General features: G+C 36.4%; 5 protein-coding genes across 5 annotated transcripts; 2 read left to right on the forward strand and 3 right to left on the reverse strand.

Moving 5' to 3' along the window:
- Positions 1 to 7,336: 7,336 nt before the first annotated feature.
- LOC127790232 (cell wall integrity protein scw1) lies at positions 7,337 to 33,929 on the reverse strand. Its single transcript, XM_052319562.1, has 9 exons — positions 33,712 to 33,929; positions 33,428 to 33,607; positions 33,269 to 33,344; positions 9,952 to 10,081; positions 9,657 to 9,777; positions 8,578 to 8,669; positions 8,404 to 8,473; positions 8,198 to 8,284; positions 7,337 to 7,790 (listed from the first exon to the last, which is right to left on the reverse strand). The coding sequence occupies exons 1-9, from the start codon at positions 33,826 to 33,828 to the stop codon at positions 7,719 to 7,721; spliced, it is 945 nt and encodes a 314-aa protein (XP_052175522.1). The 5' UTR covers positions 33,829 to 33,929; the 3' UTR covers positions 7,337 to 7,718.
- Positions 33,930 to 36,940: 3,011 nt separating this feature from the next.
- Positions 36,941 to 37,639, reverse strand: LOC127790914 (uncharacterized). Its single transcript, XM_052320645.1, has one exon. It carries the CDS (start codon positions 37,637 to 37,639, stop codon positions 36,941 to 36,943), a length of 699 nt encoding a protein of 232 aa, XP_052176605.1.
- A 5,165-nt stretch (positions 37,640 to 42,804) lies between these two features.
- On the forward strand, positions 42,805 to 44,011 carry LOC127790915 (uncharacterized). The gene is made up of 3 exons (XM_052320646.1): positions 42,805 to 42,906; positions 42,974 to 43,463; positions 43,560 to 44,011. Exons 1-3 carry the CDS (start codon positions 42,805 to 42,807, stop codon positions 44,009 to 44,011), a joined length of 1,044 nt encoding a protein of 347 aa, XP_052176606.1.
- Positions 44,012 to 45,162: 1,151 nt separating this feature from the next.
- On the forward strand, positions 45,163 to 50,829 carry LOC127790206 (uncharacterized). Its single transcript, XM_052319507.1, has 6 exons — positions 45,163 to 45,319; positions 45,410 to 45,436; positions 45,534 to 45,596; positions 50,179 to 50,257; positions 50,343 to 50,388; positions 50,495 to 50,829. The coding sequence occupies exons 1-6, from the start codon at positions 45,278 to 45,280 to the stop codon at positions 50,502 to 50,504; spliced, it is 267 nt and encodes an 88-aa protein (XP_052175467.1). The 5' UTR covers positions 45,163 to 45,277; the 3' UTR covers positions 50,505 to 50,829.
- Positions 50,830 to 51,134: 305 nt separating this feature from the next.
- LOC127790205 (D-3-phosphoglycerate dehydrogenase 2, chloroplastic-like) lies at positions 51,135 to 54,826 on the reverse strand. The gene is made up of 5 exons (XM_052319506.1): positions 54,108 to 54,826; positions 53,093 to 53,469; positions 52,883 to 52,993; positions 52,227 to 52,322; positions 51,135 to 52,143 (listed from the first exon to the last, which is right to left on the reverse strand). Exons 1-5 carry the CDS (start codon positions 54,751 to 54,753, stop codon positions 51,472 to 51,474), a joined length of 1,902 nt encoding a protein of 633 aa, XP_052175466.1. The 5' UTR covers positions 54,754 to 54,826; the 3' UTR covers positions 51,135 to 51,471.
- Between the last annotated feature and the right edge of the window lie 17,263 nt (positions 54,827 to 72,089).

A 72,089-nucleotide genomic window follows, 5' to 3' on the forward strand; every position in this document is an offset into this window, starting at 1 on the left:
TGAGAGACTTTAGAAATGATTTTGATAATACTTTCATAAAAAATAAAGAGACATTTCGTGAATTTATTTTAAAAATAATTTTTTTCTTATAAAAATTGCATGTTGGAATTAAGTTTTAAGAATCATTTATGCGAGAAAATGTCTCAATCAAGATGCAAGAGACTGTCTCTTAGCATCTCCAAGAGACTTGTAAAGAGAAAAACAAGTTTAGGGCACAAATAAAATCACTTGCAAAACTGTTGATGCATAAGTCAGTATTGTGTTCGAAGTGAAATTATAGTTTCACTAAGATTATAAACATATCTTAATTTAATGGAAAGTTCTCTAATTTATAGAGAGAAATAAACTAACAAAGTAGCCCCTAGATATTGTTTATAGATTCCTTTCTATATAATACAATCCCTCGATATTATTTCAATTTTGTGATTTTTAAAATTTAAAATAATAAAAACTTTAACAATATTATGATTTTTAAACTTTTTATTTATTTTTCAAATGTAGTGCTTGTTTATATTTTGTACACATTTTTTGTGGGGTGGTTACCCTAAGAGCCAAAAATGCAATCAAGACGTTTCAGAAGCAACTTGCATGTATTGGTCTTTTATGACAGTGGTCCTAGCATATGGTTGATCACTCTGACAACGAGCTACAGAAGGGAAAAAGATTGCAGGAGAAAAGGTGTCCTCAGGTGCACGGTCCTACGCAATTGAGAGGGATCACACAGGCAAAGTAATTGAAGGACCACCAAGTAATAGTCATGGCATACGAAAAATCATGTGAAGGAGGAGAAAGGGGCGGTCTTCCACACTTAGCCACTCAAGTAATAGTCATGGCATACCATAAGTGATAAAGTTTTTAAATTTTTTTAAGAGTAACAGGGGATCAATTCTTGATTAATGTAGAAACATCTTATTTAACAGTGTATAAATTTACAATCGTATCCGATTTATCCAAAAATTAAAGCAAGAAAATAGTCTGTCTCCTCCAAAACTAGACGAGCAAAGCCTATGTATTTGGGTCATAAAAAAAATAGTGAAAAGAATGGAGAAGAGAGAAAAAGAATAAGAGAGAAAGCACATTATTAAGATGTGAGGTATGAGTAAAAGAAAAGAAGAATAAGAAGGCCTTCGCTAAAGGGAAGAGCCTGAAAGCAAAAAAATCTTTCTCAAGCACACTATTAAGATACTTCATAAAAAATCTTTAAAATGACTATGCCGATGTTTGTTAAGTATTCTTGAGAAGAGCATGTTATATGTATACGTTCGATGCTCGATGCATTTAAAGTTTGTTGAAAATATGATACATGTTAAAATGTTTATACAATGCTTGATATGTGTAGGTCACCTTCAAATGTATCTTCTTCTTTTTTTACAAGATGTATATATGTATGGATTTAGCGGAGGGATTTTTAAAGGGTAAGGAAAACATTAATATTTGAAGGAGATCATTCTTCTTGAGCAATGTTGCATCTTAATATCCCTATATCTAAGATGCTTTAAATTATCATCCTTGGAAATGAAATTTTTATCTAAAAAACATGTTATTTTGAATGAAAATAAATCCTATATATAGATGTGTAGACTCTATAGATTTTGGGTTGTAAGTCAATGACGTCATAAATATTTTGGGATGAGAAATCGCTCTATATATAGCTATCCAATGGTACTTACTATTTTGGCTTAAAATGAAATTCCTAACGTATGATTATGTGCTTAACTATATTTTTATAGAAATTAAGATGTGTTTTTTGACTTTTGAATTGAGAGTCAACTGGAAAAAAAAAAATTACGGTTTAAAACAAAATACTAATATAAATCAATTTGATTTGACGGATTCCAAGGGAAGGTAGACAATATATTAAATTACAAGAAAATTTCAGATAATTTTATAAAGGAAGTCTAGTTTCTAGAAAATTTGATTTCACATCTATTTCATTTTTATGAAAAAAAATATCTCCAATTTGGTAATAACTGCACAATCTAGTCGCTTGTTCAAACTAGCTAATTTAGAGTCAATTGGTGAAATCAAAATCTTAGTAAAATAAAATAAATTTTGGGTATGTTGTAGCTCATTAAGTGAGCTTTCCAATGGTGTATGAGTCTCATGAAAAAGTGGAGATTCGATTAGTTAAATACTTGAAATACACAACTGTGTTATAGCAAGAACAAAAACTATAAACAACCAAGTTTATATAATTTTTAAGAGAGTCAAACAATGTTTTTTCAAGTTGATATTTTTACACACGTCTTTTTATAAAGGTGGAGATTTGATTAGTTAAATACTTGAAATACACAAGTGTGTTATAGCAAGAACAAAAATTATAAACAAACTGAGTTTATGTAAATTTTTCAAAGAGTCAAACAATATTTTTTCAAGTTGATATTTTTGTACAATGCCATCTATAAATGATACAAGTGTTATGAAATTTTTATAAATTTTGATAACTATTTTTGTATTTTAAATTTTTTTATTGCAATGGGAAGTTGAGTAACAACCATATTAAAGAAAAACTCTATTAGTCTCTTTAAGCCTAAAAATGGACTAAGATGACTCAAAAATAGTATATGATGAAAGAGTTAATTTAAAAGATGAGTGAATTAAGCTTTTTCACCCTTTAAAAAAAACTTTAAAGAACAGAAATAAAGTAAGAATGCAGCACAAATGATTTAGAGTAATTCAGTTTTAAAGACTAATCCACTATTTTGGTTCCCTACCAAAGGAATTTGACACACTTTTTTACCTTTGTAGCTTTTAAGCAAGATTAGTTACTTAACCTTTACAAAATAGCTTTTTAATACTTGACTCGGTCACAACTAATGTCTTTTACAAGTTTAGATTTAACCTTTACAAGTTTCACAAATGATATTAAAAAAAAACTTCAAGAGAAAATATAAAGATGTTACAATAAAAACAGAAATTTCTCTTGAAATAGAGTATCACTCTCTCTTATAAAAAAATTAGAAAGATTTGATTGAGAATGCTTGTGAGAAGTTGAGCTCATAATACTTGTGTGTGTTTTGGTAAACTTTTTCTTCAGGCTCCTTCTCCTATTTATAGACTTCATATCTTGAATGCTGCTGACTTTGCATTAAACGAATGAAATATTTGTTTGAATCACAACCGTTACTTTTTGTCTCTACAAACCTTAAATAATTGTTAAAAATTCATAAAGTATACACAAGTTGTCTTAAGAGCATTTAATGCACTGAAAAGTAGAAATTGGCTTCATTAAATGTAATGTAATGTCTATATTTTTCGAAATCTGACAAGTATTCGTCGAGTATAAACTAGCATTACCCAACTAAGTTTAATCCTTACTCAATTATATGTATTATGTAATTGATTATGTTTTATGTTTACTCGAGTGTGAGGATATCATTACTCAATTATTTTTAAGTCATAGAAAATTGCATTATCTACTCAATTACAAAGTAAAGTTTACTCAATTAATTATGATATTTATTTGAGTATATAGATTATTACTATATTAAATGTTAAGTCCGGAGACTTAGCCTATTTTCAACCTATGTTTACTCGATTACACAAGATATCTATTCGAGTACAAAAAGAACATTAGTCGATTAATAAAATACTTCATTTGAGTAAAAAAAATACTAAAAAAATTTAACTTAAGATTACTCATTTACAAAGTAGATTCACTTAAGTACAAACTGATTATTACTCAATTACAAAAACACCTTACTCAATTAATTTGAAGATGACAGAAAGTTACATTACACACTCGAGTACAAGAGTTAGTTAGTCAAGTATATTTTTTCTTCACTTGGTTATTCTTATATTTGTAACCGATTATTTTTTAAATACACTGACACTAAAATAAGTAAGAGCTTAAGGTGATAGATTTTCTATTAGATTAAAAAGAGCACACCTTGGTTAATGGTCGATTAGCTTTTCTAGGAGAGAAGATGAGAGCCCTTTGCTTGTTGCTAGTTGTTGCAGGTGGATTAGAAGCCGAGGATTTCGGGGTAGTTGAAGCATGTTTTGGGTACAAGGATCTTGGCATAGTGATGAAGTGATAAGGGATACTGTTGAATTGATGCTGATGGGATGGGTCTTGGGGATCGGGCCTAGTATCGAACAACGGACTTATTGTTGGGACAAGTCAAGTGGAATTAGTACGGTCCAAGAACTACCCCCACTTTAAACATAACTACTAGGGGTCTGCAATCGATTATAACCGAACCAAACCAACCAAAAAATACTAACCGAATCGAACCGACCAACCCCACTAACTGAACTAACCAAAACAAAACTAATCAAAAACTAAATTGAATTAACCGAACTGATAACCGATTATGCAAAATCAGTATAGAAACAAACCGATTTGCAGAAATGAAATACAAGAACAGCATACGCAAAACCATTTAAAAATTGAGAGAATACAAATTAATTTGTGCAAAAGAAGGAAATACAAATGAAAAGAATAAATATCAAGAAACTATCTCACTAAAACTAACCACACTAAAATATCAAGAAACTAACCCCCCATAATAAGGAGACGAAGGGAACGACCGATCATCACTAGAAGTCAAAAAAATTGAAAAATTAAAACCCTAACTTAACGTCAATACTAACCTCTGTCTGACGGTCGATCATCGTTGGTATGGGGTTGATCGTCCAAGCACAAGGAAAGCGTCGATCTGGGTTCGACGAAAGGGACGACGATCAGCGAAGGGAAAACGTTGGTCTGGGTCCGACGAAGGGGACGATGATCGACGAAGGGAAAGGCGGGGGGCTGCCAACTGCTGACGGTAAAGGGAAAGGCCCCGAAGGTGGAGGCGACATCGATGGCGACGAACTCGAAGGGTCTCTCTCTCGGCATCTCGTGTTGCTCTTAGTCCAGCCTTCTAGTTCTAAATGAGTGAGAGTCTGTGCCTCAGGCGCCGCGGCGTCGACGTCAATGGAAGGGAGAGGGCGATGGTGCCACCGTGCCAGAGTGTCAAAGACGATGGAAGGGAGAGGGCGGAGCCGAAGCGAACGGAAGGCGCGCGCGGTTCGGTCCTTCTGCCTTGGTCTTCTCTTCTCTGCGTCTTTGTTTGTCACCTGATATTTTCACTTTGCATCTGCAACGTCTCTGTCCGGTTAAATGGGCTTCGGTTATATTGTAATTATGTTGCTTCGGTTCGGTTATTTCAACCAAAAAACCGAACCGAACACAGAAAATCGAACTTTCCAAAAAATTTAACTGAATCAAAATTTTGAAAAAAAATAACCGAATCGAACCAACCAAACTTGTCGGTTCGGTTCGATCGCTTCGATTTAACCGAAGTTTTGCTCACCCCTAATAACTGCCACTGCATGCTGCAAGTACCCACACTTTAAACATAACTACCACTGCATGCTGCAAGTACAAGGAAGGGACTGAGCTTAAAGCAAGCCATACATATTTCTTGTGCAACAAGGATGGCAGATGGAAGATTTGGGTTCGGCTTTGGATCAAATAATATACTCAAAATCTTTGCAAGCAGAGTGAGCATTATCGAGGAATGGCCAAAGGAGCAAGCAGGTATTAGTAACAAAAGGTCATGGCTTGGACCGATTCAAATACATGAGTTAAATATGATGATGCGGACTCTGCATGAAATTTAGTCATGGCTAGACCAAATCAAATAACATTTGACAGTTAAATAAAATATCATTTACTTTAATTGCCGCTATGATAACGCAGACCATGAATGAGTAAACGCGGCCTCTTTATTCTGCGGAGGGTATCTTCCCTTATCATTCCAAGTCGACGAAGAAGGGAAAGCAACACTTGGGAGAAGGCACAAGGCATGCTTGACCAAGGTAGCAGTAGCAACGTGCATTTTCGCTCACGCCAGATTAATTTTTCTTTTAATATATACATATAGGTCATAGAAGTTCTAGATATAAAATACCAGTTTTATGTCATCCTAATATGATTAAATCGGAACCGTGACGAGTTGGTCTGATATACATGCATTGCAAGCCTTCTTTGGTGTTGACCCACACACCATGCTAAATATAAAATTGTGAAATAAAATCTTACACACCCCTTGATCGCCATTCATCTACTCTGCAAATAGGTTAACCTTTCATTGGTGAAAGGGTAACCACCCATCAAACCTTATCTCCGAACTGGATCGAATAGACAGCCAAAGGCCTAAACACCCCGGAGGGCGAGAGGGAGAGAGAGAGAGAGAGAGAGAGAGGTGATTGCAGATGAGGAATGCAGTTCCCCTCTTTTAGCAAAACTATGTTCCTGGACATCCCCCTGCTCATAGAAAATTACGACGAATTCTTACATAGATCATCTCCTTTATTGAATAGGTGATCGAGATTCCAGATCATTACAAGTAGACAGGACCATATTGGCCCAGATTCCCAATTTCAGAAATTATCATATATATACGGTATAACTGATCCCTTAAGAAATAATTAGTCAAAAACACTTGAGCACACAAATGTTCAAAAATATCTTAGAGACGAACAAGCAGCTCGTATTCTACCAGAATTTTCAGGAATGAATTGTAACTTGTGATCAATGTATTACACGGAAAAATATACAAGAGACACTGAAACCGTTGGTCCTGTCTTTCCCACAACTACTATTCTATTTCCCAACAAACTGAGTATAATGAAGCCCCAACAAACTATAACATAGATTCGAATTTGGGAATAACCAAAAACCCAGTTTGATGTAGGGTTGAATTTTTCTGAATTGATTAAATATCTATTCATTACAAAAAAAAAGGCCTCTCCTACCACAGAAAACCAATAAGCAGAAAACATATAGAATTAGCTCAAGCTCCCTATCAAATGTGATGTGAGGTTAGCTCAGTAGAAAAGAAACAAATAAGAGTTAACCTTCAGCAGGCCACCAGCTCATGGTCTAATATTGGATGCCTCACCAATAGCCTAGCCCAGCTAAGAGTGATGATATACCTGAAATCGGAAGCAGCTCCCGCACTTGACCACCCTCCAATAAAATTAGCGGTATCTACTAAAAATCCAGCAAATGACAACAGCATGAATTTGCCAACATCGACCAGATAATTATGCTTTGAAAAGCCTGAATGTTAAACTTCATTATTAGTTTGCTTCATTATGGTGTAGATGGTTATGGTAATGTCAACCATGAGCTACGATGGGAGTTCCTGAATCTGAAGCAAAATGGTGATGATGATCCTAGTGTTAGTCATGATCGATGATGCCCGCACCTAAATTTTCCATAATCATGATGAACTTGTGCCATGTAATGAATCTCAGAAGCATTCTCTAATGGTATGTTAAAACTATGAAGTGTGATGCCTTTATTTCTGAAAAAGAAGTGTAATGTGAATGGGTCTAGTCAGAGAAGCAATCCCAGTGTTGATGGGAAAGGGTGGGTCAAGATAGGTTGGAGAGCATTCAAAACCAAGAAAATGACAGTACAAAGCCATGCACCAATTCTGTAATATGAAACAAAACTGAGTAATGTCTAAAAGTTGTCCAAGCAATTCAAGATGCTGCCGACAAATGCATGTATTAGTTAAATAAGCATAACATGGCCAAATTTTATGTTAATGATAGCACTACGACGGTGCATTCATTCACATGAACAGATGCTAATGCTGATGACTGGATGATGAAATGGATGCATGCCACAGCTGCATGATGCATCCTATCATGAGGTAGTTGTATTTGTCGTAGCATAGAGAAGAAAGTACATCCCCTTCCAGCTATTGGTAGGTTGGCTACACTCCATTAGCACCGGCAGGGGCAGCTGGGTATGCAGAATCCTTTCTTTTGCCAAATGGGTTCTTCGAATATGTTTCAATTGGTTAAGCAAGAACATAGATATCTACATATCAAAAACAAATTAGGAGAGATTACACAACAAAAGGAGACTATCAAACTGGTTCAGTAGAACCTCTTTGATCGTTTAATAAATACTACAGTAGTATTTATTAATCAGCAAAAATTTGATATTTTTTACCCTTAGTGACGTCAATGGTGGTATTTCTGAAAATTAAATTGTCAACGTAAGAGAGATTTCAGAAACAATTTTTTTTTTTCCCAGGGAGGGGAGAGATTAAGGAAGGGAGCGGAGGGACTCAGGTTGAAGTGCCACAACCTGAAGTAAAAATAATTATAATAAAATAGTGAAAAAATAATAAAAAAAAAAAGGCTCAAGTAAAAATATACTCAAATGATAAATCACATTACAAGAAGGATATTGTATTCTCATGCCAACAGAACCAGAACTGGGGATGACAGCACCCTGCAAAGTATGATGAACATTGGTAGCACTGTTCACATCCTGCATTAGTGTCGTGAATGATCTTTAATCAGTAATTTTCAATGGGCTAGGACATCTGTAATGAAATATAAGATAGTAGTAAGAACAATCAAGCATCTGAGGAACATACAAAAGGTTACCTCAAACTCAATGAAGCAAACAGTGTGCCTTTCCTGTCTCAAAATCTTCATCTGCTTAAAACCAGGTTGTCTGCAAATGAAAGGGTGAACTAGATCTATTGAGTAGGAGAGAGAATACACACAGGAAATGGGGTATATATAAACCTTTAGTTGGCCAAAGATTAAAAGCCTTACGCGCCAAAAAGTCCCCTTAATTCATCTTCATTTATGTTCTCTCCAAGATTGCCAATAAACAAGGTATTGCAAGGAGGGTTATCCTTAGTATTCTGCAGGAAGAAAGCAAATAAATTAAAAGGGATTAACATTTTTAGGCTTCCTAAAAAGTTACCAGTCATGACCCACCATGTTTTGGAATTTTATTTTCCAAAAAGAAATAAGAGAAGTACAAAGCAAATAGTTGAAACAACTAGAAAACCATATTGAAGAATTTGTCAACACCCTAGATCATAACAAATTGCAGGGAGGTAAGATCACGAAGAATGTTATGAATTATAAGCTTATGCCCTTTTCTTTACACCATCAAGGTATACAAAACAACAATCCCAAGCCTTAAAATCCCACTAGGTGATCAGCTACATACATCCATTGTCATCTATTCTGTAAGGCCATTATACTCCATGTCATGTTTAAAGGTTTCCCACAATTTTCTTTGGTCTTCCTCTACCACTTTTTCCACAAACCTCTTCCATTTCAACTACGCCTCGTGTGTGTTTATTCATCTTCTACCCATATATCCAACCTGTCTTCATGTCTCACAGGTGAGATGACAAGACACAAAGACATTGTAACATTTTTTACTTTCTAGGGACACTTCACAAATGATGAAAATGGTATTTAGTGGATCAAGGAACTAAAATAAATAGCAGAAATTAACAGTAGAATTTCACATTTCAATGTTTCAGGGGCACAAATTACCCCTCTTACTTCTTTTAAATTTACACACAAGTACACTTCCAACTGTGGGATCCTAAAATTGTAATGCAAAGTGCAGCAGCACAAAACAAGAAGTTGAAAGAGGGAGGAGAGAGGGCCTTAAATTTCATGCAAAAAGCAAGAAACTTTAAAGCCCCTCCTACAAACACGTAACACTGCAAAATATGCAATTCCATGCAAAATTTGTCGAGGCGGCAAAAAATCCAAAATATAGAATGAGAATAGTAAATGAAAGATAATGAACCAAAAATATTTCAACACTGCAGAAACAACTCTGTAAAAACTAATGCAATAAATAGAAACATGAAATATATTATTACCTGGACAGGAACATAACTACTTGGTGCAGGGACAGGAGCAGGAGCAGGTGGGGCGAGTGCCACTGGAGCAACAGCATACCCTCCATATGGATCATATGGTGGTGGTGCTGGAGCCAAATACCTACGCCAGACAATCAGGTTTCTTAACTAGAGAAAACGATTTGACAGCTATGCCACAAGTGTACTAGCTCTTCTAGATGTGCACCATTACATGTATTATAGGTCCTTTCTCTTTCATGGTAAATCAAAAGAACCATGCTGAAACTAAAAACCTCCAATAATTACAATATCTCACCCATGAGGTCCCCAAACTGGTGCCGGGGGAGGGTGAAAGGGAGATGGACTTGAATAAGCAGTATGAGTATAGTCGCCACCAGTTCGCATGCGTTTACTCTGATCATAAACATTGGAATCAGCCACAATACCTACAGACCAAGAACAATTTGCATATGTAAAGATGAAAACATAATCGGAGAATCAACTAACAAACCATTTAAAAATGCACGGGTTCTCAAAAGGATAATAAATTAAGTTTCTTGCGAGACATTCTCCAACACTCCAACACTTTTACATGGTTGGATAAAAATGAGTAACCCATAGCATGGCATTATCATATCAAATGAACCTAATAGGATAGGCATTAGGCCAAGACCACACAAGGAATCAAAGCAAAAGGTGTGTTCTTCACAAATATTTACCCATCTTTTGGTCATTAGCTTATGAAGATAATGCAACTTTCATACCAAGATATTAGAGTGGGGTAGTGGGGGAAGAGAACTATGAAGCCATCTGAATATTTTTATTTGCATCAATCAAAATATAATATTTGTAATGAATTGTTAACAATTAACATCAGAAATTTGTAACTTCCAACAACCCTGCATTCATGTAGCCACGATTCATGGCAGTTTGATGTGGCTTCTAGGCCATGAATGATGAATCTTACAAAGCAAAGGAAGTTGATTCTATCATGAAAATTGGTTCAAGGGCACTTTACTCATTATCTAACTTTGACCAAAGAAAATACTTTTAGGAAAAATATTTCAAGCAAGTGAACATAAAATGGTGATTTTACATCTGTAGCCTATAAACTCTAAGAAAGGAGGTCAATGAAATTTCCAAGAAAATAGGACTGTTTCATGAGAAAATCAACAAAATCCACCTGAAACAATCAAGCGCCAATGGCCAACCACCAGAAAACTAATAGAAACCTAGAAGTACATGGCACAATCATTAGCAGATCCAGAATCAATATACCCAAGCCAACAAACAAGAAGAGAAGAAAAGAAAAGAAAGAAAAAATAGCGGGGGGGGGGGGGGGGGAAGGCAATGAGTCCGGGAAGAATATGGACGAAAATGCTCAGTATATTCATATTGCTACACATTACACCAATATATACAATCTAGATCTGAGGATTATACTTTAGGATATTCTACTTTCCATATTTACATAGATCTAATTTCTATAACACCCTCCCTCCAGCTAGAGCATAGATGTTAATCATGCCCGGCTTGTTACATCGTCAAGTCTAGAACCATTCAATGCCTTGGTGAATATATCACCTAGTTGTTCGCCTCTCTTGACAAGACCAGTTGATATAATGTTTTGTTGGATTTTTCCTTAGATGAAATGACAATCAACCACAATGTGTTTGGTTCTCTCGTGAAAAACTGAATTTGATGCAACATGAAGAGCAGCTTGATATCACACCATAGCTTCATAGGTAGAGAATTGCCCAATCCAATTTCACTCATCAGTTGATGGATCCACATGAGTTCACACATTGATTGTGTCATTGCTAGATATTCAAACTTTGCACTAGACCAAAATACCACATTCTGCTTCTTACTCTTCCATGAAAACAAATTTCCACCGACGAAGACACAATATCCCATTGTCGATCTCTTGTCAACCTTAGAAGATACCCAATCTGCGTCTGTAAAGCATTCAACATTAGAGTGTCCATGATTTTTATATACGATACCATATCCTGGGGCTCTGCTCTAAAGCAGTCCAATGAGCTATTCTAGGAGAGGACATAAATTAATTTATGATGTTGACAAGATAAGCAATATATGGTCAAGTCATAGTGAGATAGTTCAGTTTACCAACCAACTTTCTTTATATTTTAGAATTTTCAAACAACTCTCCCTCATCATCTATAAGTTGCAGGTTTGTAATCATTAGCACACTACACAGTTTGACCCCCTAGCTTCCTTGTTTTAGTCAAAAGATCAAAAACATATTTACGTTGAGAGATAAAGATACCTTTTTTTTATCTCATTACTTCAATTCCCAATAAATATTTCAAAATCTCAACTGGATGAAGGACTTAAGAGTTGCATGCCTGCATTCTCACTCCCTGTGATAAAAATATCATTAACATATACGACTAACAATATTATACCAGCCTTCGATTGTTGATAGAACATAAAATGATCACAAGAATTTTTGTAAGTCCAAACTCTTGAACATCCACACTAAACTGCCCAAACCAAACACAAGGACTCTGTTTTAGACCATGTATGGATTTCCGAAATTTACAGGTCTTGCCTAACTCCCCCTGAGCAACAAACCCAAGCGATTGCTCAATATAGACTTTCTCCTATAGGTCACCATAAAATAATGCAACCTAGACATCGAGTTGATAGAGGGGCCAATCATTAGTAGAAGCCAGAGAGATAAACTAACAAACAGAAACAAGTTTGTTCACTGGAGAAAACGTGTTCGAGTTGTATATAGAGATAATTGCTATGTTTGTATATTACACCTAGGGTTACCTTTATGTCAAGGCTCAAGGCCCAAAGTTTAGTATTTGTATATATAGGTGTATTGTTTGTTAGTTTAATACACAAAAATTTCCTCCAACTCTCTCTCTCTCTCTCTCTCTCTCACCAAGTTTACATGGTATCAGAGTCACTATACAAACCCTAACCCAACCTTAGTTCTAGTTGTTGTTGCCGCCACCTACCGCGTCGTTGCACACTTCCACTTTCTTTCACTATCGAGCGCCTCAGAAGACGAAGAGTCTCTCACCAAATCTAAAACCGTTGGCCTTCCACCATTGGCCTTTCCAACCACTGCCATCGTTGTGTCCACCAACCTCAAATTGGCCCAACCTCGGAGCCCCGACGCTAGAGCTACCGCCACGCGCCCCTCATCAAAACAGTGCGCTGAGACGTTTTAGCTCCTATCTCTCTCTCTCTCTGGTGCTCCGATTGCAACACCATCACCACCGTTAGACTCGTCTCACTCAGTCCATCTAGATCCCAGTGGTTTTGTCGTCATCCGATGTCATCGAAGCCCCAGCGAGCCTCTGTCACTCCGTTCTTATGCTATTTTGATCATCCAGCCTTTCTTTTTGACTTATTCAAACCCTTTTTGTCTCAAATCTTTTGATCTTGTAGGGCTCCCTTTGATCCAACAACATATCAGGTACCAATAAATCCAGATCCTTCTCCGGTATCCTGTCTCCCTCTCCAACAATTGCTACTGAGAAGTTAATGAGTAGTTCCAATTATATTTCTTGGTCTAAGGCTATTCAACTGTGGTGTATGGGTCAAGGTTTGAAGGATCATCTGACCACCAAGTCTGAGGATGTGACCACAGACGACGCTATTTTCTTTTTACTAATGTTACATTCTTTGAGTATGATAAATTCTTTTTACTAAGTATTACTCTCTTGACATCCGACGCTATTTTCTTTTTACTAATGTTACATTCTTTGAGTCATCTCATTTCTACTCTTAGTATCATTCCAAGTGTCATCCCATTTCTGAGGCCTTCCCTATTCCATATAATCCTCATGTTCCTATTCTACCTATTCCTCTTCTACCCCATTATAGGTTTATCATCGGCACTCTCAAACTCGGTCTCATGCTAATCTTGACATTGTTACTGAGCTTCTCCAACTTCTCCTCTTGCACCAACGACACCTATTATCTCACATCTTGCTCTAGCGTCTCCACCTGCCACAGCCCTACCTCTTGTAGATCAGTTTCCCATTGCCATTCGGAAAGGTACCCATTCTACTTGCAATCCTCATCCCATTTATAATTTTCTTAGTTTATCATCGTTTGTCTTCCCTTTTTAGTGCTTTTGTTTCTTCCTTATCCTCTGTTTTTGTTCCCAAGACTGTTAGTGAGGCATTTTCTGATCCGAGGTGGCAACAAGCAATGGTAGATGAGATGATTGCTTTGCATTCCAATGGTACTTAGGGTTTGGTTCTATTACCCCCCAGGAAAATCTCTTGTCGGTTGTTGGTGGATCTATACTGTAAAAGGTTGGTCCTAATGGATAGGTTGATCAGTTTATGGTCTTGACTATGGTGACACTATTTCCCATGTGGCTAAAATGTCCTATGCGCGTTTGTCTCTCTGTTGCCGCTATGCACCACTGGCCGTTGTATCAACTAGGCATTAAGAATGCATTTTCAAATGGTGAGCTTCAGGATGAGATTTATATGGAGCAACCTCCTAGATTTGTTGCTCAAGGGGAGTCTGGTTTGGTTTGTAAACTCCATTGCTCACTATATGGGTTGAAACAATCTCCACGACCCTAGTTTGGTCGTTTTAATATTGTTATTCAGGAATTTGGCATGACTCGCAGTGAGTTTAATCATTTTGTTTTCTACACACACACATCATAGGGGAAGTGTATATACTTAGTTGCCTATGTGGATAATATTGTCATTATAGGTGATGGCCAGGATCATATTGTTCAGCTAAAAAAACATCTTTTCCATCATTTTCAAACTAAGAACTTGGGGTTGCTTAAGTACTTTCTTGGCATAGAAATTGCTCAATCCAGTTCTAGTGTAGTTATCTCTTAGAGAAAGTATGCGTTAGACATTCTGGAAGAAACTAAAATGCTTGATTGTAAACCTATAGGCTCTCCTATGGACCCTAATCTAAAGCTTTTACTAGGACAAGGGGAGCCTTTTGCATATCTTGGGAGATACTGTAGGCTGGTTGGAAAACTTAATTATCTCACTATCACTCGAACTAACATTTATTTCTCAGTTAGTGTTGTCAGTCAGTTTTTACAGTCTCCTTGTGATAGCCACTGGGATGCAGTTGTTCGAATTCTCAAGTATATTAAGAGAGCTCCAAGTAAAGGACTATTATATGAGGACAGAGATCATACTCAGATAGTCGGATATTCTAAAGCTGATTGGGTAGGTTCTCCATCTAATAGGCAATCCACTTCAGGATACTATGTTATGGTTGGAGGAAAATTAGTATCTTGAAAAGGTAAAAGCATGATGTTGTTGAAAGGTCGAGTGCAGAAGCAGAATATTATGAACTTAGCAAGAGAGAGAGAAAACCCTAATTGGAGAAAATTTTTGTATATTACACTAAAAGACAGTGCACCTATATATACAAATACTAAACAGACCACGAGCCCTGACATAAAGCTAACCCTAGGTGTAATATACAAGCAAAACAATCATCTCTATATACAACTTCAACAAATATCGTGCTATGGCCTTGGCAACGTGTGAATTTATCTAGTTAAAACAATTGCTTCAAGAGCTTAAGTTTGGAAAGATATCACAGATGAGGTTAATTTGCGATAATCAAGCTGCGTTACATATTGCCTCTGTTGATGTTCTGCCCGAGTTAATGTGCTAAAAGTCTAGAGGAAATAAGAAGAGATTATGAGGATGATCGGATGGTAGTTAGATTGCAAGACTTAGTTGTAATTAATTGTAAATAGTAAGGGTATTTTAGACTTTGTAATAGTCAGTTATTTCCCCTAGGAAGGTCCGCCCTTCTAGTTTATAAATAGAAGGGCAGAGGGACCTGCAACGATCATCAATCATTTGTCATTCCATTCTCTTGTTTGATTACAGTGAGAAAGAGAGATAGTTGTGATTAAATATAGTTCTTGAAGTCTTTTCATGTCAATATTGTACTCGAGAGATAAGAGAAGGCGAGTGCGGGATTCTTGTATTAATTTCTAAAGTTCTTAGTAGATTGTTCTCTTCGTTTGAGTGCTGGATGTAGTGCCATTTCTATGGCATGAACCAAGGTAAATCGGGTGTGTTGCATTGTGGTTTGAATTTCTGTTCTCTTTCAATTCTGTCAATTATTTACTTTTTGTTTTATACTTGTGTTGTGATTGGTATGGTGAGAATATTGAGTGAGTGTTGGGCAGAATATAAGTGTTCATTTTCAATAGCCTCCAATATAGTCTTTCCTGAGAGGACCAAACATATCGAGATAGATTATCACTTCATCCAAGAGAAGACTTTATCTAGCTGTATTACCACATATTTTGTCAATTCAAATGACCAGTTAGCAGATGTCTTTACTAAATCTCTCAAGGGTCCTTGAATTGGGTATATTTGTAACAAACTTGGTGCATATGATATTGTCATGACCCTAGGGGCAAATTCGTAAAGGGCCGATAGTAGCCATTAGTTGGTTAGCTAGGGTTAAGAGGTTAGTTAGGATGTTAGTTAGGTTGTTGTTATACTGATATAGACTCTATATAAAGAGACATGCTACTGTGAAAATGCATCATGAAAGAATAATAAGCTCTTACCTTTCTCTCATTATTGTCTCTCTCCCTCTCGTTCCCTATTTCTCCCTTTTTCTCATTCTATCTGTTCTTTCTCCCTTCCTCATTCTATCAGTTCTCCCTACATTCATTTCTTCTTCTCGAAATTCTACTTGAATTCCTTCAATTGTCCAACCCACAACTTGAGGGATTAACAAGTGGTATCAGAACCGGCCCCATGACTCCCAGTGCAAGCGAGAGGCGATGGAGGTGACGTCGGCATTGCAGTGTTCGCCCGAGACTACTAGGGGCTAGTGCATAGCCTGTCGTCGTGGGCACCGGGCTACAGAGCGTGGTGGTATATTATGGTCCACTACAAGGTACGAGATTTATCCCACATTGGAAATCCAGGCTCTTAGTGTGAGGTTTATAACCTCTTGGGCACCCTTCCCTTAACAGCTAGCTTTGAGGGTGAGTTCTACTCAAGAGTTGTAACAGTGGTATTAGAGCCAACATTCTTGGTTGTGGATCCAACTAGTTCCAGTAGTGATTTTGACAATTCCGGTGACAAAGAATCCAATAGCGGACCAAGATTTCAATGGGTTCAGTTTGAGGCGCGACATCTGAATTTACTAGCAAGTCCAGCTCGATTACAGGAGGCAGAACGAACAGATGAAAGCAAGTGATCTAGGTTGGCAGACGCGAGCAAGGCACGACCCAAGACGAGGCAGTACAACGAATGTGAAGCTGGGGCAAGTGCAAGAGGCATTCTTGATTAAAGCATATAAATGGACGTAAAACTGGTGAAGCAATCTGAGTTTGGGGTGGAATTGACCGAGTCGCTGGAGGTAATTTAAGAAGCGGCAAGTTCGGTGACTTCGAAACAATTAATTTCATTAGAGTCAGAGGCTTGCAACCTTTGGACGGTGATTGGGTGAGTGAAGGCATGGCATGGAAGTAGGCCCAGGCGATCTTGAATTCCTTGGTGCAATTCTTGGCGGTGATTCCTGCATTCTATGCAACAACATATCAGGTGAATTCCAACTTCCGACCATTGGTCGACAATTGGGTTACAAGTGGACGCAGGTTTGGTGCAATCTGGAATCGGCAACGCAGAACGAAAGGCTGTGACTACGAAGATTTTCGGTTTGAATTGAAAGACGAAGCTAGTTTTGCAAACGACGGCTCAAATTTGAAGTCGCAATAGAGCGAGTGATAAGGGAAGTCGAATGTTCTTGGGTGCAAAATCGAAAGTGATCAAGATGTTGTTAATTTATGTCAAAGGGTTGAAGAGACGAGGACAGAACTTGAGGCCTCCTTACAGGAACAAATTCCGGTTTCAGAGGGGACCCTTAGAAGTTGTTACAGAGGCGAATTTGCAAGGAATTAAACCAAGAAGATGGATACAGGAATTGCAAATACTTGGCTTAGTATTGACAGCAAATTAAAAGGTCAATCTAGTAAGTTTGATGAATTTTTGATTAAGTTTACCAAGAAAGATCAGGTTGGAGACGAGAGTTACAAGAAGGAGTTCAACAAGTTGAAACACGAGGACTCGGTTATGGAGTATTGGGTCAAGTTTGAGAAATTGAAAGCACGGGCGCTCCATTCCCATCCAACCTTGAATGAGTCTTATTTTGTATCAAGAGTCACTAATGGTCTTAGTGAACACTAAGACCATTAGTGAGTGAACACTAAGCTTAAGTTGTGGAAAAATAATTTAGAATCTAAGAGATTTAAATTAAGTAGAAGGAAAACAGAATATATAGAATGTAAATTTAGTAAGAATGCAAGAGTGGAAGATGTTATAATAAAATTGGAAGACCAAATCATACAAAGAAAAAACCATTTTCGATATTTGGGATCAGTGATTCAAAAAGATGGAGAAATTCACAAGGATGTCACGCATAAAATTAAGACAGGTTGGCTAAAATGGAGAAATGCATCAGGAGTGTTATGTGATGGTAAAATCCCATTAAAACTGAAAGGAAAATTCTATAGGACAGCTATAAGACCAGTTTTGTTGAATGGCTCAGAATGTTGGGCAGTTAAATACCAGCATAAGCGAAAGACAAGCGTAACGGCCATGAGAATGATAAAATGGATGTGTGACCATACAAAAAAAGATAAGAAATAAAATTATTCGTAATAAGGTAGAAATAGTGCCAATTGAGGAAAAGATGAGAGAAACTAGACTAAGATTGTTTGGTCATGTGAGAAGAAGACCAAGAGACGCTCTTGTGAGGAAAGTTGATGAAATGGAACAATTAGTAAAAAAAAAAGAAATAGAGGTCGACCCAATAAGACTTTGGGAGAGACATTAAAGTTTGATATAAAATGTATGGGCCTAAATGAAGATATGACAAAAGACAGAAATACATGAAAGTCTAGAATTCATGTAGCTGACCCCACATAGTGGGATAAAGGCTGAATATGTTGTTGTTGTTGTTGTAGTCACTAATGGTCTTAATGTTACGTTAAGGTTTATGGTGAATATGTTATGTCCTATGACGATGGAACAAGCAGTGGAGAAGGCAAGGTTGCAAGAACTAGCCCTAGAAGTCATTTGCAAAAACCATGGGCTGCCACTTAAAAATTTTCTTAAGAGCAACCAGGACAAAGGTAATTCTATGGCTACCCTCAGTTTACAGCAAGAAGTTAATGAATTGCCCGCAACGGAGCAAGGAATTCAGGAAGTAAAAGATAATCCTATTGAAGAGATCTCTAGGGAAGATGAGAAAGTAGAAGATGTTGTGAACGCGAGAAAGGAAAAGATCACAACAAATGATATTGTTGGGGATTTCATAGCCGTTGAAGAGGCAAAGAAGTTGGTGCTGATTTTGGTAGAGGGAAATGAAGGCGATACTTCATATGAGTTTGAAAAACCTGCAGAACAGTGGGATGTTGGTTCCTCTCTCATTCATCAGAAAAAGCCCAAGGAGGAAGAAAAAAAGGCCAAGGCAAGTAAGAGAAAATAACAAGAAAAGGCGAAGAAGAATTCAAATTGTGAAGGCTAGAATTGGATGAAGAACAGGGTCTGCAGCTGTCAATTCTTAGGGAGAAGAATTGTTTGAAAGGGTGGGGATTGTCACGACCCTAGGGACAAATCCGTAAAGGGCCGATAGTCGCCATTAGTTGGTTAGCTAGGGTTAAGAGGTTAGTTAGTTAGGATGTTAGTTAGGTTGTTGTTATACTAATATAGGCTCTATATAAAGAGACATGCTACTATGAGAATGCATCATGAAAGAATAATAAGCTCTTACCTTTCTCTCATTGTTGTCTCTCTCTCTCTCTCCCTCTCGTTCTCTATGTGATGTTTTGCCCGAGGAGTTGTGCTAGAAATCTAGAAGAAATCAAAGAGAATATAAAGATGATCGAGTGGCAGTTAAATTACAGGACTTAAATGTAATAAACTATAATTAATAGGAGTAGTTTAGACTTCATAACAGTCTGTTATTTCCCCTAGGAAGATCCACCTCTTTAGTTTATAAATAGAAGAGTGCAGAGGCCAGATTAGATCATCAATCATATTTTTCATTTCATTCTCTTGTGTTCAAGTACAATGAGGAGAGAGAGTTGTGATAGAATAGTTCTTGAAGTCTTCATGTGAGGATTGTATTCGAGAGATAAAAGGAGGTGAGTAAGATGGATTCCCGTACTGATTTCCTAAGTTCTTAGTGGATTGTTCTCTTCTTGGAGTATTAGATGTAGTGATATTTATATGGCATGAACCAGAGTAAATTGGGTGTGTTGCATTGTGGTTTGCTTTCTTCTTTCTCTTTTCAATTCCTTTGATTATTTATTTTTTGTTTTAATCTTATGTTGTGATTGGTTTCGGTGAGAACATTGAGTGATTCTTGGGCCATATTAGTACTCGGTTTTAACAAAGTGGTATTAGAGCATAGGTCACCCTATCAAGAAACCCATAGAATCTTTTGAAACCTATAGAACAATTGTCTACTATGGCTTCCGTGAACCTATTGCCTGGTATGACATTGAAAAATTTGATGGCACTAACGACTTTGGACTTTGGACTTTGGAGGATTAAGATGAAAGCCTTGATGGGAAACTTAGGCTTGAAGGAAGCTTTAGAACCCCAGAAACCATTTCCAGAAATTGCTACTAATGAACAGAGATTAGAAGCAAGTAATCGAAGGCAAGAAATCTGTGAAAAGGCTTTCAATACTCTAATCTTGAGTCTAGGAGACAAAGTTCTAAGAGAAGTGTCTAAAATGGAAACTGTCGAGGCTTTGTGGTCTAAGTTAGAAAGCTTATATATGACTAAATCTCTTTCGAGTAGGTTATATTTGAAAGCTAAGTTCTTTACTTTCAAAATGCAAGGGGGGCAAAAGCTTCAAAATCATATTGATAATTTTAACAAATTGTGTCTCGATTTGGAAAACTTAAGTATATCATATGATGAGGACGATAAAGCCCTAATTATGTTGCATTCACTGCCTAAGTCATGAGAGCATTTTGTAGACATTCTAAAGCATGGTAGGGACACCATATCTTTAGAGGATGTTATAGGTGCCCTACATTCTAAACATTTACAACATAATGTAGAAATGAAGAAAGTTGTTGGGGATACCCTTACAACTAGATATAGATCTGAAAAGAAAGACTCTTAAGGCTAAAGGGAAGTCTCGATCAAAGTCTAGAAATGGCAAGAAAACTTTTAGATGTTTCTACTTCCATGATGAAGGGCATATAAAGAAAAATTTCCCAAAGAAAAAGAAAGATTTTTCAGACTGTTGTAATCACTTGTATTAGATTAGCTTTAAATTGTCTCGGGAGGGTTTTCTGTTGTAAATTAGTGTGTTGTATTTGAGTATCACTTGTGTTATTCTAGAAGGCTTGTTTCTAGAAAGGTGGGTTAGTAGTATAGACCGGTTAGTTGGTTGTATCTACCGGTTAAGTCTTTTATTGTTTACCGTCTCTGTGTTGTATAAATAGAGATCGGGTGAGAGGCATTAGCTATTCTATTCTATTGTTTTGTCTTGTGGTAAGAAAGAGAGAGGAGTATGAGCAAGGGTAACTTGAGGGAAAAGAGGGGATATCTTTGTAATCTCAGGTTGGGAAACTCTTTACAGTTCTGGGTATAAGACTGTAGGAGAGTTGTAGTGCATGTAATCCTTGAGTTTTTCATTCGAGATAGTGGAGAATAGTGTTTCGAGCAGTTTGGATGCAGGTCTTCTTTAGGAGACTGAACCAGGATAAATTTGGTGGTGTTCTTGTTTCGATTTCATGTTCTTCATTTCTGTGTTTCATTAATTCTTGTTGCTGTGAGGGTTTGAAAGATTTTGTGGGTGGGTCTTTTGCAAGTGCTAGTGTCATAAAGGGAGTTGTGCGTTTATTCCAACACAAAGGCAAACCAGAATTCACAAACTCAATCTGTGAGTTTGACTATGATAGTTCAAATGTTCTTGTGGTTTCAAGTCATTTAGATAAAGAGGTATGGGTTTTAGATTTCGGGTGTTCCTTCCATATGTCACCCCATATAGAATGGTTCTTGAATTATAAAGACATTAGTGAGGGAAAGGTTTTACTTGGAAATAACCAAGAGTGTGGTATAAAGGGAATTGGGGACATTAAGCTTAAGATGTTTGATGGGTCAATCAGGACGCAGTCATCTGTAAGGTATGTCCCAGACCTTAAAAGGAATCTGATTTCGCTAGAAGAGCTAGCTAAGAATGGCTACAGTCATAGTGGCCATGGGAATATTCTCAAGGTAGCTAGAGGATCACTTGTATGTATGAAAGTTGTCCTTAAAAATGGAATTTTTGTTATGATAGCTTTCACAATTTGTGGGGATGTAGCTGTAGGGGAAGAAAAGACCCTATGAGCACACAAAGCTATGGCATTTTAGGATGGCTCATATGAGTATCAAGGACTTAGAGAACTAGTTAGCCAAGGGATCTTAGGCTCCAGAAAAGTAACAGATTTTGATACATGTGAATCATGCATCTATGAAAAATCTGTGAAAGTAAAATTCCCTAAGAAGGCACTCCATATCTCTAAAGGCCCACTAGAATATGTCCATTCGAACTTATGGGGCCTATTCAAACTCTAACTCATGGTGGAGTTAGTTATTTCCTTTCTATAATAGACGACTACTCTAGAATGGTTTGGGTCTTTGTTCTAAAATCAAAAGATAATACCTTTGATGCATTTAAGACTTGGAAAACTATGATTGAAAACCAAAAGGATGTTAAATTAAAGGTCATTAGAATTGATAATGGCCTAGAATTTTATAATAAGGAATTCACCCAATTGTGTAATGAGAGAGGCATCCTAAGACACCTCACTGCCCTCGAAAATCCCAAGCGAAATGGCCTGGTCGAGCGCATGAATAGGACCCTCCTTGAGAGGGTAAGATGTATGCTATTCCATGCTAGGCTTCCAAAAGCATTTTGGGGAGAGGCGGTTGCTACAGCAGCCTATTTGATTAACCAATCACCTTCATCAACCATAGATTTTAAGACACCTTATGAAATGAGGAATAATCATAAGCCAAACCTAGATCATCTCTGGGGTGTTCAAGTGTACAGCTTATGCACATGTAAAACAAGGAAAATTAGAACCTAGGGCAAAGAAGTGTGTGTTCATCGATTATCCATCAGGAGTAAAGGGCTATAAGCTATGGAATTTAGATGAAGAAATGCCTAGAACCATGATAAGTAGAGATGTAACATTTGATGAAAATTCTTTTATCAACCAAAACAAAGAAAATAAGGATAAAAAAGGGAAGGAAAAAGTTCTAACTTTTGAACAGCAGCAGCAGGATGATGTTACTACATTTGATACTCCCATAGAACCTACACAGGACCAGCCAAGTGATGGTAAAGGATCCTCAAGCCAAGATAGTCTTGATAGATCTATAGAAATTAGAGATTCATCAAGTTATTATGAAAAACAGCACATGGACAGTGCTGGTTCATCAAGCACAGTAGGAGATTTAATTGAAAACAGGTCTAATGTAGGCAGAGATAGGCAGAAAAGAATCAGTAGGCCACCAGTGAGATATGGTTTTTCTGATTTAGTAGCATATGCACTGTTAAGTGCAGAGGAGATGACTGGAGAAGAGCCTCAATCCTTTGAAGAGGTTGTAAGTTCTAAGGAATCTCAGAAATGGCAGGCAGCCATGGAAGCTGAGATGGAATCCTTAAGAAAGAATGAAACATGGGTGTTAGTGGATAGACCCTTGGGAAAAAGAATAGTAGACTGTAGGTGGTTATTTAAGGTAAAAGAAGGAGCTGGAGATAGCCTTAAGCTTAGGTATAAAGCTAGACTAGTAGCTAGGGGCTTTACCCAAGTAGTAGGGATAGATTTTAATGAGGTGTTTTCAACAGTTGTGAGGCACACTTCCATAAGAATTATGCTAGCTATGACAGCCCATCTAGACTTTTACCTAGAGCAAATGGATGTTACCACCGCATTTCTCCATGGCGAGTAGAGGAAGAAATTCTAATGGATCAGCCTGGAGGGTTTGAAATTAGGGGCAAAGAGAACAAGGTTTGCTTGTTGAAGAAGTCCTTATATGGACTAAAACAGTCCCCTAGGCAGTGGTACAAGAAATTCGATTCTTTTATGATAAGTCAAGGGTTTATAAGAAGCACATTCGATTGTTGTGTCTGCCTTAGGCATGTTTCCTCTAAAATAGCAATCTACCTCTTGTTATATGTAGATGACATGCTTATAGCAAGTCATCCATCAGCTGAAATTCAAAGTTTAAAGCTAAAGCTTAGGTTAGCCTTTGAGATGAAAGAGCTTGGTGAGGCAAGAAAAATTTTAGGAATGGAAATTACTAGGGATAGACATAGCAGAATCCTTCAGCTATCCCAGAAAGCCTATCTAGAGAAAATTTCATATGTTAGATGCAAAGGTAGTAAATATACCTTTTGCACAACATTTCAAATTATCGCATGCCCAATCTCCAACTGATGAAGAAAACTTAAAAGACATTGCTAGACTAGAACGCAGCACTCCCACAGATTCTCTCAACACAATAGCTCACCCTATTCACTCCCACACTCGAGAACACAAACGATATAAGTAACACAAACAAGAATAAAAGAAAACAATAAGAACACAAGGAAGATTTATCCTGGTTCGGTCTAAAAAGGAGACCTACGTTCAGACTGTTGTTGTGCCTCCCAATCCAATATCTTGAAACACCTTTAGGATGATTACAAAGAGCACCTGAATCCTACCCAGCCCATATACCCTAAAAGCTAGCAGAATTCCGAGATTACAAGACTATCCCTAGCCTTACTCTTGACCTCTCACTCAATCCCAATACATAAGATAGAAACCGAAAGATAATCCTACTTCGGAATGAAGCGCACACAATGATACTACCCCTCCATCCCACGATCCCTATTTATAAGCTATAAGGTCGTGAGTTACAAAGTATTAACAAACTGACCGGTTGACTGAGAATAACTAACTAAACTATTCGGTCAAACACTCTTCTAGAAACATACCTTCTAGAAGTATTATGATTCTAACTCTACAACAGAAAAACATACACATGCAACATTACAAAAATACTATTTGTTTACACTAAACCTTCTAATTTAGTACAAATGACATAACAGACATGAAGAGAATTCCCTATTCTAATGTTGTTGGCAGCCTTATGTATGCAATGGTATGTTCTAGACCGGACTTAGCACATGCCATGAGTGTGGTAAGTAGATTTATGGCAAATCCGGGAAAGGAACATTGGACAGCTGTAAAATGGGTATTTAGATACCTAAGCTAAGGACTTAGAGGAGCCGAATATAATAGGATATTCTGATGCAGATTATGCATCAGACTTCAATAGAAGAAGGTCTACAGCTGGCTATATATTTCAATTGTGAAAATCTACAATTAGTTGGAAGTCTAACGTTCAACCAGTTGTGGCATTATCAACCACAAAATCTTAATATATAGCTGTAACTGAGGCTGTTAAAGAGTCTTTGTGGTTGAAAGGATTGATCAGTGACCTCCTAGGACATAATGTAAAGGTTATCCTAAAGTGTGATAGCCAAAGTGCCATACACTTGGCTAAAAATCAAAGCCACCATGAAAGGACAAAACACATTGACATTAGGTATCATTTTATAAGAGAAATTCTTGAGAAGGAGGAGATTGATTTTATTAAAGTTGCAGGAAATGATAATGCAGCTGACATTTTCACTAAAGTTGTTCCCATGTCCAAATTACTTCATTGTTTAAAGCTGTTACAGTTTGATGTGTTCTGATTGATCTTTTTCAGGGTATTCAGGAAGAGAATAGAACAAGATTGCTGAAGGTCCAAGTTTACTTGAGGCAAAATGGTGGAGATTTGTGATGTTTTGGCCGAGTTGTTGTGTTGGAAGTCTAGAAGAAATCAGAGAGAAAATAAAGATGATCGAGTGGCAGTTAGATAGCAGGACTTTAATGTAATAAACTGTAATTAATAGGGGTAGTTTAGACTTTGTAACAGTCAATTATTTCCCCTAGGAAGATCCGCCTCTCTAGTTTATAAATAGAAGGGTGCGGAGGCTAGACTAGATCATCAATCATATTTTTCATTTCATTCTCTTGTGTTCGAGTACAGTGAGAAGAGAGAGAGCTGTGATAGAATAGTTCTTGGAGTCTTCATATGAGGATTGTATCCGAGAGATAAGAGGAGGCGAGTGAGAGGGATTCTTGTACTGATTTCCTAAGTTCTTAGTGGATTGTTCTCTTCTTGGAGTGGTGGATGTAGTGCCATTTATATGGCATGAACCAGAGTAAATCGGGTGTGTACATTGTGGTTTGCTTTCTCGTTTGTCTTTTCAATTCATTTGATTATTTACTTTCTGTTTTAATCTTGTGTTGTGATTGGTTTCGGTGAGAACATTGAGTGATTCTTAGGCCATATTAGTACTCAGTTTTAACACTCTATTTCTCCCTCTTTCTCATTCTATTTGTTCTTCTCCCTTCCTCATTCTATTTGTTCTCCCTACATTCATTTCTTCTTCTCGGAATTCTACTTGAATTCCTTCAATTGTCCAGCTTGAGGGGGAGTGTTGAGTTGTATATAGAGATGATTGTTATGTTTGTATATTACACCTAAGGTTTGCTTTATGTCAGAGCTCTAGGCCCATCACCGATTTAGTATTTATATATATGTGTACTGTCTATTAGTTGAATACACAAAAATTTCCTCCAACTAGGGTTTTCTCTCTCTTTACTAAGTTCACAAAACCTATCAAAATAATCAACACCATAAGTCTAAGCATACCCTTTTGCAACCAAACATGCTTTAAGCCAAGCCACAAAACCATTACGATTAATCTTAACAACAAAGACCCATTTGCATCCGATAGTCATCTTCCCAGAAGGTAAAGGAACTAGATCCCAAGTACCATTCTCATCCAAGGCCCACATCTCATCAACCATAGCCACACACCAACCAAGGTGTGAAAGAGCTTCAAATAAACATTTAGGAACTGAGACGGAATCTAAAGATGAAATAAAGCACAAAAGGGAGGGAAACAAATGTGTGTAAAAAGCAAAAGAAAATATGGGATGAGTACACTGACGTTTACCTTTGCGAAAAATGATGGGAAGGTCAAGGCTCACATCCAGAGATGGCAGAACCAAGGTTGTTGTGGTGGTAGAAGGATCCGTAGATGAAGAAGAAGCTAGTGTCGGAGCTCTACGAGAATACACTTGAAGAGTAGGTGGGTTAAAAGACACAGGTGGAGCAACATGAATGGTCACAGTGTAGACCAAAATATCATCATCCTCGTGGACATACTCATGTTCGATAGAGATAAGAAAAAACAGTGTGGTCTCAAAGAAGGTAACATTGGCAAAGACCAAGTACTGGCCAAGGCTAGGAGAAAAGTAGCAATACCATTTCTAAGTATGAGAGTATCCAAGAAAAAAGCACTTAAGAGATTTTGGATCCAACTTGGATGACTAAGGAAGAACATCACGAACAAAATAATGCAACCAAAGATACGAGGTTCAACAGGGAATAGAAATTGAGAAGGAAATAAGACAAAGTAGGGAATACACCCCCCCCCCCCCCCAAGGATAGACGAGGGCATGAGATTAATCAAGAAGCATGCAATAAAGATGGCATCAGCCCATAAAGACTTAGGAACTTTCATATGAAAAATATGAGCCCGGGCAATTTTCATAAGGTGTATATTTTTTCTTTCAGTAACACAATTTCGAGGTAGGGTATCAAAACAAGACGATTCATGGAAAATGCCATGTGAGAGAAAATAGGTAAATGGGGTAGAGAAATATTCAATGGCATTGTCGCTATGTAAAACACGCACAGTAGTATGAAATTGTGTTTGAATCTCAGCTGGGAAGGAGCAAAATATAGAGAATAATTCAAAGCAAGATTCCATTAAATAAAGCCACGTAGCACAAGAATAATCATCAACAAAGGTTACAAAATACTGATATCCAGACTTAGAAGGTACTAGACATGGACCCCAAACATCAAAATGGATTAACATTAAAGGAGACGAAGTGTGTTTATTAATATGAGGGAAATAAGACACATGGCGATGTCTAGCAAACTGATATGACTCACATTCTAAATGAGATAAAGAAGACAAATGAGGAGACAACTTCTTTGAAGTTGATAAAGAGGGATGTCCCAAATGACAGTGGAGATCAAGAAAGGGAGAGGACACTAGAGCACATGGCTGGTTGAGGAACTGACTAAGTGGAAGTAGTGTCAAGAAGATACAGGTCACCAGACTCATACCTTCTACCAATAATCTTCTTCGTCATAAGATCTTGAAAGACAATGGGTGGGAAAAAATGAAACAACAATTAAGGACACGAGTATTTTTACTGATACAGAATAAGTTAAAAGAGAAATCAGGTAAGCATAAAACAAAGGGCAATGGAAGAGATGGAGTAGAATGGGATGGGCAACCCCAAAGCCTACTACAGATGCAATGGACCTATCAGCTAATGTCACATTTGGGAAAGAAGTTTGGGAATCAAAAGATGAGAGGATACATGGGTTCCCGGTCATATGATCTGTAGCACTGAAATCAATGACCCATTTGGTAGAGAATGACATCAGACATGTAGTAAGATTACCTAAGCTATCACTAATGGTTGTCAGGGCTTTGATGGATGATTTGAAGGCTTGGTATTGGGTAAAACAAGTGTATTCATCAACAGAGATCAGAACTGTCTATTCAAAAGGACTCTCATCATGAGTAGCAATATTGGCAATAGATAGCAATGAGGGTTTCCCATGAACATGAAACTTCCAACAAGTGTGTTTAGTGTGTGACCAATTTCACTACAATGATAACATGTAGGTCTACTGCTAGTATCTAAACCACGACCCCCACGTCCACTAGTATCACCACTATGCTTTCCTCAACGACCACCCTTTCCACCATGATGTCCATTCACAGTCCAATTAGTGTGCCTTACAAGGGTCGCCATCAAGATCTCTACCCAACTGATTCAACGGGATCAAAAAATGAAAAAACTATTGTAACTCAGACAGCGGTCACCGTGAAGGGCAAAAACAACGCGAAATCAAAAGATCCAACAACAATCCAAACAACTGCAACTTAAAACAGGGAAGAATCAAGACTAACAACTGGGAACTCAATGTAGTGTCGGATTCAACAGGATCCCATCACAAACTACAATAGTGGTGTCAACAGAAAATCTGCAACGCAGCAAAAGCAACGATAGTGGTGTCTAGCAAGAAGTAGTGGCAAATAGCTTGCTTCCAATGCCGAGAGCAACGTCGGGAAGATTGCCGGCAAACCTACACTGCAATGGCAACAACAAACGATACAACAGTGCAAGGAACTGAGTGGTTGTCAGCAGTAGTAGAAACAATTTAGGGTTTCGAGCCATCAATCTCACTCAACTAGGGCAGACCGTTAGTCCTGCTCAACTAGGGCAAGCAGCGAAGCGGTGACAACATGTGGTAGTTCCTGGTGCAAGACTGAGGCGATGACGAGGAGGAGGCGATGCAACAACGAGGCAAGGCAACCAGATCTAGGGTAGGAGAAGCAAGATGAGGTTATTTCAACTCACGACCAAATATGGGGCACAACAAGGACCAAATATAGGGCTCTGAAACCATGTAAGAATATGGACAAAAATGCTTTCAGTATATTCATTTTGTTGCACATTACACCAATATAAGCAATCTAGATCCTAGGATTATACTCTAGTATAATCTACTTTCCATATTTACATAGATTTAGTTTCTATAACAAGTCCTAAAAGTGGCAAATTTAACAAGTCACCTTAATGAAAGAGAACTCTACATCTTCCTAATGCACCAAAAAAGCCAAAATGAATTGCTTTGCCAACCTCTTTGTCCATAAAAGAGTAGCTATACTTTTTCTTTTTCCCTTTAGGAAGTGTAGCATGACAGCAAAAGGAATCTGACAGATTTAGTCCTCACTCCTAACAAGCCATGTTCTTGAATCATCTAGTTAGGGGTGGGGAGGGGTAAGTTCAATGGTGAAAAGGATAAATGCCACAAGTTCAGGTGGAAGAATGGCCCCAACCAATCAGCTTTAACATCGATCAAATGCCGTAATTGATATCACTTGTTGACCTTTTCTAACACCGTGATCTAGTGCAGAAAAATATTTAGGGAAAAGAAAAATAATCTCTATTCTTCATTCAAGTATGGCACACATATATATACACGAGTATAAGACATCTATGTAGAGTAGAAGTCTATTCTAGTTTACAAGATATCTATGTTATCTAATAAATACAAAATAGCTATCTCTAAAATTTAAGAGTACAATTAAATCTAAATGAATTATCTTTGAATTATCTCATCTCTTCCGTGAGCCTTATATTTCCTAAACTTTCGGAACCTTATCTAGCAACATTCCTTTGATCCTTTTATCCTCCCGATTTCTTCTTATTCCCCACATCTAGGTATATAACCAACCTTGAAAATATCACTATTCACAATCCCTCTCCCACAATTAGATAGACCCCAAAATTAAATTCAAATCATTAAATACAGCCAATATATATTAGACCACTACTAGAGTGCTAGTTATTATCTATTCACTTCCATGCAAGATTATAGAATACATGTTCTTGAGTAGCCTTATAGGGGTTCATTTGCTCTTGTGTTGCATCTAAACATAAAATAATTTCAACAATGCAAAAACTAATAATTCAAGAGAGAGAAAGAGAGAGAATGAGCCTTTTAATTCCTCCAAAACTGTGTATACCTTCTACCAGAACCAGAAGTCAATAATATACTCTCTTCTCTTTCCTTCTCCTTTCAAATATTACCATCCCTTCTCAAATCCATCCCATGCACCTATCCTCATGCCCCCTCTCTCATAGAAATTGCATCATTTTTCAAGTCAATGACCATACATCTCAACTACCAAGAAATGAAATTGACCATCAACCACAAAACAATAACTAGTGTAGACCAAGAGTTAGAAGAAAGGGCTGAAAGAAGGGAAAAGAAACCCAAGCGCAAAAAGGAAGAATAATCAACTATGAATCCAAAATTCTTCATTCCATAATCTATATCCAAAATCTAAATAATATTTGCTCTTGATAGGTATATAAATATCTCATAACCCAGAAAACTACGAATCTGGATGTAAAATCCAAAAAAGAACAATATAATTCTCTAAGCCTCCTAAATAAATAAAATACTAAAATAATCTAAACTCTTGAGCTTCATTGGGTACTCTTCTCCATGGACATATGTCATACATAGAGACAAACGACAAAGCCCCCTTGTCATCTATAATATTATAATACATGCTCTCATCATTAATGCATAACAAATATCAAAACATACTAACAGAAATGACCATACAACTCCCTCCCTACCTACCTACCTACACACACACAATCTTACAAATTTGTGAATATCATACCAGATAAGGTAACAGATTTGTCATTTGTACGGTACGATACCAATGCCAAACATCAAGTACTGTTTCAGATTATCATCATAATAAGTAATCATATATTACAATAATTTATCTAACTAGAAATCCAGATCAAATTAAAAGGAAAAAAAAAAAATACAATTTGCTAAGCCTCCTAGATAAATAAAATGCTAAAATAATCCAACTCTTGAGCTCATTGTGTACTCTTCTCCATGGACATATGACATACATAGAGACAAACGACAAAGCCCCCTTTTCATTTACAATATTACAAGGCATGCTCTCATCATTAATGCATAACAAATATCAAAACATACTCGTAGAAATGATTGTGGTCCAATCTTATACAACTCCTTCCCTACCTACCTACACGCACAATCTTACACATTTGTGAATATTGTACCAGATGAGGTAACAGATTTGTCATTAGTACAGTATGACACCAATGCCAAACATCAAGTACTGTTTTCGGATATATCATCATAATAAATAATCATACATATTACAAAAATGTATGGATACTTGATTAATAAATCAAATATTTTTTAATAAATCAAATATTTTTTAACAAAAAATTAATACTAAGAGGGGTGTTTGGCTAGGCTTAAAAGCTGTTCAACACAGCTTTAAATCTATGAATTAGCTTTTGGGGAGAGTTATCTGTTTGGATGGCCAAAATGCTATGGGACCAGCATTTTTAAAAAGCTATGGGGGCTAGATTTCTATTTTTCAAGCTTAAAAGCTGAATAGAAAAAAGCTTATTTTGACCAAGTAAAAGACTATTCTACCCTCAAACAAATTAAAGGCTTACAACCATGTCCCAAATATCCCTGACCCAAATTTGGGCAAGGCCTCAGATCACTTTCTTCTCATCTCCCTTCTCCTCCCTCAGCTCATCATCTCCAGCATCGCTGTCATTTGCTGCCGACAGCAGGATGAAGAAGAAGAAGAAGAAGCAGCAGCAGCAGCAGCAGCAGCAGCAGCAAAAGGAGGAAGAGGAAGCAGCAGCAGTCAGAACCTATCGCGCAGCAGCATTTTCCAGATCTGGAAGGGTTCCATTGGCAACGGAACCCATCACCAGTGGGTTCCTCCCTCCCTCTTTATATTTATATACAAGTATATGCATATTCTGAGGAAACTATAAGCCAAAAAGGCTGAGACAAAGATGGAAAGATGGACAGTGATACAAGAGTTGTCAGATGAGGAAGCAACCACTGTAAGACTGAGACGAAGATGAGAAAGGTAGATTGAGATGAAGATGGGAATGATATTTTCTTGGCAAAAAAGCCAGATTATCCACCGACAGCTCATTCTGGTATAAATAAAAGATCAAGAAATGAAATTAAATTAAATTGTCACATTCCTAGGGTTACCTAGGGTTGAGACTGGAATTAGGGAGAAATCGGAACGAGAGAATTGAAAGGAGGGAGAGAAATTAGCAGAAAAGGAGGGAGAAATCAGAGAAGACCAAGAGAGGGATAGAGAGAATTAGAAGGAAAGGATTTCAATCTCATTTCACATCACATCCCATCCTCTTACAAGTAGCCCTTTTATAGGCATAGCTGGCTACTAACTAAATTCATAACAGCACCCATGTGCTCCTAACAGATTACAAAATATCTCCTAACAAACTATTATAACCCTATTACAATATTGCCCCTCTATTGCTCTAGGGTCGTGACAGAAATCTATGGCCCATATTACATAATATTGAAAACAGGGATGAATCAGCCAGGTTTAGAGTATTTGAATTCAAAGATTCAAGCAAGCCTAGAGAAATGAGTTGTGTCAAATAACATAACATGGCTTTACCCTAACAGTAATAATACAGGATATAGAGAACTCCCAGGCAGTTTAATTCTTCTACCATTCAATCCCTTTCTCCATTCTTACATCGATTAGTCTACATTTTGCTACAATCATGATGTAATAACATACATAAATATGTGCCTTCATCTGCACATACAAGTTCCAAACACGCTCCAGATCTCAAGGACAGCTCAAGAACTCAATGCCGTCCATCTGCAATTACTTCTTGTAACCTATGCGCTAACACTTGGTAATAAATATGACAAAAAATAAAAGCAGTAAACGCTACCATACCAAAACAATCTATCTTCTATATTTAACCCTTTCTCAGTGTAATATACTTCCGAAATACGTAAGGATTCGAGTAAACAGCGAAAACTCACCCCTTTTGACAAATAGATTTTTCTTGGCCATCTCTGTGTGCAACGCAGACTTCGATTCAGCGTCAAACACCAAATCCTGAATGCCAAAAATAGTCCCGATAATTTAAAACACCAGATAGAGTAATCAACGGATAGTTAAGAGGTGGATAAGTGGAGCACCTGAAGGGCATCTTTGGCAGCGATAGCAAATTGAGGTGTAGAGAAGAGAGCGAAGCCCATAGGGTGTTCCCCTTTGAAGTTAACCTGCGACGCCTCGTAACCAGGCAGCCATCTTAACAGATTCTGCAATTCTCTCTCCTTCACGTCCTCCGGAAGGCCGGCTATGAATATCGTCCGAACCTGAAATCCAAGAAATCCAGACACGATAACACTATTGGCAGTCTCAATCACTAAAGTATCTTGTAATCAAGGCAAAAGAAGGAGACGAGAGGTACATAACGTACCTCATCATTTGAGATAGAGGAAGCGTGAGGAAGTGGCGGCCCAGTAGGAGCGGCAGCTGGAGGAGGAGCCGCCGCCGCCCACTGCGTATGATACGGATGGATTCCGTTGCCGGCCATTGAGTGGTGAGTCTCTGCAAATCGCAATAGCAAAACCCTAGAGAGAGAAAGACAGACAGACAGAGAGAGAGAGACAAAGAGAGAGTTTTGCACCTTTACTTATCTGCGCGCGACGGACAACGAAGTAATACATATTTGTAGCAATTATTGTCGCAAGGCCCTAGACTTTTTCATATTGGGTCATATAGCCCGATAATATTCATAATTGTCAGATAGCCCCCATCCATCCACAATTCTTTACAACTTCTCATCTCGTTGTTTTCTTTTTCTTTTTTTTTATAGATAAGTAAATGTTCAAGCTTATTGTCTTTTGGACAATGATATTTCTAAAATGGTCTAGCTTGATAGTTGAATGAGATGAAATTTTTCTTTTATTTTTTTTATTTTATAATTGTTATAAAAGAATGAAAAAAAAAATATCAGTACTATAAAATCAAACTATTTGGGAAGATTAAATTTTATTATTCTTGTTTTTTCAAAAAAAGTTATAATGACGCACTATTTCTAACAACAAACATGACATAGGTTGGTATTTTGTTTTCATATTATATGTTTGCATCGCAAAAAAGTCGTGCCAAAAATATGACATGTATAACAACATTTACGTTGAATTTAACGATTATATCCAAATTTACTTATTGGTCGACAGAAATACCTTTCTAGTATTGCATTAATTTTATGATAAAAAAAAATTAATTTTAACTTGTTTTGTCAAACAATATAAATCCAAAATCTCCCGACAATCTAGGGGATTTGGTCGACGATATCCTCAAATAACCCAAAATATTCTACCATTTTTTTAAAAAATATATATATAATAGTCATGTCCATTTGGTATGTCTTTGGAGCCAAAACAAAAACTACATATTTATCAGTAATAGTGCAAAATATTTATGTAAGAAAGTTAACCTATATGATGGGTTGGTTACATGAATGATATTTTTTAAAATGACAAAAAAAAACTATAATTACATTTAATATACCTTTCCTAGTTTTTATATTTATATTTATATCTTATATTATAAATTATATTTTATAATATTTTAGTGTGCTAAACATCCATTGCCCTTTTCTATAAATACATTGGATTAAGTATGGTGATGATGATTTTGAATATCTCTACAATGGCATACTTAACAATTAACATGTATCTTTTATTTAAGATTGTCATGAATTTTTAGATATTTGTTCATAATTTTTATTTTTTGTTAAAAAAATGGATGTTGAACATGTTGTTCATAAGATTATTTTTTCTCCAAAATTCTAAAATTAAAATTAACAGGATGATTAAATACACACACATATTAATTCATTTAATTTGAATGTTGATAGAATTTGAAGGTATATCTAGTTGTTAAAAAAATGTAATTTTATAAATAAACGTACCTTAATATTTTATATTTCAAAATGCAATAATATTTATTTTTAAAAAAATTAAAAACATATTTTTGATGTTTCAAATTTATAATGTAAAATTAAAAATTAAAGTTTGTATTATTTAATTAAAAACTCAATCATTTAATAAAAACTAAAATCTAAAAATTAAAGTATATTTTTTACAACTAATGGAGCATTAACTTCTTTTTCCTTTTTATTCTCTACTCAACAAAGTCATTTCCGCAATAATCATTAGTTTTATGCATTGTTCTTTTTCTTTCTCTATTAACAAATCTAGATTGATGGACAAAATAAAATTTAAACACGGCGTAAATAAGTTGTTTTAATTATTTATTTCAATAATCATCAAACATAGTATATTATTTCAATAATCATCAAATTAATTGAATCAAACCAATCAGAGTTGTCAATTCAATTAAGTTATTTGCTTTGTTAGTTTGATTCAATTCAATTAGTTTGATAAAATGATCGAACAAATTAAATCAACTAAAGTATAACAAACGCAATTATTTTGAACATAATATATATACGTATTAAACCCTAATTCTAAAGTAGCACACTCCCCTTCCCTCTTTACGATTGGTCAATCATCACCAATTAAGGCTTTATACAAGGGTGCCCCTCAGATGTGAGGGTTCTAAGCAAAATTTTATATGGGCTCCTATATCTAAGACGAGAGGAATGCTAGATGCAGTCGCACGCACGAACTAGAGGCTGGAGCAAAATGGAAATGAAGATTTGTTTTGGGGTTGAAAAGTTTTTTTATTATATATATAATATTACATAAATATATATAAAAGTGGCCCTGGCTCTGGCAACCCGAGAAAAAGAAGATGGTGGTTTTCAAATTTCTTACTGTAGGCGCCTGTAGTCTGCCGCCTACATCAAATTAATTTATTATCTTCTTTTTATTAGTTTAATTTTTTTAATCTAAAATTAATTAAATGAAATCACCTTCCGACGACAATCAACTTGAGCATAGTGTCGTGAGAGCCAATTCATACCCAATAATAAGTCAAAATCCTGAATCACCAAAACAATAAGATCCCCTAAAAATACCTGGTCGTGAATCCCAGTCTCGCAATCCCTGGCCATCTCACTCCCCAACAAGATCGTCCTTCCCGGTGTCGAAACAGACAAATCATATGGCAAGAGGTTACATGGAATCGGGATCTTATGCAACAGATGGGATGCTATGAAAGAGTGGGTAGAACCTGTATCAAATAGGGCACATACGTCGTGACCATGGAGAAAAAAGTATACCTTGTACCATATCACTGCCCTCACCCGCCTCGGCTGCTGTCACCGCAAACGCCTTCCCCTGCATCTGTACCCTCTCTGTGGGCCCTGGGCGCTGTGCAGCTGGAAAGGGTAATGGTGCTCTTGGACCCTGTGCCCTAGGTGTAGACTGTCTTTGAGCTGGTCTAGGCCTTACTCTACCAGTCCGTAGCCCTCCAATATGTGCTGGCTGGGTACACACGTTCGCTCGATGGCCTCTCTGCCCATAGCGAAAACAAATGATATCATGCCCGGTAGTTGGTGTGGCTGGTGCAGCTAGTATAGCTGGTCTCGGTCCCTGGGGACAATCCCTCCTCAAATATCCCGGCTAACCACAGTGATAACACACGTCCCGACGCACATCCCGACACTGCCCCTGATGTCTCTGCCCGCACTGTCGGCACGGTGGAAACCCTTAACTCTTACTACCCGCATCTCATTTCTTCTTCTTACTGTTGCTCCCTGTGCCCTTCATGACTAACTGGTCCGACCGAGCCTCCAATCGGTCCCGCTCCACTGCATGGGCCCGCTGGACAGCTGCAGGAAAGTCGGGTGCCTCGATACCAACCATGGCGTGACGAATCTCTGGTCGCAATCCCCTCTGGAACTTGCTGACTCTACGAGACTCAAGGGTCACTAACTCTGGAGCATAACGAGATAACATCACAAACTCAGTCTCATACTGTGTGACTGTTTTGCTTCCCCACTGCAACTCGATAAACTCTAATACTTTTTGCTCTCTAACCCAAGCAAGTACATAGGTCTTATTGAACGCTACAACAAACTGTGCCCATGTCAGGCCCTCATCACCATATCGTTGTCTGGTGGTTTCCCACCATCGCTCGGCATCACCTCGCAACAGAAAAGTCTCTAGTCTAACCCTGTGGGCCTCTACACAGCCTATAGATCGCAAATGCTTCTCCACTGCCAATAGCCAGTTCTCGACCTCTGTCGCATCGACGCCACCACTAAACTCTGGTGGACGTAGGGCCGTAAAATCTTTAAGTAATGCAGCGCCAGAACTATCCCATGCCCCTAGCGTACCTGAGTGTGATGCCTGGGCCGTAGTAGTCCTACCATCATGATTGCGCTCCTGATGTAACTGAGATGCCTGTAAATGTGAGTGTATGTACATAAATGTATATTGACAATGTACATATGCATATATTACATATATAAATGTGTGCTTGTGTATAAATATATGTACACAATTTTTAAAATGTGTAATTAAATATTGAAATTTAAAAATATAAACTTTTATTTATAGTAAATATTTATGTAATGGATTTGGATCTAGTCTAGATCCATCAAGGTGTAGATTTATCGGGTCCATTTATATATAAAAATAGTAAATCTAATGAACCTAGACTTAAATGGATTTGGACTAAATCTTAATGGATCTATAACAAATTCAATCCATTGATGAGTATAATTTTGATGGTAACACAATAATTAAGGTTACATCAAGAACATATGACCAATTTTATTAAGCTTATGTCCAAACGGAGAGGTCTATGCCACATGAGCTTTGTGTGTTGGCCTCTCAAGTTAATTTAGCCTAGCAAGACAAAAAGTAATTTTTATTACATTTTAAGATGTATCTAATTAAATGGAAGTGCTTCATGAAATAGGTCTAATTCAAATGATAAACCCTTATAGATCATGTAACATCCCTAATTTTGAAAAATAATTAGTTTATGGATTTTAAGGTGATTTATTGAGTTATGTGCGATTTTGAGAAAATTAATAAATCATTGAATCGACAGTAGGAAATGCATTGGGACTTGGATATCCAGGAAAGAGGGTATGAGATTGGTGAGCATCTCGAGATGAGGCTAATGATGCTGGAAACAGTCAAACTGAAAAAAAATAATTTCTATATAAGCTCGAACAGATGTTGGTATCGAATGTAGGGGACCTCCGGGAAGCTGAGGGGACCCTAGGGGTGGTTCGATTTTGCCAGTGAGGCAATCCTAAAGTATTTTTGGGTGGAATAAAAGTCCTGTGTAGGTGCACAGGCGAAATCGACCTTGTCAAATAATTTAGAGTTATTAATTTTTGGTTTTAAGTATCTTAATGATTATTAATTTGAGGATATAATTGCAATTATTCAATGCATAAAGTGAGATTAATAATTTAATTGAAGAATTTATAATGATTTTAATAAATTATATATGCAAATTATATATATATATATTAGTAAATGAGTGAAGGTCAAGTTCTAATATTTAATATATGTATTTATGTGTGTGAAGTGTATGTGAGGTGGGCGTGAAAGCCAAGGCTTGGCCATGATGATGGAATTATAAATATATATATGGAGTGATGGCCAAGAAGAATGCAATTATAATATGTAAATAATGTAATTATTATATGTATATATAAAGTGGCGGCCAAGTGATAGTTATAATTAAAATATAATATTCATATATATGTAGAGTTGCAAATACTCTTGGAACTTAAGGAGAAAATGAATGATAGACTACCAAATGATGCCTAGGAAATTGAAAAAATAAAATAATGGTGTTTTGTAGAGGCATAATTAGCCTTGTGTCTTGTGAGGGTAAAACAATGGATGAGACCGTGGATTTGGATGTGGAAACAAGAGGCAGCTAAAACTATTGGATTTGGATATGGAAACAAGGGGCAGCTGAGACTAGAAATAGGTGGGCATGGGAGTTAAATGGAAGGCATGAAGTAAGAAAGCATGAGAGACGGCTGACAGCTTGGAAGGGAATTTTCAACAATGAGGTATATTAATTTCAAAACTAATTTATAGTTAAGCTAGTTAACTTGATAACCTCGTTAGTTAGTAAATTAACCTAGTAAAATAATTTAATGGTATTTATGGGAGGATTTCAGTAGAATGGTTGTCATGGATTTATTTAATTAATTTTGTTATACATACAGGGATTTTGAGTGCGTCAACGGTACAAACTATCAGGCGGCACGTATCTCGAGGTAAGGGTTTAATATGCTTTATGTGTAAATTATTTTTGTCATGGCTTGCATAAGATGTCGGGGGAGTGCCTAGGCATGATACTGTGAATTTTTGACCGTGGGAGTCTCGAGATAGGGTCTTGGAGGAAACCACTAGGGGCCACCTAGAGCCTGAGATAGGTGCAGTAGACAGGCTTGCATGCATGTTGCACTTCATGTTTATCTATGATGTCATGTTTAATAATTTACTGCATTGCATATTACCTTTACTGAGTCTAGGACTCACCATTTCATTCTCACTAATCGCACAGATAGTTCGGGGTCCGATAAGGGGAATGCGGTGTATGCTGAAGACCAGTTGAATGATGGGAATGGCAACCCATGACGGGAATGCGACCTAGTAACTTGTGTCTGTCATGTAATTATTTTGTGGTTGTGTTGAACGTTGTTTGTATTTACCAGTTGGACTTGTTACTTTTAATGAGTACTTTGTGTGAGTAAATTGTGATATACCCTAATTGCAGTTTATTAATTTGCTCATAAAGCACAGGTCAAATTCGAGACTCGAGTGTTCTTCCGCTGCAAGTAAGTCTTAGACCTCGAGTTCTCGATGGCCGGAAGCGGTGAAGCCTGGACCCCACCCAGGGTGTCCACTTTATTTATCCCCTTATTGTTAGGGCATAGCCGGCCTCCAGAATGGGACCTACTGACGTAACATTGGGTTACGGTGACACCCGATAGTGGGGACGGGGCGTCACAGTTCATAACGTAAATATAACATTTTTTTTAGTGCAATTTTGTTCATTTGTGCTAACCACCATTATATTTTTAGTTCCTCTAATTTTTTTCTTAGTTCTCCAACAATCGTCTCTTGTTGTCTCGCTTATTGCGTGTTGATTGTTACTACATCTCTCAGGGAGAAGAAGAATGTAATAATGGTCTGCGCGCGAAAGGCGAGGCAACAAGTGGCAAGGCAGCTATAGGTGAGGTGTCAGCAGCAAGAAACGATTATTGGAGAAGAAAAGGAACAAACAGCTAAGGAAATGAGAAAGATAGAATATAAGAGATAGGATAGGAGATGAGGGAAAAATATGCAATTTTTTTTAAGCAAAGCTAACGGGGTAACATTCACCCTGCTAAAGGGGTGAACAAAATTGCACTCATTTTCTCTTTCCTTGTCTCTCTCTTTCCCTCATTCTCCATTGTTAGGTTAAAAAAGAATCCAAGGTTGAAGGAACTTGACAAGCCTATCTAAGGTCAAGCAATACAATGAACCAACTCAAAGTCGAGGAACAAAATGAACTACATTCAATAGTAAACTAGCCTAAATGTTCCTTCAATTAAATGGATCCTAAACTTAAGTTCCTTCCATGGAACCCCAATAATGGTTCCCAAGGTTTAGCTATGGCAAACCAATAGATGGTGGTTATGGGCAGGGACGGAGCTACGCCAAGCCAAGGGTGGGCAATTGCCCACCCTGCTTTTTAAAAAAATGTTATTATATATATAATTTAATTTTTTTTTTGAATATTGGGTAGTAACACCCCACCCCACCCTTCACCCAACCCAACCTCATTCTCTTTCTCTCTCTCCCTCTCTCTCTCACCTACTATACTTGGACAGTCGAACAGTCGGTCCGTCGGATGCCCCCATTGCCACCAATCATTGCCGTCTCCTCCACCTCACTCACTCGGCTACTTTCTCTATCTCTCTCCAACGTCTCTCTCTCTCTCTCTCCCATACCGCACTAAAGCAAGAACAAGAACCCACCCTAATTCGACCACAAATCAACGTTTGATCTTTGATCCAATCGTATTTTCACCGTCAAAGTGCTCCGACGTATAAGGAGGTAAGTCTTTTCATCACAAATCCATGATATATATGTATACATGCGTGCGTTGGGTTTGGCCGGAAGTTTATGCTTAGATCTAGGAAGATTCGGTCGTTAAATTTTATTGATTTTTGGGTATGTTGGTCAGTGGGAATAAGGGTGTCGGGTGGTTGCCTCTGATTGCCAGGAAACCATCGGCCACAGTCGGCGGCGCCACTACCAGTGCATTGGGTTTGGCCGGAGGGGGCTAAGATATTTCTTTTATACATTATAACATTTTAATTTAATTATAACATAATAAACAAAATTTGTGGAAAAACTTTACACGTTAGGTTCTTAACTTGTGAGGCTGTGATTGTGTGACAATGAGATTTTGTTTTGTTTGTATAGGTGATTCAATACTAATTCAATCCATATGTGATTATTGTATAAATCTTTGACTTTAAGTTTCTTGTCTGAAGGTTAGTGTTTTTTTTTATATATATTTTATGTTGTTTGTTTCTCATTTTGCTCTATATTGTTAATTCTTTTGTTTTCAGTTTTTATTTTCTTCTCTCTTTTTTTTTTTTTTTTCCAAATCCAATAGTTTATAATCTCTAAAATTTTTTATTTCTAATACTGCTAGCGAAGTTGCTTTGTCTTAATGAGTTTTTTTAGAAAAAAATTAAGAGATTGAAATATGTAGAAATCAAATTAGTGGGAATTTATGTATGCATGAAATTGCTGGGTTAGTTATTGGAGGCCACTTCTCACTTATGGAAAGAAACAAAAATAATAAGAGTTAAATTTAATATTACTGTTAACAGCTTGGATAATGCTTCCATAATAGCCTCACTCTTAACATCTTGTTGTCTTCAAATGATTAATCCTTCAATTACATATTTGAAACTATGTTTACTTAGAGATTGAGTTTTTATGTTAGTCATTCAATTACATATTTGAAATTATGTTAATTTTTTATTCTTTATTTAAATTTAATATCAACAGTTATGGAGAGATTTTTCAAAAGAACAACCCCATTTTCTATTGAAGAGCAAAATGCTAATAGAAAAAAATCTAATGTTGCTGGAAATCAAAGTGAAATTGATATTGTTCGACAAGAAAGTAATATTTGCATAGAAAGTAATGTTATTCATAATCAAGTGAAATTCATTATAAGGAGATATTCAGGTTGAAATGGATGTTAGCGGTGAAGATATTCATAATTGAATTGATGTTACTCAACTTCCTACAGATCTTAGATTACAAATTCCAATTATAGAATATGATGTTAATGTTCGACATGAAATTCGAAGAGCATACATACAATTAAGTCCTTGTCAACCTTGTAAGCATAAATTTCCACAGACAAAAATTGAAAAATCAACATTGAGACGTTTCCAAACTTCTTGGTTTAGTGAATTTCCTTTTTGGTTAGACTATAGCATTAAAAAGATGCAGCATTTTGTTTCTATTGTTATCTTTTCCAACCAATTGTGGAATGAGGAGGTAGTGACACTTTTGTTGAGAGGGGATTCTCAAATTGGAAAATGAAAGAAAAACTTCAAGAGTATGTTGGAAGTGACAATAGTCCACACAATAAAGCTCGAATTAAGTTTGAAGCCTTTATAAATCAAGAGAAAGATATTCGAGTAATTTTCTTGAAGCAATCACAGCAAACACGAAATGACTATCAAATTCGTTTGGGTGCATCAATAGATTGTGTTCGATTTCTTTTACGAACAAGGATTTGCATTTCGTGGACATGATGAATTTGAAGATTCAAATAATCAAGGGAATTTTCTTGAACCGTTGAACTTTTTGGCAGATCATAATGATGAGATTAAGGCAGTTGCTTTTAAGAATGCTTTTGAAAATCTCAAACTTACATCACCTGACATTCAAAAAGATATTATAAGTGTTGCTACTTTTGAAATAATAAATGTCATTATCAACAAGATTGGTGATGGGTTATTTTCTATTTTAGTTGATGAATCTCGTGACATTTCAGTTAAGGAACAAATGTCTATTATTTTGCGTTATGTGAATAAGAAGGGATGTGTAGTTGAACGTTTTGTAGGTATCGAACATGTTTTGAGTACCACAGCTTTCTTGCTTAAGGATGTTATTGATAGTTTATTTTCTAGATACAAATTGAGTATATCTAGTTTGAGAGGTCAAGGTTATGATGGAGTTAGCAATATGCAAGGTAATTTTAATAGTCTCAAAGCACTTATTTTAAATGAGAACCCAAGTGTTTTTTATATTCATTGCTTTGTTCATCAACTTTAACTGGCTCTTGTAGTCGTAGCAAACAAGCATGTAGAGATTGAAACATTCTTTGACTTGATTGATAGAGTTGTGAATGTTGTTGGAGGATCAGCTAAACGGGGTGATTTTCTTAGAGAAAAACAAAGACTCCAAATTCTTGAAGCACTTAGTCATGGTGAAATGTCAAGTGAACGGGGCCTTAATCAACAAACTACTCTTAAGCATTCTGGTGATACACGTTGGAGCTCTCACTATGGTTCTTTATTGAACTTGATTAATATGTTTTCACCTATAACTGATGATCTTGAAATGATTGCTAATGATGTTCCAAGTTCTGGAAAAATAGGTGAAACACGTAATTTGTTGAGTTTGATAATAACATTTGACTTTGCATTTAGTCTACGTCTTATGAAAAAGATTTTAGGAATGCTAAATGAATTGTCAAAGACAATAAAAAGAAAAATCAAGATATTGTTAATGCCATGAAATTAGTGAAAATTTGTAAATAACAGTTTCAAACAATGTGGGACAATGGATGGGATTCTTTTTTGGAAACAGTTTATTCTTTCTGTCATAAACATAGTATTAATGTTCCCAACACGGATGATATTTATAAACTCTAGGTCGTTCATGACGTAACACTCCAGAAATGACAAATTTGCATTACTTGCGGGCGGATTTATTTATACAGTCATTGTTATGCAACTTCAGGAGTTGAATGATTATTTTTTTTGAGGTAAATAGTGAATTATGCCTTTGTGTGACATGCTTTTATTCTCTACTTTTGATAAGAATAAGTTAATTCGACTTGGTGATTATTATCCTGAAGATTTTTCACCAATATATCTCTTAGTGCTTGATGATATACTTGAAACATATATTATTGATGTGCGTACTAACAAAAATTTTGAAGGACTACAGGGTCTTAGTGATCTTGCACAAAAGTTGATAGGGACGAAAAAAATGATGTATATCCATTAATTTACAAACCTTTGACACTAGCATTAATTATTCCTGTTGCTACTGCTGCGGTAGAAAGAGTATTTTCTGCCATGAAGCTTGTCAAGATTCAGATGCGCAATTGAATTGGAAATCAATGATTGAATGATAGTTTGATTGCGTATATTGAAAAATGTGTATTCAATGAAATTGATAATGATGTTATTATGCAACGTTATCAAAATATGAAAACGCGTCGAGAACAATTGTAATAGTTTATCGATATATATTTTTTAATATTATATTATTATAATTTTTTTTGTATTATTTAATTTTTGCCAATGCTACTAAAAATTCTTGACTCTGCCCTGGTTGTGGGTAGGCATGATACATGAATATCCAATTATTTTATTATTTTGAATTATTGACAATGAAACAAATTTGTAATTTATGCATAATAATAATAATAATAATAATGTTCAGAGTTAAAGGCAATGTATTGAACTGATGTTTATAAGAAATAATACCTCAATTTATGTATTATTTTCTTGTTTAAAAAATTACAATTTATAATTACTAATTTTAGAACGAACATATATATTTTGTTTACCAGGCCATGGTCCGGCAGTATTCATTCAAGGCCAGGCCGGGCCGGGCCGGGCCCATTGACCTGCCATACAAAATCCGATCAAAGTCACCAGAAAGAATCCATATTTCTAGGGTTTTGTTATTTGTACATCTGAGACCCTGTAGCCTCTCCAAAAGTTTTCTCAAGAAGACAGACTCCATCACCGACTGTAGCAGGTAGCAGCCATGGCTTCCACCAAAGTCCAGAGGATCATGACCCAGCCGATCGTAAATCTCTCCCCTCCTCTTCCGTATCTCGTTGTTTCAAAGTATCTCTGCATTTTGTCCAAGTTACTGATGTGTTTTTTATGGTTTCAGAATCTTATTTTTAGGTTCCTTCAGAGTGTAAGTTCTCTACTTTTGCATTTTCAATTTCGCACATATTTTTGCGCCCTTCTTTGTGGTTTGGTAATTTCATGTTTGGGGTACGTAATTGCAACAGAAAGCTCGCATTCAGATATGGCTTTTCGAGCAGAAGGACTTGAGGATTGAAGGCCGGATTATTGTATGTTTGTTCTACTTTTTACAACCTATTTATATTCCCCAACTTTCTCTGCTCAGCTTATTGGTATGTGAACTTGTTTTCTCTGTTATTCTACGGAAAAAGGAAAAACGGTGCGTTAGGGCTTTGGTTAGCAGCACTCAAGCTAGATATTGCGTTAAATTTGGGGAAGTTGTTACCATGTCTCTGCAATTATCGATGCTTTACATAAAAAATTGTTTTGTGGCTGTGAATTTACTCTCTATGGCGAAGCCGTCTTTGCTCTACTTTGGTTTTAGGCGGTTCTTTTTGCCCACAACTTGTAACAATCCAGGGTGGACTTATATTAATGCTATGTTTTGGAACAAGATTGTTGATCGAGGAACAAGTGAAAGAAAAATTTGTTAATGGTTATATAGTTCTTTTATGGACAAGTGCACTTATCATTTGCTACCTATTCCTGCACCATACTCACTGTGGATAGGAAAAAAAAGAAAAATGGTTTCAATTCCCTTATTTCCCTTTACTTTCGTTTTCTGTCTTCTTTGCAAATCCTAATTTCAGAAATGGCGTTAGTGTTATTGTCAATGTGAAATTCCCTCTGGCACTAAAGTTGAATTTGTAGCATTTCTTGTATGTAACTGATAAACTGGAATAACTCATGGGTTATTGTGGAGACATGGGTTTTTAGAAGGATACGAAGGAAATTGCAGATGGAAGGTGGTTAATCTTCCGAAGGGTTAGGATATGCTTGAGAAACAAGATGAGACAGTCTGAACCTTGTTAATACAGTTATACTCTTTCAAGGAAGGGTAAATTACCAAAAAATAATAAACTTTTAACTTAATTTCAATTTTAAAACAAACTTTAAAATTTTCAACAGTATCTCCAACTCAGTGTTCAAAAATGCGGCCTAGGCGGCCCCTGGCCGCTGCGATTAAGGGCAACTTGGCACCCCTAGGCGCTGGGCCCGATAGATCACAGGCAGCAGCGCCAAGCCACTTGGGTCGCGCGTGGGTGGTTCCCCTTCCCCTCTCTCTCTGGTTGTTCATTGCCTGGGTCGTTTCTCTCTCTCTCTCTCTCGCCTCCAATCTTGTCTCTTGGCCGTTCTCTCTCATCGCCGATCTCGTCTTTCTCCGGTACGTATGATTGCTCCTTGTTGCAGCAAGCACCTAGCGCATTTTAGAACACTGCTCCAACTTATTTTTTAGTTTCAATATTGGTATATTGTTACTCTCTGCTTTTGCCTTGAAAAGGCTGATATGGCACCGTAGAATAGCTGACTGGATGCTGATGTGGCAAGAGAGAGGGGAGAGAGAAAGACCCTCAATTGGAGGGAAACACCATCTGATGACACTTCACCATGAAAGGTTGGTGAGGACCATGAGATGGTGGCTGAAATCTGGTGGTGACCATGGCTGCATTGTCCGTGGGAGCAGAGTCTTTGACATACATGCTGTGATTGTGATTTGTGTTAATGGCAATTGGAGGGAAACAGGTAGCAACAGTTAATCCTCAAAAGTCAAAGAAGAATCCAGTTTGAAACAAAATTGAGACCAAGGAGATGAGTCGAGAACCACCAAAAATAAATAAAAACAGAGAACTATGCAACTAAATCAAAACCCCACAAAATGGAAAAATCCCCATTTCGGGGAAAACCAAAAACGATAGACAAAAATGGTCAACTTTTCTTTAAAAAAAAAAAGGAGTGCAAGAGACAATGATACTTGATGGGGATCAAAGGTGGTTGTGATTCATCATGAAGTTGGAAGTGGTGTCAATGGCAGAGAGCCGTTGATAGAGAAATCAATGAAGAGAGTTAACCAGGGGAAGAGAGACCAAGTTGACGGCAAGGGAGATTGACAATCAGGGAGGTGTTTCCCTTAACTGATTGATACTTCATTTGAGGTAAACAAACTAGCAGTGTTGGGTTCACAAAACCCCAACACCCTTGGGGTTTTTTTTTGGACAGCACCACCACCACCACCACCACCAATGGTAGTTTATTTGCCTATTTTTATTTTTTTCTCTTTCACTCCTTTTTTCCATCTCTTGCAATGTTACACCCCCCTCCGCGAGTTATGTAATTGGCCATGAACCCTAAGCTAAGACTTAAAATTCACGAAGCGTAGAGTCCTTCCATATTTACATAATTGAAATAACAAAAAATAACTAAAACTTTAATTATCCCAAACTGAGTCCATTGATAATCCCCTGATCCAAGTCCATGTCTAGTCCCCTATTCCTGCTTACCTGAAAAATGTGTTAGGGAGATTGGTGAGCTTAAAGCCTAGTGAGGGTCACCTCTGGATACCAAAATAAAGAATTTCATACATATACACAACAAATTTCAATTCATAAATATTTACCAATATTCCCCATGCAACAAGTATCATCACATCATATCACATGGTGTAGCTAACAATTTTTCATGATGTATAAAACATCAATTAACCAAGGGAAACTACAATGCCATTCCATAATCAATTCAAATCTCAATGGACAGCATAGCCCTGGATCCAATTGTTGTACAAGGGGACTCAATAACTTACCTGGGATCCACCCCCAAGCCACTCACCTAACACCCTTGCAGAGAAAATCTACAACTGTTCAGCAGCTTTACTTCTCACTCATGTTCATAGCTAAGTTTAATGATTTAATCCTCCTCTAAGTTGTATTTATAGGCCCCTTAGGTTTTATCCAAATTTCTTTTGGTTTTGGATTCAGTTTCCTCTTTTATTTCTAATTCCCTAATCAGTCATAATCCTTATCAATCCTAACAAGCTAATGCATAGGTTTTTCTTCTTATTTATCCTCAAAATTTACATTAAGAATCCTAATCCCTTTTTTTTAACAAGGAATTAGTTTGTTTCCAAACTTTAGATGAATAATATCCTCTTCTACAAGGAAATGATTTGTTTCCAATTCCTTAATTAATCCTAACCCTTATCCTTCTAAAATCATATTAAGATAATATCCATTTATGTTTCTGATTTCTCTCTCAGTTATCCCTTTTCAAATTCTCTTCCAATAAAATATATAATAATTATGATTTTTCCATATTCATCCCAGACTTAATCAAGCTCAATTCAAAATTCTGGCCCCATTTAAATCCCTTCACAACTAGGGTAATCCCTCTTATCTCAATCTTCATTCAGAATCTGAAGTTCTGAACTCATTTCCAATTTCTTTGAAATTTTAGATTATCCTAATCTACAATGGCTTTAGAAATCCTATTTCCTCTTGGATTTTGGTTTCCCTCTTATTTGTCTCTTTGTAAAAATTTGGGTGTTAAATGCGATGTCAGCTTCTAGCTCTTTTCTGGTGTCGCTTCAACATTTTAATGGCAAAAACTGAGGGTGATGGTGTTCCACAATTGTAAACTGAGGGCACAGGATACCCCTCTGATTTTAATATTTCTACAATCCACAAAACTCAGTCAAATTTTCACCATTTTTTCAGATTGCTGCCACTATTTACACATCAAAAACACAATTATATGAGATCCCTTACTGTTTTGTCCCTCATTTCAATGAAAATGACTCAACCAAAGGTTTTGAATCTCTACCGATCCACGTGATAGCTAGATCATCCACTGCTTGAAGCCTTAAGCACGCCCTTCTGCCACACTTGGCTTGTTGCACCTTCAAATATCAGCCACTGACAGTCCAATTTCATCAAGCGGGCACCCTTCTTCTTTGCAGGTCCAAATCCAAGTTTGGATCTTGCTCTGGTTTTCAAAATGGCTGGGTTATTTTGGACATATTTCAAAGCGGTAAAATGGACATTTTTGTTGACAAGCTTATTTTGGGAAGATTATATACATTTATGCTGACATCAGTGGATATTGTTAGGGCCTTTAGATGGTTACTTAATGGGTTTTTTGTTCGGCATCTGCAATGTCTAAACCTCAGGGGTACCAAGCACAATTTTTTTATTTATTTACCGGTTTAAAAAATATTTACTGCTTTTACGATTTCGATTGGTAAGATGAAGACATTGATTCACAATTCCAATATCAATTTGGTAGTTATGGTGCTTATCATTCATGTTGCCTATTGAATCTAACTTAATCTGTGCCATTTATCTCAGTGGTTGGTGGCACAACATGCAAATCCTGGACATCTAATCACACTTAATAGCATTGGACATATCTGTCAAATGAATGCAGAGAGAACTTTGTACTGCAGATTTAAATTTGTTACCATCCTAAATATTGAACTCTCTTTCGTCTTTCCTAAAGAACATAATTGATTTGTAAGATCTGCTTTTGGAAAATTTTCTGTTACTGATTGCTTTTGATATACTTCCAACTGAGGTGTTCTCTTGTACATACTTGGTAAGGTCATTTTGTAAACCAGAACATGCGCATCTCCTTGTTGGAATAATGAAATATGTGTTGGAATAGAAGTGAGTGAATGACATGCTTATTTATATGATTGTTGGGCATCCAAATGGTATCGATATGCTTGGCTCCAGCTCAGTACTTTGACTTGTTGCACTGCGATCAAAATAGATATTAACTTCGCTTCTTCTTTCCTGTTAAGTTGATCTTTATTTTTTTATTTGAGCACAAGGTTTGATATTTTTCATTTTATGTTTTCAGGGGTTTGACGAGTACATGAATTTGGTTTTGGATGATGCTGAGGAGGTCAACATAAAGAAGAAGAGCAGAAAAGCTTTGGGTGGGTGACAAACTTACTGTTTGTGTTTGACGTTTGCTTCCTTGTATCACCTTCTTTATGACGTGTGTTACTGGTTTGTGTTCAGGGAGGATCCTTCTTAAAGGGGATAACATCACGCTGATGATGAACACGTATGTGACTCATGATTCACATTTTTCATCAACACACTCATTGGAAGCACATTTCCTCCAAATGTTACTCGTTTGTGTTTAATATCATATATACCTTTTATTGCAGGGGGAAATGATGAGAAAATTCAAATGGTGCTCAGAATGGCAGGTGTTTTTTGGTTGGCATTGGTTGCGGAGCAGGGGAATTGAGATAGTATGGACATTTGTTTGTGTTGATGTACTTTTAGATTCTAAAACAGCAAGATTCTTGCATATCTTTGTATATTGCCCTTGATCTTCCTGAGACTGGGTGTGTTGATTGCGTTGATCTTACATTTGCTTCTTCCCCCGTAGCCATAAAATTGACAAATGGGCGAGATGTTACAAGTGCTGCTGCTTTTGTAGAAACCCAGAATTGCTACAAGTGCTGCTGCTTAAGATGAATTGTTTTGTTGAGTGTGTGTCACTGTTGATTTCTCTGGAGCCGAGTGAGGTTCGAAACTTCTACTAGACACCATATTTAACCCAAGGAGGTGACAATGGCAACTTTGATATGGCTTGAAAGTTTGAAGCCCTTGAATCAGAAGGCAGACTGGTTTGCAGTAACAGTTAAACGTTTTGAAATTTCTTATGTATGCATTATTGTGCCATTACTCTTTAGCAGTAAACATGATAGGTGGTTGGATTGACCAACTACCAAAAGAAAACATTTCACTTAAACAAAATTACAACTTCAAAACCACCCCTTGCACTGCCAGAATCGGAAGGAGTTAAAAGACCCAATAAAGGAGATCATTCATGAACTTGAGAGACTCTAGTTCTACAAGCCATACACACCGCTGGTGCAACCATGTTTACAGCTGGTGGCGGCAATGAGAAGAAAGAATATAACAAAGACAAAAGAAAACCACCCTTATCTTGCCTTGCATTGGAGCATCAGGTTGGGGCAATCAAAGAGCAGGGAGGCAGAACTGGCCACTTTGTGTGGCAGTAGCTTTATTCACCATGAACACACTACAAAACAACATTCTAAGTTAATTATTGTCCTAAAAAGAGTATGGTAAGGTCGTCGGCCCATTCTTCTCCGCCACAGTCGTGCTGCATCTAAAGTTTGAGGAACACAAACTCTTCAATTGCAGCCACTTCCCCTATCTTCCTGAGGCTTTCTTTGTCCGGCTCCTCATCCACACCAATTGCCATGATGGCCTTGGTCCTCTTAACAGTCCTCCCCACGCTCATGAAGCTCACATTGCAGTTATTCTCCGCAAGAATGTTTCCGACCTGTCCGATCATGCCGGGCTGGTCCACCTGCCGGCACAGGATGAGGTTCCCTTCCAGGCTCACATCGACGTTGAAGGATCCTACACTTGTCAGATGAGGTATGCCGTATTTCACTCTCCCCTCGATTGTAATATCTCCATTCTCGGATAAGGCACTCGCAAACTTTGAATCCACGTTACTAATCTGGACTTGAATCTTGTCGACAGGGCACTCGGGGGAGGAGTCGACAACCACCCGCTCCTCGCTGATCCGGAGGCCTTTCTGCTTGGCTGTGAAATCTGCATTCACCAGGTTGACAAAGGAGTTGGATATAGGCTCGATGATACCTTTGGTGATCATGGCCCGGAGAAGCCTGGTGTCTAGGTCATCCGGGTCACGAGCCGACGAATAGACCACCTTGACGGACTTTATTCCTTTCCCCCCGGCCACCAGCTGGACGGCTAGCCTGCCCAGCTTCTCGGCAAGCAGAACATAAGGAGCCAACTCTGTGATCACCTACCCAGGGACATGCAGCAATTAATTAGCTGCAATAATCGGAATTGAGAATGAGTGGAGATGATGGTGGTGATTTATTTTACCTCAGGGGGGACCATGGGAGCATTCACAGCAGTTGCAGAAAGCTCCCCTCTTAGGGCTCCAACCACTGCCTCTGCTATTTCAACAGCTACCCCTTCCTGAAACAACACAAGGTTTCCTTTCCTTTTGTAAGAGACCATATCACAAAATCTAGAGCAAATACCATTGATGCAATGGTTTTTGGTTCGGGTTCTATCAAAAGTTTAGATTAGGCCAATCACGATAGCATTTCTAGAATTTTAGACCCTTTACCAACCAAAGCCAGGCCCCATCCAACTTAATTAAATTTGAGTTAGCTCTTGATTTCAAAGTTCATGAAATTATGTCAATATTTTATTAACTCATTTCAACATAATTTTTGCCCCCCCAAAAAAAAAGAAAAAAGAAAGCCAAGAAAATATATTTTACCAAATATTAAAAAAAAAAAAAAATGATGTTATACTACTTGAATTGAGTCATATATCTACAGATCAAATAATCTGAGTCACAAGTAATCATCAATCAGACAGAGTCCAACATATAGAACAAAAAGCATACGAAGTTAAAAGAGGGGAAAAATAAAAACAAAAAAGGTCTAATCAAACTTAAACAGGTTACAGGATTCAATTGGAATCTTGATTTGACCCGCTAGTGGTGATTGGTGAGAGTGCAGTTATACCTGTGCTTCTTTTGTGCTAGCTCCAAGATGAGGCGTTAGCGTGACGTTCTCAATCTGCAACAGTTTGCAGTCTTTCGCCGGCGGCTCCTCCGTGAACACATCTAGCGCCGCCTGTTAATCGCGTCATCACCAAGAACAATTCAATCTTGGCAAACAATTGATAAGAACAAACAGCGTCATATATTCTCGTCACACGAATCAAAATCATACCTGTGCGACTACACCGCCTTCGAGGGCCCTGACCAGTGCATCTTCGTCGATGACGCCGCCGCGGGCGACGTTGACGATGCGGACGCCCTTCTTCATCCTGGCGAAGGTGTCGTCGTTGAATATCTTGTTGGTGGCCGGAGTGAGCGGCATGTGGAGCGAGACGAAATCGGCGGTGGCAATGGCCTCGTCGAAGGAGACAAGTTCGACGCCGACGGCGCGGGCTCTGTCTGCCGGAGCGTAGGGGTCGTGAGAGATCACGTTCATGCCGAGGCCTTTGGCGCGCCGGGCAACTTCGGATCCGACCTTCCCGAATCCCATGACTGCCAGTGTCTTGCCGACAAGAGATACTCCGACATACTTGTTGCGCTGCCATTTCCCTGTCAAAAAACATGTGGCCATGTACGATCTATTATTATACATTCTTGGAACGCAGACTCGTCAATTAATGTTTCAATCACAAAATTACAAAAATACCCATAAACTTACCTAAACAAGTGCAATACTTAATAACTCAGAAATAATCCCATAAACTCACCTAAACATGAACATGTGCAATGGGTAATAACTCATAAATAATCACATAAGAATTTGGGTGCAGACTCTTATCATACATAAACCCCGATTGCAAAAACAAAAATCTTATCACCAAACCCAACCAATTCGGCCTTCCGCTGCTTTGGACCTAGATTGACAACCTTGCCTTTGGCTAGCATGAGATCCAGCAGAATACATAAGGTGGGAAGTAATTTAACAGCGTTGTGACTGAGTTTTTTGGCAAGATCTTAGGCGGGAATCCAAATAAATTCTACCCACAAGCAGATCTACATATCTGGAGATCAATCAAATCAAGATGGCCAAACGGGCAGAGAAAAATTCAACAATTACTGGGCACATTTCTACTCATCTTCACTTGATCAAACACCCAATTCCATGTTGCAAAGTTTAATTTGAAGCTTGCATGGGGAGAGATTAACAGATCTTCCAAAAAGAAACAGAGAAGGAATGGATTGGATACCCGACTTGGTGGAAGCATCGGCCTGGGCGACGTTTCGAGCCATGGAAGCGAGCAAAGCGATGGCGTGCTCCGCCGCCGCAATGGTGTTTGCGGTGGGCGCGTTCACGACGAGGCAGCCGAACTCGGTGGCGGCCTGGAGATCCACATTGTCGATGCCGACGCCGGCCCTCCCCACCACCTTGAGCCGGCCGCCGGCGGCCTCGAACACCCGCCGAGTCACTTTGGTGCCGCTCCTGACGATCAGGGCATCGAATTTGGAGATCTCAGAGCAGAGCTGCTCCGGCGAGAGGTCGTACTGGCACTGGACGTCGCCGAAGCTCCGGAGGAGGTCGACGCCGGCGTTTCCGAGCTTCTCGGAAACCAGGATCGTGGGCCTGGTAGTTTCGGAAACGCGATCTGGGTTTCGCCCGGTGGAAACGGATTTGGCAGGGGATTCGATGGCGTTGACGGCGGCGGCGGCAATTCGGAGAGGTTGATGGGGTGGGCATCGGAGATGGGTGTGGTGGTGGGAGAGGGTTGGGAAAGGGGGGTTGGAGCTGCAGAAGGAGAGGTGAGAGAATTTGGTGGAAGAAGAAGGAGAAGTTGTTAAGGGAGAATTAGGAGAAGAGAGAATTGGATTCGCAGGAGAAGCGGAAGCGGAAGCCATGGTTTTTGCTCGTTTTCTTTCTCTCTTTCTTTGTCTGTCTGTCTGTCTGTCTTGGTTAACGTTGGAAGAGGGAGGGGAGAGATGTTCTTATAAACCGGCTTTGACCACAGAAATTTAGTCTACGCTTGCGTAAATCCTTTGAATTAAGGTTAAAAAACCAAGGGAAACTCTTTGCTCCACGTCATTTTTAATTTACCCAATAATATCTATTTATACTTTTAATTTTGTTGAATCAAATTTTTTAGAAAATAATAAATTTCATACACCATTCTTTAACATTTCATTAAGAGCTACTGACCAACCCAAATCCCATACAACTTTGTTGAGTTTTATAAATATAAATCACTTATCCTCTTGTGGTTAACAATACTTTTTTTTTTTAAATTTTCAAGACGTGTATTTCCTTTATTATTATAAAAATAAAATTAAACAAAAATTATAAGTGTTAGGCAATGGCATCATCGACCACTTCCTTTAAACCCAAAAATTTGGGTTGCTTCCACCGTTGATAATGTTCTTAGAATTCCAAAAACCAATTGCATCAAGAGAGAGACATATATGGATGACCCATGGCTCACCATACTAAATCTAGCAAAACCTTGATGTGCAAGGTGATGATGATATAAATAAGGGGAATGATAGCGTTGAGGTCAGTAAGGATGATGAGATGTCGAATCGTGATAGATTAGATAATTCGAGTTTTAGTGAGATTAAGAAAAAAATAAAATCTAAATCGAAATCTAAGAGAAAATAGAAGAGGAAGCAAGATAAGGGCATGAAGAATAAGGGCCCATTTGGTTTGGGCTCGAGGAGTAAGCAGAGTCTGAATATCCCATGATGTAGGTCACATCATGGAACATTAGGGGCCTTAATAAGGCCCTGAAACAATGGGAGGTTCGTTGTCTCATTGCCTATAATAAGTTATTTGTAGTGGCACTCTTAGAAACTAGGGTCTAGGAGAATCAGACGAGATATGTTTCTCGTCTGATTATACCTTTTCGGGAGTGGGTTTTTTTATTTTGATTGTTGTGAAAATGGTTGTATTTGAGTAGGTTTTGACATTTCTGTTGTTAATGTGGTTTTTAAGTAAGTTTGATCAGTTTTTTCATTTTCATCTTTCTAGCAATTTTCTTCCCATCCCATTTTTCTTAACATATTTTTATGTTAAGAATAAAAAGGTGGATTAGGAGAGGTTGTGGTCTTCCTTTAGGAGCGTTGGTTTGTCAGTTTCTGACGACACATGGCTTTTCATGGGTGATTTTAATGTTTGTTAGCTTGTCTTTGAGATGCGCCGTGGCAACACATCATTTTCTCTAGGCATGCGACAATTTGATAATTTTGTTTATGGATTCCCACTTTAGGATTTGGTTTATAGTGGTTCCACCTTGACGTGGAATAATAAGCTATTAGGGTAGGATTGCATTTTCAATAAGCTTGATAGAGCTCTTGTTAACGATGACTGGCTTTCTTAGTATCCTCGTAGCAGGGCTTTATTCTTGCGATTGAAGATTTCTGATCATAGCCTTGTGGTGGTTAGTTTGTTTGAGTCTAACTGGTTTAATGAGGGCTCATTTCACTTCCTTAAGCATCTAGTGGATCATCCTTTGTTCCTCAGCAAAGTGGTTGCCAATTGGGCTATGGGGGTTTGTGGGTACCCTATGTTTTGGTTGGTTCAAAAACTGAAGACGATGAAAACTACTATGAAGCTCCTTAATAGTTCTAATGGTCATGTTATTTATATAGGAGTGGATATTCGTGCTTGGTTGTTTCAAGTGCAATAATTCCTCATTGATAGCCCTCATGACTTTTCTTTCCATCAAATAGAGCTTAGAGTTGTGTGGGGAATATTCGACTGCTTTAGCTTAAGTGAGTTTTCTTGTATTCGAGTGTGGGTTAAGTGGGTTGCAGAGGGGGACGTATGTTTTCATTTTTTCTTCTAAATCATGATGGCTTGTCGTAATCACCATCATATCCTTAGCTTGGAAATAGTGGATGGCTCGATTGTGGATTCTAGTGAGGAGGTAGTGGGCATCATCGGGGACTATTGCCAACAACTCCTCAGTAGTAGTGCTTGTGTGGCCTATAGTTTCCATCATGGAGATGTTGCCCCTTTTATGGATAAGCAACTAGCTCGGGATCAATGGGTGGGGCTTACAGTGTTAGTGACTTTTGAGGAAGTTAATCAGGCTCTCTTTAGTGACTTTTGATGGGTTTACTGTCAAGTTCCTCCAAAAGGCTTGGGAAGTGGCGAGTTTTGATGTGGTAGAGGCTGTTCATAGTTTTTTTTCCGCCACGGGTTACATGTTAGGAGAGATTAATGCTACTTTCATTAGCCTCATCCCCAAAGTCCCTCACCTGGAGTCCCATAGTCAATTTAGGACAATTTCTTGTTGTAATGTCTTGTATAAGGTCATCAATACTAATGTTGGCAAATAGGCATAAGGTGGTGCTTCCGGGGTTGATGGATGAGACCCAAGCCACTTTTGTGCAGGGTTGGTTGATAGGTGATAATGTCTAGTTGGCATAGGAGTTAGTCCATCAGTATCACCTCTATAAGGGTCCCTCGCGTTATGCTATGAAAGCAAACATTGCTAAGGCTTATGATTCTGTGGAGTGGGATTTCTTTCATGTGGTCTTTCATTTGATGAATTTCTCTAATCAGTTTTGTGGTTGGCTCAAGCAATGTGTGACAACCCCTTATTTTTCAGTTAAGGTTAATAGACAATTGCATGGTTTTTTCTCGGGAGGTCGGGCTTAATGTAGGGAGACTTGTTATTGCCCTACCTTTTCATTCTGGTCATGTAGGTCCTGCAAGGCATGGTGCGTCAGTATTCCCAGTATGTCAACTTCCAGTTTCACTTGAAATGTGAGTAGACGAGGATGGTAATGCTCATGTTAGCTGATGATATGTTATTATTCTCTCAGGGGGATCTCTCATCTGTTAGCATCTTAAAGTCTTGTTTGGAGAGGTTTGATTCTTTGTCGAGTCTTCGAGCTAATCCCTTGAAAAATGATTGCTTTATTTCGTGCAAGGATGGGGCCTTAAGGGAAGATCTCTATCTTGCATCGAGGTTTAGAAGGGCTTCGCTTCCCATGAGATACTTAGGGGTTCATTTTTTGTACACCGAACAATCTTATGGGGATTGCAAGCTTATATTAGATAAGGTGAGGAGTAGAGTGTGCTCATGGTGTAGTCATTCTCTATCTTGTGGCGGTTGACCATAAGGCAAAGGTTTCCTAGCAAGACATATGTTATCCTAAAGAGGAATGAGGTTTGGGTTTAAAGCCTTTATATGTTTGAAACCAAGCTCTCGTCATGAAATTGATTTGGAAGTTGCTCTCGGGTGATTGTGAGTCGTTATGGGTTAAATGGGTCCAACTTATTGGATCAAGGATAAGTGTTTTTGATTTCTTCCATTGCCCTATTCATGTCCTTGGAATTGGAGGAAAATGTTAGCTATTTGTCTTGTGGTGTGTGATAAGTTTGGTTGGAGGGTTGGTGATGTTAGCAAAGTTTTCTTGTGGTTTGATTAGTGACACCTCCTTAGGGTATTGGTTGACCAATTTTCTCACCAATTGCGTCAATAATTGGGAATTTCTATTTTTGCTCGCTTTTTCTAAGATCATTGTTGATGGTGTTTGGGCTTTGGACCTAATCAACACCAAATGCCCTACCCTCCTAGGGTTCCAACCTTAGATGAGACCTTTTATATTCGTTCTACCTTATAGGGTCTTTTAGTGTAGTGCTCTTGTGTCCCTTAGCATCGTTTGGTATGGCGTAGTTATGGAATTTTTTCTCATTCTTTTATTTTTTGATTACCAATTATGGAGCATTTATAACCTCTTAATCATATTAACTTGTTTCTATTCTTTTCAAATAGATGTTTTCTTTGTAGGGTGGATGCAGAGCGATATAGCCAATTGTTCTTTGATTGTCCCTATTCCCAATAGGTGTTGTTTTTCTTTCGTCGCTCAAAGAAAATTGGATGGCCTTGGCAAAGATAGGAGACAAGGGTGTTATGGATTGCGACAAGATGGAAAGGCATGAGCCTTAACAGGTTGCTAACCATTTGGTTTTGCAAGCGATTGTGTATTTCATATAGCGCTTCCAGGGGGACAGAGTAGTGAACGTCCTAGTTGGCGCATTAAGTATAGTGTGTCGTTCGAGCACAGTTAGTCCCCTTAATCCACACATATTGACATTTGCATTATGTGTGAGGAAAAATTATAGTTGACATATAAGATAATTTTTATCTACATTTACGTGTGTGGGTAAATCTCTCAAACTCTTATAGTGTCTATATTTAGCCTGTTGCGACACTTCTTGTAGCTTCTGGCCGACTAGCATGCCTTACTCAATTGAGTCGTATTGCTTAGTAACTTGGAGTTAACAGTTTACTCCTGCATCAATCTTCACAGTAAAACAATGGTTGACTCTTGAGTATGTTTATGCACCCTCAATCTTTGTTCGAGAAATAGCTGGAGGTTGATAGTTTGCTCATGTTTTAATGTCTCATACGAGCCTTCTGATCTAATTTTGAGGAAATCTTATGAATTGACAATTTTGTGCTTTGGGACACCTTTGGCAGCTTCTAGGTTACCAATCTGCCTTGCTCTACTAAGTAGTATCACTTAGTAACTTGGAGTTGATTGTTTGCTCATGCATTTGCCTTCACAGTAAAACGATGATTGACTTTTGATCATGCTTATGCACCTTTAGTCTTTGTTCGGGGAATAAGTGGGGGTTGACAGTTTGCTCCTATATCAACACGTCATGCAAACTTTCCAATCTAATTTTGAGAGATCATATGATTTGTCGATTCTTAATACTATATGATTATTCTAGTGAGTATCCTGAGAGTTACTTGTACAATAGTGAACTTTGGATGACCAAAGTTAACATAATTTTTAGGATTTCTATTGTGCTGTTGATTGTAGTCGGTGCTCGTTTTCAAGTGTAAGGGTCTTCGTTGATTTTTTGAGCATCTCCTGACCTTTGCTTATGATAGTTGCATACTTATTTTAAGATTCTTTTGTATTTTTTTTTCTCCTTGGTGTCCAAGGATTTCTTTAGCTGTTAGGTAATTTTGCTTCGTTGTGAGTCCCGAGATATACCCAATTAAAATTGTAGACACTTTATAATTTTCTTTTTTTAGTACAATTCTTATCTATAAAAAAAAAAAAAAATCTAGCAAAACCTACCGTCAACCTCATTGTGATAGTTTTACAATCTTGTTAGCCGTTAATAAATGCAATAGAAAGACTAAAGAAAAAAAAAAAAGAGTTGATTGAAGATGAAGCTAGCGGCTAGTTTTGCTAACACCAAGGAAGAGGAAGAGGAAGAGGTCACTTATTTGAGCGTCCCCACAAAAGAAAGACAAAAGAGAAAGCATCATTTAAATTAGAGATGGGAAATGGGCTGGGTGGCCCATGGGCCGGCCCGTCTGGCCGGCCTCATAACCTGGCCTGTTACTGTAGCAAACGAGTCGGGCTGGCCCGCCTAGCAAAATGAGGGTCGGGCCAGCAATATGTGGCTCGCGACCCGGCTCGGCCCTACAAAAAGCCCGTGGGCCGGCCCATCAACTAGCCCGCTAAAATGGCCTGGCCCGGCCCACCAAAAAAAATATTTAAAAAATTATGTTTGTATTTAATAATTAAAAATTATGTTTCTTGTAAACATAATGTTTATTATGTTTGTAAACATAATTTTAGTGTAATTTTTGTAAACATAATGTTTACTGTAAACATCATAATTTTACAAACATAAAAATTATAAGTAAATATTAATAAACATATTTTAAAAAATATTAGTTACATTTGAAGAAAAATATATTTAAAAAATTATATATAAAAAAATTAAAAATAAATAGCTCATGGCCGGCCCAAATAGCCAGGCTCACGGGCTGGCCTAGCAGGCCCATAGCCCGGCCCGACCCACTTTGACCCATTTATTAAGGGCCATAGGGCCGTGTCGGGCCCAAGTTTCCATTTCCTTGGCCCGGCCCATCTCCCTTGTGGGCCAAATTCGGCCCGGCCCACCAAATTAGTGGGCCAAGTGGGATGCGGGCCGGCCCGGCCCGTCCATTTCCCATCTCTAATTTAAATGTAAAAGTAAAATAATTATTATTTTTTATATTATTTAGTTAACTGCGTAGGAGATTTATGTTTCTTCTTAAAATACACAAACAATCAATGAGTTTGAACGTCATCTCAGTGGTATAAAAAAGTTAGAATGAGTGCATTTGATCAGCCAACCAACCCACCTGTCAACTTTGTGCATTTGTGATGTAATTAAAGTTTGAGATAGTGATAAAGATATTTTTTATATTTTAAAGTAATGTTTATTAATTAAAATATAAATCATAAAAAGTGATATATAAAAAATATTTTAGACAAGAGTGTTTTTTATTGTATTTATTAAATTTATCTAAAAAAAAATTATGTATTTCTTATCTTAAATCTTTTAGATAAATTTATCTCTCTCTTATTCAAATAAATTATATTGATATAGTTTTATTTTACTTATTTTAACAAACATTATTTAAAGATGGTATTAGTTACTTTTTATCTGTAGTAGTATTTTTTTAATTAAAATATAAATTAAAAAAAATAATATATAAAAAATATTTTAGATAAAAATAATTTTTTATTATATTTATTAAATTTACCTAATAATTATTAAAAAAAAATCTCCAAATATGGAAAGCATTAGGTTTAAGAGAGAGTTGTGATTACACTTAGTTGGAGTTTAGTGACATATGTATAATAAGTAAAGTCTGAGTTCTAATTATTACCAAATATATTACTTCTTAAAATAAATTAGTTGACTAATTAATAGGCCGCCTTTTACAATTTTTTTTTTTACTTACTTATAGTGAAAGTAACACATTTACCTTAATGTTTGTGTCAGCTACGATTCTTTCTCCTCCAATCAAACCCTACTAAAAATCTTCTTTGTCTCCCACTTGTTTTTTTTTATTATTTATAATTTATCATTGGCTAGCATTATCAAAATTTTAATGCTTAAAAAATTCCATTCTCAAACAATACTATTTATTTCAATAAAATCAATGCATCTTACAATAAAAAAATAATATTTATTTTTCCTTAAGATGATATTAGCGTGAGTTTTAGAGTCATCATCATTTGATTCGAGATATAATTATGCTCTCCTTAAGTTCTTTTCGATTTTCGAGTTGTTTATGTAATGAGAAATTTTATCTGCAACTGAGTGATTTGCTCTCTGCAGTTATATTTTATTAAAATTTAATATAATAAAAATAATTTAAGTAAAAACTCAAAAATAACCTTAGACAATCATCCCAATTACTCTTCGCATACACCATCCCTTCATTTTGCCACTATCCCCTTTCGTCTCTGTCTTTTATAGTGTCAGCAAGCGACGCCCCTTCTCTGTTAGCCCTACCTACAGCACGACCAGAATCATCATCATCAGTGATGGTCGTGGCACTACTCAGTATTGCCGTGTTCGCCATCTCCGACGTCGATGGCGATGCTGCCTAGCAACACCGTTCCTGTAAACAGTCAGAGAAGATTATATATACACGTACGCAGACGATAAAAAAAGACAGACACACATATATATTACTAAAAAGACTCTTCTCAAAGAATACGACTTATTTCAATAAAATTAATGCATCTCACAATAAAAAAAATAATATTTATTTTTCCTTAAAATGATATAGACGAGGGTTTCAGAATTAGTCATCACTTGATTCGAGACATAATTATGCTCTCATTTATTTTTTTTTTATTTTCAAGTTGTTTAAGTAATTCTTTAGTTTGAATATGTCTAAATTGGCTCTTTTCGTAAAAAAAAAAAAAAAAAAAAAAAGAAAAAAAAAGAAGAGAGGACATAAGTCAAGTCTTTAACAAGATTTTCCGACATTCAACTTAATTGTTATGTTTGAAAATGATATAGCAATAATATAATAAATAAGTAAAAAATACTGTGTTTAGATCTTGAGATTTTGTATTTTTATATAAGTGGATTGAAGAGTACGAGACCGCGTGAATGACCAATCAAATTTATTTATTTTGAATAAAAAAGAACCGGCAGATATTAGTTCACGCTGACATGTTTATAATTCCCAATTAGTAGGACCACATTGATTTGATTTGTAGCATGATCATGATGATGGGCAGGCATTCTCACACAGCTGAACTTATCGCGTCCAAACACATCTCCACTCCACCTACCCTCCCTCTCTGCCTTTTAAAAGCAATTTTGCCATTCGGCTTTCTCTGCAGGGCCGAATGCATCACTGCTCACGACATGGAGATCTCAATGATCTTAATTCAATGTGTCGGCACCCTTCTCTCTTACTAAGGTTTTGGACCACCTTTTACGCGCACTAGGCGCTACATCAACTCATCAACCGTATCTTCAAAAATCTTATTAATAGTCATTTAAGACATTCTTATCATCTTTTCTTTTCAATTATATTCATAAATAAATAATTATTTAAACAATTATCATATATTACATTTAAATACAATCATCATATATTATTTTTAAATTTAATTTGATAAAAAAAATCCCAGGGATAATCTTTTTTTTTTTTTTTTTTTTTCTATAGCTAGACTAGAGATATTCCTCTTTAGAGTATGTTTGGTATTGCTATGCTCCGAAAGTAAATAGATAAATTATAGTTGACCTATAATATAATTTTTATCTATATTTTTGTGTGGGTAAATCTCTCAAATTCTTGTAGTATCTATATTTAGCCCGTTGCGACACTTCTAGTAACTTCTAGCCAACTAGCATGCCTTACTCTACTGGGTTGTATTGCTTAGTAACTTAGAGTTAACAATTTATTTCTGCATCAATCTTCACAGTAAAACAATGGTTGACTCATGAGTATGTTTATATACCCTCAGTCTTCGTTCGAGGAGTAGCTGGAGGTTGACAGTTTGCTCATGTTTTAATGTCTCATACGAGTCTTCTAATTTAATTTTGAGGAAAGTCTTATGAATTGACGATTTTGTGCTTTGGAACACTTTTGGTGGCTCTTGGTTGACCAGTCTGTCTTACTCTACTGAGTACTATCACTTAGTAACTTGGAGTTGACTGTTTGCTCCTGCATTTGCCTTCACAGTAAAACGATGATTGACTTTTGAGTATGCTTATGCACTTTTAGTCTTTGCTTGGGGAATAAGTGGGGATTGCCAGTTTGCTCATATATTAACACATCATGCAAACTTTCCAATCTAATCCCAAGAGATCATATGAATTGACGATTCTTAGTCCTATATGATTTTTCTAGTGAGTATCCTGAGAGTTACCTTTACAATAGTGAACTTTGAATGACCAAAGTTTACATAATCTTTAGGACTTCTATTGTGCTGCTGATTGTAGCCAGTGCTTGTTTTCAAGCATAAGGGTCTCCGTTGTTTTTTTGAGCATCTTCTGATCTTTGCTTATGATAGTTGCATACCTATTTTGAGATTCTTTTGTATTTTTTTTTCTCTTCGGTGTCCAAGGATTTCTTTAATTGTTAGGTAATTTTGCCTCTTTGCTTTGTTGTGAGGCCCGAGATATACCCAATTAAAATTGTAGACACTTTATAATTTTCTTTTATTAGTACAATTCTTATTTATAAAAAAAAAAAAACTAGCAAAACCTACCGTGAACCTCATTGTGATAGTTTTACAATCTTGTTTGCCGTTAATAAATGATAGAAAGACTAAAAAAAAATGGGTTGATTGAATATGAAACTGGCGGCTAGTTTTGCCAGAGCACCAATGGAAAGAGGAAGAAGAAGAGGAAGAGGACACATATTTGAGCGTCCCGACAAAAGAAAGACAAAAGAGAAAGCATCATTTAGATTTAAATGTAAAAGTAAAATAATTATTATTTTTATATTATTTAGTTAACTACATAGGAGATTTATGTGTCTTCTTAAAATACCCAAATAATCAATGTGTTTGAACGTCATCTCAGTGGTATAAAAAAGTTAGAATTGAGTGCATTTAATCAACCAACCAACCAACCACCTGTCAACTTTGTGCATTTATAAGATGTAATTAAAGATGGTATCAGGTGTCTTGATACAATTTTATTTACTCATTTTAACAAACGTTACTTAAAGATGGTATCAATTACTTTTTACTTGTAGTAGTATTTTTTAATTAAAATATAAATTAAAAAATAATATATAAAAAATATTTTTTTTATTATATTTATTAAATTTATCTAATAATTATTAAAAAAGAAGTGTCCAAATAAGGAAAGCATTAGGTTTGAGAGAGAGTTGTGATTACACTTAGTTGGAGTTTAGTGACACATGTATAATAAGTAAAGTCTGAGTTCTAATTATTACCAAATATACTACTTCTTAAAATAAATTGGTTGACTAATTAATAGGCCGCCTTTTACAATTTTTCTTTTTCTTTTTTTACTTATGGTGAAAGTAATACTGCTAAGATAACAAGAAGTTACATTTACCTTAATGTTTGAGTCAGCTATGATTCTTTCTCCTCCAATCAAACCCTACTAAAAATCTTCTTTGTCTCCCACTTGTTTTTTTTTTTATTATTTATAATTTATCATTGGCTATGCATTATCAAAATTTTAATACTTAAAAAAAAACCCTTCTCAAACAATACTATTTATTTCAATAAAACCAATGCATCTTACAAAAAAAAAATAATATTTATTTTTCCTTAAAATGATATTAACGAGAGTTTTAGAGTCATCATCACTCGATTCGAGATATAATTATACTATTCTTAAGTTTTTTTCTAAATTGTTTAAGTAATTTTTTAATTTAAATATGTCTAAATTGGTCATTGTTGTAAAATATAAGAGAGGAGTCAAGTCAAATCTTTTAATGAATTCTCTAATATTTAAGTTAATTATTATATTTGAGAATGATATAATAAATGAGTAACAAATATTATATTTAGATCTTAGATTTTGCCTTCTTTGTATAAATGGACTAAAGAATTAGCATACGAGACTGCATGAATAATTAAATTTATTTATTTTAAATAAAAAAGGACCACATTGATTTGTAGCATGATGATCATGATGGGCAGGAGGCATCTCACACAACTGAACTTCTTCGTGTCCAAACACATCTCCACTCCACCTACCTACCCTCTCTGCCTTCCTTTAAAAGCAATTTTGCTATTTGATTTTGTGTGCAGGGCCCAATGCATCACTGCTCGCGACATGGAGATCTCAATGATCTTAATTCAATGTGTCAGTACCCGTCTCTTTTACTAAGGTTTTGGACCACCTTTTAATTTACACGCACTAGGCGCTACCTCAACCGTATCTTCAAAAATCTTATTAATAGTCATTTAAGACATTCTTATCATCTTTTCTTTTCAATTATATTAATAAATAAATAATTATTTAAACAATTATCATATATTATATTTAAATACAATTATCATATATTATTTTTAAATTTAATTTGATTAAAAAAAATCAGGGATACCCTTTTTTTTTTTTTTTTTTTTCCTATAGCTAGACAAGAGATTCCCTCTTTAGAGTATGTTTCGTATTACTATGCTCTGAAAGTAAATAGATAAGCGCAATGTTGTGGTTATTAATGTTAAAAACAAGTAATAAGTATTAGGTTAATATTTTATTATGTTATAAATAAAAAAAATCGAAGATGGTTTAAAAAATAATATAATTGTGAAGAAAGAGAATGATTATACAAAGAATAATAGTATGAGTCATGACTGATAATAGTGTCATAAGTTGTCTCTTTATTGAATGAGACTAAAGAGGCCAAGTGCCATTGTCTTATCTATCTAGTATTTTTTTTAATAAAAATGTGACACATGAATCATTAGTCACAATTTTTAATATTTTTCTTATAAAAAAGTAAATAGGACAGGAACAAATATGCGTTCAATTAAAAGCTGTTACACCTTCTATAAAAAGCAAAGCTTTTTTCAACTATAAAAAGTAAAATTATACTTTACAAAATGTTAATTTTAAAACAATAATAAAGAATTACTATACTCAGAAAACAACAGAATAGCAAACAGGGGGAGCATCATATTAAGTGGGCTCCCAAGTCCACATCCCACCTGCCGGGCTGCTGCTCTCTTCAACATCCCAACTTATGCGGCATCAAATCGTTGCTGGGATGGAAAATGGGTCCATATGGGAATGGCTTTGTCAAGCTTTGGTTAGACTTTGATGGATATTGGATAACGATATATACATATATATATATTTATATTATGGGGGTGTTCTAATTGAATTGAAACTACTTTCCTTCGTCCACCAACCAAGTAGATGTAAATACAAGTTATGTTGAGGCATAGAAATCTACTGCCACTTCTGTCTCTTTAAGAATTGCAGTTTGGCAGTTGCCCATGTGATATATGATATATGATATGATAATGATAATGACATGATTGCATGAAATATATATGCAACATCACGATACATATAACTTTTAGTTTTATTTGGGTTGACCGTCCTTACTAGTCCCCGATACTCGTATTTTCAATTACTTTAAGGAAGATAAATCGTAGATTGAGTCTTTAAATTTTATGCATAATTATGATCGAACTCATAATCTATCGAATTGACACCGACATATTAGTCATCCGATCATTTGACCTATATTCTGGGGACAACTTTTAGCTGTACTTAGTACATGTATCTTGTATGTAAGGTATGACTTCTATCAATTTAGGAAAGGTAGATCATATGCACATTTTTTTAAGTTATGTATTTTGTATTTATTCCATAATATATTTAAGCTTTGTATAGAAATATGCTATAAAATATGATAAGTTATGGTTTAAAATATTATTAGTTATGGATTAAAATGTAATTGTCTACAATAATTATTATAATCATTCAAAATTTATGTTTGAATTTTATTTTCAAAATATTATTTTATTTGTTGTAGTACTAAAATAAAACTTAAAGCTGAACTTTCAAGATGGTTTCATAATATTTAAAATTCTATAAATAAATACAAATATGTTTGATATAATTATATATATATTTTTTAAGAATTAATTGGGCCGATCCGTTTGACCCATTTAAATGGTCCACTAGGACCAAGGGCTAAGCCGGGCCGTTCCAAAAATGGGCCAAGCCTAAATCAGCCTGTAAAAAAGATGGGCCTAACAAAAGATGGCTCAGGTTACTCTGTGTGTGTGAATAATTAAGAGATGGGATTTATTTCATCCTAACACAGATAACCAACGTTGTTAAAATCGAGATTTTAAGTGGGATCGATAAAGGGTCCATAAAATCGAATCGTAAAATCGTAAGATTTTAGAGATAATTAAAAATACCCTTTAATTTTTGTAAATATATGTTTATAATAATATAATTTTGTAGAAAATAAATTAATATTATTTAATAACTTGATTATTTCTTATTATAATTCAAAAAATGATACTTCCCAAATATATCTCAAAAACTAGCAGGTTGGTATAAGCAATTTAGAGGCAAAATATAGGTAATTTAGAGATAAAATATAGCTTAAAATTCTTTAGAGGATGCTTCCAATGTCTTCTATTAGATTTAGATTGTAATTTTTTCTTGATTTAACATTGATTAAATCAAGTAATATCCCAATTTGGGGTTAGGTGGTCTATTAATTAATTACTTGTTTGTCTTGATTTACTTATGCAATCAATGTTAAATCAAGTAAAAAATATAATTTAAATCAAGTAAATTGGAACTTATGCAATTAATGTTAGATGCTATGTGATATTAGAATTTATGTAATCGATGTTAAATCAAGTTCCAATTTAGAGGCAAAATATAACAATTCATTACATAAGTTCCAATGTCAGATGCTATGTGACATTGAGACGTTAGAAGTATCCTCTAAATTACAACTTAAATCAATAGAGGTCTTTGAATCGTAAAATTGTTTGGGGATCTCTGAAGCGTAAAATCATAAAATCGTACATGTAAAATCGAGATTTTATAGGATTTTATCCCAAATTGGATTTTACATGGGATTTGAATCGTTTGGGAGTTTTCGAATCGTAAAATCGTATGCGTAAAATCGGGATTTTAACAACAATGCAGATAACATTTATTTTCTTATTTATCGAATATATTTATCTCATTCTATTAGAAATAAGATTTATTTCCTCAATTTTCTGAGATAAATAAAGAAGTCAAATTATATGCACCACTAGTTACCTGTAAAAAATGAACATAAATTAATTAAAACACATAAAAAAGTAATTACCCAAATTAACATAAATTAAAAAAAATAAAATTCATTATAAGCTGTAGGATCAAAATTTGGCATATATCCCAATATCATCTATGCAACCAAATAATTCACTTTCAATTATAGAGAGTATTAAGGCACAATTAAACAATATATCAATGTATAATTAATGTCAAGGATTAAAATTTAAAGTATAAATATACCCCAGTATAGTGTGTCTCTCTAGGTTCAACAATTTTATTCACTTATAACACATCAAGATAGCATTATAATTTTCATTTAGGCAATTCTCAAAATTTCATGGATATGAGTAATTTTGTGTATTTAATTATGCCATCTGTTTATTTTATTTTATTTTTCACCCCTTTTAAAAAATTGGGTCCTTATCTTTCATTTTTATTTTATTCAATGGGGAAAATAATCCAACCCAACTGGGTTTTGTTTTATATTTCTTCAGCCTTGGTCCTTAAAAAAAATTTGGGCCATAAAAGATAAATCAGAAAAAAACAGCCGAAAAGAAAAGGGGCCTGGGCCAAAATTGAAGAAACCCAAAAATGGGTTTGGTTTTAACCTAGCCCAGTTGGGAAAAATCGGCCCAAAAGAGAATAAAGAGGGACCCAGCTGAGAATAGGAACTTCTTCTACCTCTTCTTCTGCCTCCATCTGTAACAGAGGAGACAGCAACCACCGCCACCAGCCGCCGGATCTGCTTTCGACGTTCAGGGCAGCCACTATTCTTGGGAAAATCGAATTATTTTCTTTAAAATTATACAAATATACCCTACCAAAATTATTAAAAATAGTAAAAAATAGAACACTAAAATAGAACGAGATTCAACTAATTTAACCTAATACTTTACTAATTTTCAAAAGAAAAAATACAAATGAGAGAAAAGAATACAAATTTGGGATGATTTTCCAAATAAGGGGACCTCTTTTATACAAAAATCTACAACTTCCCAACCCACTCATTCACCGATATGGGATTGGGAGAAAGCCATTAAAATAACAAATTTTTACCTTGTCGAATCTCTCAAATTCTAACCAAATTTCTTAAAATTATCTTCAAAGAAGCTATCATCGATAGTATCTTCAAATGCTCTTTGTAATGCCAACTTCAAATATTAAGGATGTTAATCAAGTCCAAATAATTTTGGAACTTGACCGCTGTCACTACCTTAGTTATCATATCAACAACATTTTTAGTGGTTCGGAACTTCTGAATTTGTATCTCTCATTATTTTAAAATTTTTCGTACAAAGTGATATCTTACGTCGATATGCTTCGTCATTGCATGATAAACTTGGTTCTTTGCTAAGTGAATAATACTCTGACTGTCACAATGTACCTTGATATACTTTTGATCAACTCCCAATTCATCAAACAATCCATAAAACCAAATTACTTTTTTTATGGCTTTTGCAACTGCCATGTACTCTATTTATATTGTAGATAGAGTAATTGTAGACTATAAGGTAAACTTTTAACTGATCGGTACTTTTGTTAAAGTGAACACATAATCAGTTGTAAATTGACATTTATCTAGATCACTAACATAGTTGGAATCACAATAATCAATTATGTATTTATCTACCTTTCTCATCTTGCTCAAACACTAAACTAACATGTATGGTATTCAGAATATACTGCAGAATTCATTTTACAACTTATCAATGTTCATTTCTAGGATTATGCATATACTTATTCACAACTCCAACTGTCTGTAAAATATTAAGTCTTCTACAAACCATAACATACATCAAGCTACCGATAGCATTTGCATACGAAACTTTTGATATATACTCCTGCAGTTGAAGCCATCGCCATCACTCGATTCAGCAAACCAAAAGTTAGAACTCCTTGAATCGAGTGACGAACAACCACTGCAAACCAGCAAACCGAAATTGAGTGATGGTGGTGGCTTCAATGGTGGTGAACATTGGAGAAAGCTGGCAACGACGATTGCGTTGGATGCAAACGGTGGTTGCTATAGTCCAACTCTTAAAATCATTGATTGCGATGACTTCAACGGTAGCAGAAGTCGATGGTGACGTCTGCATCGAAGGCTAATGGCGAGTACCGCGGACAACAAACTAAAAGAGAGAGAGAGAGAGAGACATAGGGTGGATTTCATGGGGATGTGGGTTGTCACATGTGTCAGCTTGTGATTGATAGTTAATGCACAATCAACCCACATCAGCGTCATGTGTGTTTTTCATTTGTCACGTGTGCATAACCGTTTGTCCCAATTAACGGTGAGTTAACAAATGATAGATAAGAAACGATTTTAGAAGATGAGTGACTAATTGATAATATTTTAAAATTCAAAAATTAAATAATAGTTGACAACAAAATTGAATGATTATTTGTATAATTGACTTTTAAAAAAATATAATTAAAAAATAATAAAAAACAATCATTAAAGCACCTCCAACACCGACATGCATGTAAGAAGCTATTGTACTACTATAAATAATTTCGGACATGGATAACAAAAAAAAATATATTATTTATATATTTTAATAATTTTAAGATCAAGTTTGTATATTATGAGTTTTTGGACGTCTAAAAATAATAAACTTTTAATATTCACGGTGTATGATTATTAGCAGAATAATTACTAATACCCACAGTATAAGTCCTGTCGAGGCAGACTCTTAAATGATATGTGAGGAGAAGAGAAAATATATTTTCAATTATATCTAAATCTATAAAAAGAAGACCATTGATTTTCTTAGTTATCTGGAATAATTGAGGAGGTAACTTAAAACAAACTATATATGGGCACAAGACAACGGATGGGAGTTATAAGGTTCCCAGGAATGAAAATTTCAAGTTTACTACCCAACCCATTGGTCACCAGCACTAATATAGATGTTCCCTTCCCTTCCCATTGAATCAGAGACTCTATTAGGTGATAAAATTCTATAAGCTTTGGCACGCAACCGAGACAGACACAATGGTGATTGGACGTACATGTGCCCCTTAGGAATGAACTCGCACACGAGTGGACAGATTGCATGGGATGCGCGACGAGGAGCACGACATGGCATTTCATGCATGCATCGTGACACGATGAATATTTGGAAAATATACTCTACATAGTTCTTTAGAATAGGCTATATATGGGATCTAT

This window comes from Diospyros lotus, chromosome 14, assembly GCF_014633365.1.
Source record: "Diospyros lotus cultivar Yz01 chromosome 14, ASM1463336v1, whole genome shotgun sequence".
In the NCBI taxonomy this organism is placed as follows: Eukaryota; Viridiplantae; Streptophyta; class Magnoliopsida; order Ericales; family Ebenaceae; genus Diospyros; species Diospyros lotus.

Bases quoted from the DNA above. Each gene is read 5' to 3' on its own strand.
- LOC127790232 (XM_052319562.1), bottom strand. From the start codon at position 33,828: ATGGCCGGCAACGGAATCCATCCGTATCATACGCAGTGGGCGGCGGCG. The intron at 33,345-33,427 runs GTGCTCCACTTA...TTTGGCATTCAG, and splicing joins CTGCCAAAGATGCCCTTCAG to GATTTGGTGTTTGACGCTGA. The intron at 8,670-9,656 runs GTAATAATATAT...TTCTTCCTGCAG, and splicing joins GTAGTTATGTTCCTGTCCAG to AATACTAAGGATAACCCTCC.
- LOC127790915 (XM_052320646.1), top strand. From the start codon at position 42,805: ATGAAAGAAAAACTTCAAGAGTATGTTGGAAGTGACAATAGTCCACAC. The intron at 42,907-42,973 runs GTAATTTTCTTG...GTGCATCAATAG, and splicing joins ATCAAGAGAAAGATATTCGA to ATTGTGTTCGATTTCTTTTA. The intron at 43,464-43,559 runs GTAATTTTAATA...TGGCTCTTGTAG, and splicing joins TGGAGTTAGCAATATGCAAG to TCGTAGCAAACAAGCATGTA.
- LOC127790206 (XM_052319507.1), top strand. From the start codon at position 45,278: ATGGCTTCCACCAAAGTCCAGAGGATCATGACCCAGCCGATC. The intron at 45,320-45,409 runs GTAAATCTCTCC...TTATGGTTTCAG, and splicing joins GGATCATGACCCAGCCGATC to AATCTTATTTTTAGGTTCCT. The intron at 45,597-50,178 runs GTATGTTTGTTC...TTATGTTTTCAG, and splicing joins GGATTGAAGGCCGGATTATT to GGGTTTGACGAGTACATGAA.
- LOC127790914 (XM_052320645.1), bottom strand. From the start codon at position 37,639: ATGTACATACACTCACATTTACAGGCATCTCAGTTACATCAGGAGCGC.
- LOC127790205 (XM_052319506.1), bottom strand. From the start codon at position 54,753: ATGGCTTCCGCTTCCGCTTCTCCTGCGAATCCAATTCTCTCTTCTCCT. The intron at 53,470-54,107 runs GTATCCAATCCA...GTTTTTTGACAG, and splicing joins CGATGCTTCCACCAAGTCGG to GGAAATGGCAGCGCAACAAG. The intron at 52,323-52,882 runs GTATAACTGCAC...GTGTTGTTTCAG, and splicing joins CTAGCACAAAAGAAGCACAG to GAAGGGGTAGCTGTTGAAAT.